This window comes from Syngnathus leptorhynchus, chromosome 2, assembly GCF_054491065.1.
Source record: "Syngnathus leptorhynchus isolate UIUO chromosome 2, UIUO_Slep, whole genome shotgun sequence".
NCBI lineage: Eukaryota > Metazoa > Chordata > Actinopteri > Syngnathiformes > Syngnathidae > Syngnathus > Syngnathus leptorhynchus.
In genome coordinates, this window is record NC_141196.1 from 11,330,707 (window position 1) to 11,402,795 (window position 72,089).

Below are 72,089 nucleotides of genomic sequence, written 5' to 3' on the forward strand. Positions count from 1 at the left end.
TAGAATAGTTCCATTTGACTGGAAGAGCGATAAGGACGCCAGCTGCAGGCGACCACATCCACATAAGCGAGGCAATGGATACTCAGCATTTTGCATGAACTGTACTCTGCCCTTGTTTACTCCGTCATGCCATCGCACTGACAAAAGACTGCGAGGAAGCTTGTCGGTGGCCTCAAAAGAGTCTCTGTTGTCTGGTTTTGATTGGCCACGCTTGTTCCATGGTGTCCATCAAGGTGGGTGGCATCCATGCTAGTGGATGATGGCTTTACTACTGAGGGTACATAGGTTTTCCATAACAAATTGTATCAGGTGGAAAAAACCCCCCCAAAACAACCCCGCTTTCTTAATTAGTCATTTCACACAGCGGAAAGCTCTTTTTATCCAAGCTCCATATGCTAAGCAGATGCGATTCAAGCCAACTCGCATGGCCTCCAGTGTAACCTCTTTGTAATAACAAACAAGTTCACTTTAAATTAGAAAGGACGCTTCCTCTGCACACCGTGTGGATAATCATTCCACATTGTGTTGCCTTACTAAGTTCCTGTCTGCTCTTATGCAGACATGACGACAAAGCTGAGGGCTAGGACGGCCGTGTCGAAAGTGAAGCGTATCCTTCACATATCCCGCCGAGGACATATGGCTGCTGTCATTGACTTAATACACCTGAGGCTCATTGAACAACCGCACACGTTGCTCTTATGTTACGGGATTATGGTTACAAGCTCTACTTTGGAGGGATAATGTCACGTAAAACTTTATTTGCATTTTCAGGTGAGTGTGAGGTGAGGCTGAGGCAGCGAGTCATGGAAAACTTACTCAGGGGTGCACCATTATGTTTAAAGACGAGACTAAAAAGATGTGCTTTCTTCTCTTGTAATGTCTTTCCCCCGGTGAGCAATTAAAAGTTTTAGTGTCTTTAAACAGACATAAAACTATACTCATTAGTTTTACAAGTAAAAAAAAAAAAAAGAGAAATTAGTTGCCACTTTGTCATCATGAAAACATCGAGGAAGCATATGCTACAATGGCTATAAAAAGTGTTCAGTGTAAATTATTGTGAAACTTGTTTCACTCATGTGACCTATGACCTTTACTAGTCAATCAATAAACCAACGACCAACCATACCTGCCGTAGTGCCCCCAATAAACCCCAAATAATGTGCAACTGCTCTTGGAGACTCTTCCTGGCATTATTTTTTTTAAAGTTTTTGCTGAAGCCTTGAGGTTGTGTTTATCAACACTGACTGCTTTTTGGAATTGTTCATAATTCCCTCCACCTTGACTAAGGCCTCGGTCCCAGCTGAAAAAAAAAAAAAACAGCCCCAAAGCATGAATTGATTTTGTACCAAACATCCATTTTAGAAATCTGCCCGAAAGGTCCAACATGGGTTTCATCGGGCCATAACAAATTTTCCCAGATGCTTTCATATTTGTCTCTGCATAATTTAGGATTACAAGAGGTTGTGCACACTTTGTAACCAGAAAACATCCGCCTTTTATCTCTATTTTCAATCTCAAAAACACTCCTATATGTTCATCTGAGTCAAAAAATGTTTTGAAAAGATTTATCTTTGTGCTTTGACGCTATGCCACTGTATTTAGTCGACGCTATTCTGCCAAGGTTGTCGGGAAGGCGGCTCATGAATAGATGGCCAAGCAATGACACTGACCCATCCAGCTGAGGTAACTGTGGTCAAATCCGTCTCATTCATCACCAAATTATTATTTTTTTTCCCTACCTCAGATCTACTAGAAACACATCCAATACAAACGATCGTGCGGTTGATGCCGAGCGTCCCCACGAAGGAACAGAATCAAAGGGAGAAGTGAAAGTAACCCAAGAGCATCTGTCTCCCATTCATCAACATTTCTGTGACTGTCAACGTCAAGCCATTGTGTGTGTCTAGTCTACTAGTTCCACAGCCAGAGACTGTAATGCTGTCACACTTGGGAATCTCCCTTTCTTTATATCCTAAATAGAAGCAAAGAGATTAAGTTTGCACGAGAACTCTTGGGGATGAGTCAAAACTTTCCTTTACATCCAAGTAGTTTTAAAAGAGCAAATTCTTGCTTGAGGTTTGAATTGGGGTGTTTGGGAATCTCTCTTACTGGCACCAAACCACTGTTGTACAAGTCATTATACTAAATTGGAGCATTTTAGTGAAACTGTTATTAACATTCTGGTTAGTATTGTTGGACAGGTTGTGAAAAGTCTTGCTAATATAGCAAAACTAGCATATTTTTTTCCCCAATAGATGCTAGCTTGTTAACTTGTCATCTATTTAATGCAAATAATGGCCTCCAGCAAATAAAGGCCTATGTGAATAAGTAGGATCCTATTTTCAAAACTCGACAACTCAAACACCAACCATAAGTAGTGAGTACATTTAAGCTCCAAAATAAGATTTCATTGTATCTCCTTTTGAAGCTTTGGTATCTACCTATTCTCATTAGTCCTGCTCTTTGTGTCTACCAACCACCTTGGTCCATTACAGTAAGTAGATTTGCTTTAAAACATGTCAACCCATTGTACTCCATTTGTACTATCCCGGCATGTGGAAAATTGCTAAATGTATTCATCATTATGTATATAAAAAAAAACCAAGGCTGACCATGGATGTGACTGCTCATTTTTCGAGAATGACTTTCCCAGGATGCAGTGAAAAACACGTCTAACTGATCCTCTGTCATGCAGCTGGTGGATGGCTCAGAGTGCTGCTTTTAAAAATGGCCTTTCTCTCCTCATCTCCTAACCAAAGACCATAAATAACCGTCCAAAAAACATCCAGTGACGTAGCTTGTCCATGACCCATCTGTTGGCCTCCATTGATTCTCTTTAATGGCCACAATGTGTCCTTTGCTGTATCTAGACTCATCTCCCAAGTAATGGGATCCTCTGCGGGTCAATGTAAGCTCATTACACCTGTCCCGTGGTAGTTACAAGAGCAGCACACCGTGAGGAATTTTAATGCAAACAGCAGAAACAACCATTACCGTCACTTTGGCAAAACATTCAACGAGACCTAGGAAAGCAATCAATAGAGAAATTGCAACAACTTCATACTAGCCAGTAACAGGTAAAAAAAAAAAAAAAAAGTCTCCATATCGCTTCAAATATTTTATTCCAGTAGTATATTTGACTTTTTTTTCCGCTTCAACTCACAAGAATGTTCCATTCCATTTTAGACTTTTCTCAGCAAATCTTGTTACAGTCAAATATTCCCTTTTGAGACAGAACAGATCTCCAGTGGCTTATTTGCCCTGAGAAATGTAGAACGGCAGGGCGGGTGCGTGTGTAACAAAGCTTCTTGTGTCCTAGGAAAAAATACAAGCCCTCGGAATGGAAAATATCCAATGTAGTTTCTTAATTCAGAGCAAAGAGGCCAGATGGCTGGAGGTATGAACGAATCAATTTAATTGCTTGCAGATGCAATGCATGTGAGGGGGGTAATGTGTGTGTGTGTGTGTGTGTGTGTGTGTGTGTGTGTGTGTGTGTGTGTGTGTGTGTGTGTGTGTGAGGGGGGGGATTTTAAGATGAGGAAGTGGGTAGTGTTTTCAGTCCACAGAGTTACTTAATCACTATGTTAGACTAATCTGGAATCAAAGTGTTAATTGTTTAAAAACCAGGTCAGCCTGCTGGAGAACACTGTGATAAACATCCAAATAAATTCTCTTTATATACACACACGCACACGCACACACACACACACACACACACACACACACACACACACACACACACACACACACACACACACACACACACACACACACACACACACACACACACACACACACACACACACACACACACAGCAAGGGCTGCTGTTTTCCCGGCATCACACCGCATTTAACACTGAAAGTGACTGGAGCAGATCTTTCATGGTGTACTGATGTCATTTGCTGGATTAATAAAGTCCTTGCCTGGCCATCTTAAATAAAGTTAGCTGGCTTGGCAGCATATGTCATTTCATTTTCATCTCCTGGTAAATTTGGGTTGCCTTCTGGTGAATGTGTTTTCTTTACAAGAGGCTATTTGGGACTCCTTTCCACCCCATCTGCTGGGAGGCCCAGTATGAAGTAAAAAGGCATTTCCATGGGAATGGTCTGTACCAAACAGAAGCAGAAGGGATGTGGCTTGCTGTTCTCCATATGTTTATGCATATACACCATTTTTGATGGATTGCAGTTGGATTCGTTTGGTTCTTTTTAATGTTGAATGTATAATGTGTTGGCTTGATGGATGAGAGTACAAACGCTAAATGAGAAGTATGTTTCCTAGTTCTGCGTTCAATGCTCCGTTGTCACGTAATAACAATTGAACATCCCACGGGAGACATTATTGAAGCCACGCTCATGTACTAGGTGCTGCTGGACTGTTCTTACATGGAAACAATGAGTTGAAAAGCAACATCCGGCGTTTGTTTGAATTGGCTGTCGGTTACATGTGAACACTGATGAGTGTGGATTTCAACTAGATAACATCTTTTTTTATGGATTGGATTTATATGTGATGAGAACCAGGCAAAATTGCAGTGAAGAAAACAGCGGCTGTCTCAACGACTCAATCCTGAGATTTGCTGTGTCATCGAAACCCTATTGTGGGATGCAGGTTGATCTCTAATTTGAATTGGATTAATTTTTCAGCCAAAAGAAATTAAAGAAAAACTTCACTATTATCTCACTTCATCTTAATATAATGACAAAGATGACGACATTGGTGCATGTCTCACACGTCTTTCACAATTTCGTTTTACATTTGTAGCTCCTGTAAAAGTAAATAGAACAAAAAATCCTATTCTAAAAAGAAATCCAATAAGTTTCTATCTTACAACTTTCTACTACGGTGACTCATGACATCATGCAAGTGGTTCAAACTCTGTCTATTTCCTAAGGTTTGTGTTCTAAAACCTCAGAAGACTCTTTGGCCATGGCCTGTATTCCCTCCCTGCCAGAAGGGAGACAATGTTGCATACACCTTATTATTATTATTATAAAGTTTTCCAAACGAGTAAAAAGGAACCCTGTGTGACTCTAACAATCCCCATAATAGTGCCAACTGATTGCCGATTGGACTCAATCTCATTATATAAACATGAATATTTGTATGCTGGTCCTGTCACATTACACTAATGGGGCTGTTGCTTCAAGTCTCACAAACCATTTTAAAAACACTCTTGGATGCCCTGCCCAGTCTGTGGAAGCAATTTAGACCACAAAACTGTGTCATAGCCTGACTCTGGAATATATTTGGCAGAGTATATTGGATTCAGAAGGTTTGTTGGGGCAATAAGGTAATAGCAGGCGCCAGGCTGGCATCATTCATTGTAAATGAAAGAATTCAGTAGCGTGTATATCTACGTACACTTTTGCATATATGCATCGGTTTGGCATTCGATCAGTCATGAGAGGGAAGGACGGGAACCTTTAAAAAGACAGAGCAAGTGGGTTTTAGTCTGTCACCGAAATCAGCACTTAGCGGATTAGTGCCTGAACTGGCAGTACTGTAAAGTGAAAATGCAAAAGTCGAATGAATTTCATATACATCAGATTAGTGTTGACTGTAAGGTGAGGCTGTGTTTAATAAACACTTCACTTTATCTGTGTACTTCTGTTATGTAGACGCACAAAACATTTTTAGAATTTTCTCATTCAGACTAGTTTGAGGCAGTTTGCATGTGAAATGCAGATGCCTCTACTACAGAAAATAAACACAGGAAACAGTGAAACATGACCGTGCCTTAACTGAATTAGTCTTTTACATGCATATCAAATAGCCATAGGGATCCCATACCATCAACACCCACCAAAATATTGACAAATTTGCAGAATTCTCTTCCTTTCTGTCCGCATAAACCTTTGAACAGCCCCGTCACTGTATCCCATTCCATCCTCAGGGACGTAACCGGGGTCGACGGAGCAGGGCCTCCGTATGATTCCAATCAGTCCGGGACTGGGCGAACTGTCGAATAACCTCTGTCAGGGCGGTGTAGAAGGATCACACTTGAGAGGCAATGCAAACCAGATCACTTCGGATATTTCATGCCGTTCCTGTTTGTCCGTGAAGCGACCTTCTGAAAAAATGTGTGCAAACATTTCCCCCTCAGCTCCCACACCAAAGCACATCTGCCCTTCACAGAGTCACGCCACCACACCAGAAAAGTCAAACACCGAGGGAGAAGCAGAAGAAGGAAAAGCAGATGCCACCACTAATGGCTGCTCCGGGATGCATAGGGATCGAAAAACATGTCAGGTTGGGTCAAAATGGGGAAACACACACTGAAAAGGTCATGAAGAGACAGCAATTGAGGGGGAAATTAGGAAAACAGTCTAAAGAGGAACCGTCCATTCATTTTTTGATCTTGAAGAGACGCATGGTACAACATTTGGAATTCCAAACCTCGGAGCCTTGAGAAACATGTTAACAGCTACATCCCCGTGTCGCCCTCGAGTAGGATCAGAAGAGGAAAAATGATAAAGTAGAGCGAAAACCGATCTGCAAAGACACGTGTGAGTAAGGCGAAGGGATGGAAAAGATAAGTTGAGAAAAATACAGTGAGGATGAGTGGAAGCAGGAGGAAAGATGTGTTGGCAGAAGGAGAAGAAGCGGCAGAGATGTTACTTGAGAAGCCTTGAGGTGATGGATTGTGTGAGCACCTTGCTGAGACTATCCATCAGGTAAGCAATAGTGGAAGGGGAAAAAGTTCAGACGTAAAAATCACCGGTAAGACCCTTTCAATCAAAACTGATAAGACTTCATATTTCTGTGTTAAAATTCCTCATGTGAGGAAGCAGGAGGAAAGATGTGTTGGCAGAAGGAGAAGAAGCGGCAGAGATGTTACTTGAGAAGCCTTGAGGTGATGGATTGTGTGAGCACCTTGCTGAGACCATCCATCAGGTAAGCAATAGTGGAAGGGGAAAAAGTTCAGACGTAAAAATCACCGGTAAGACCCTTTCAATCAAAACTGATAAGACTACATATTTCTGTGTTAAAAATCCTCATGTGACAGCCAGCCAATGGGAGTTTGGCGCCAATCATTGAAGCAGACATACCAGAAAAAATAGTTTCTGAGTACATTTTGATGCCCATGGGCAAACCATGGGCACAGCTACATGATGACTGTGTATACTACAGTACGATATACTCAAAAGTCAAGCAATGGCAAATAAAAAGGCACAATTGAGTCAATTAAGCTCATGAAAATCTTGCTTTTTATTGAACTCAATTTATTCCTGCATATATTATTGTGTTAAGCAAGGTTGCATATATATGCACATTTGATGTCATGCCTGTGGATGGTATTATAAACCACGGCATCTCGGCAGACCACCCGATCACCAAATTAACATGATAAAACAATTGGCTTTTGTACAGCGCACATCTGTCCTGATAGCTTTTCCTCATATACGAACTTGGCGTATAGGACCATAAGGCCATAGGGCTGATTAGACAAAGTGGTGGAAACATTTTTCTCATTTCGGTTTTTACAAGGTGGCAATGTGGGCGAGTAAAAATATCATCCATATGTCCATTTGCACGATGAAGCAACTGATCCAATATTCCTGCTATATCTATTGAAGCCTGTCTCAAATCCTTCCAGAACCACAGCAAGAAGAAATCAACTTGAAAGTTGGCTTATCCAACATCTGGAGGGCAATTAAGATGTTACTGCTCAAGCCTTTAAGAATTATTTCCACATTGTGGCTTCAACACCAACGTACATTTCCAGATTCACCATCCATCCATCCGTTAAATTCCACCGCGGAGCTCCTGGTTTATTGTACCATTCGTCTATGTATCGATTGAAAGCATAACTGTAAAAGTGTATCACATCAGCAGATGGTGCAGTTTGAGTTACGGGTTCCATAAATAATAGAAGTGCTCAATCGGGATCAACATGCATAAATTGATGTTCTTGGACAGAGATGTCAAAGTATCTGTTGTTGTGGAGTTGTATTTTTTTTACATTTTTACCAACACACTGAAAGATCCTATTCAGTGAATTCAAATCTTACTTTTTGAAGGTAATTGTTGAAACTGCACAAAGACTGTGAACTATGCGAGCGCTTCAACGTTAAACTGTTCAAGTATTCCCAGATTTTTAAGGGGGCGTGGCTAAATCTGGGCCTACTTGGGTTGCCCCTCCCTCTATAAAAACTGAAATTTTCATTCGGTGGATTAAGGTTAAAATGGACTGCAAACATCTGTCAGTTATTGTTCAGATTACTGAGAATGCAAACTAAAAAATCGTGTGGCTCACCGGGCATTTGTTTTTCATGACAACGACGCATCTGTTTGGAATTATCCCTACGGCTGCCCTGTTTTTGGGTTAATGTTAACATAAATAAAGTAATCCGACTCGGAATTTCACGCACCAGTTACTGACTACAGTTCTATCATATGCCGCTTGAAGTATTGCCTCCAGCCATATACAGTACACTCTTTGAAATGGTCATTAACGTACTTAGCAATGTATATGTCAGTATGCGTTGAGTGCTTTTGGACAAAATGATTATGACAATCCCTCACTGTGGGAGAACAGATAAGCATCAAAGTGTGGGAGTCATGAGGATTGCAACAGTTCTATTTTCCCAAATAAAGTCAAGGTCACTGCCGGTTTCCAACATAATCTTCCGAAATACCATACCTAGGAATGGAGTTTCCTACTTGGTGGATTTTGTGTTTGCTGCTGGAATATATGATCTGGCTTTTACTCACTGTGCATGTATATTGTGGCAAGAAAGGATCACACAATTGATGTGTTCTTTTTTTCCTCCCCAGAAACTTTGTTTACATTTATTCTGCTTGTTTGGCTCTTGGCTGAAAAGTGGGTCAAAAACTAAAAACAGGGAAGGAGGGAGGGTAGAAAAGAGTTGGGGCCTATATACTGCTCAGCATCTTCATGTTGAATATGAAAATATATAATAGCATAATGTGTTCAGTATGCAAGCTTGAAGAAACCATATGAAAAAGATCCCAGACAAAGAGCCTTCTGTGTTCCAGCTGACCCTCCACCCCGCCCCATCCATCGTCTGTTTCATGAGTGAGGCGGGAGGGGGGGGGGGGGGGGGGTGTTTGCAGAGTCATATAGGAACTGAAAAAGGGGGCAGTCTCCTCTGCTGCTGCCTCACACAGACTGACCCCGGCACAGTACAGGTGAGCTGCAGTGAGTGGGAACAGCACACTCCCGCAGCAAGGAATACTGCTGCTGCAGATCAAATCACCTGCAGACTATTCCATTTATCTTCAGGGGGTAAGTTGCAATCTTTGTTTAGAGAGTGCCGACAAGCGGCTAATTGAAACAAAGGAGAGAAAGTTTGGAGGAGACGGCAAACATCTGGGGGGCCGGTTATACCCTCATTGGGGACTTGCAGGGTTCTTTGTCTTGTACTGTGGCTCTGCAATCCAGAACGGTCTGGGATGATAAAGTATGTTACATTAGGGGAATTTTTTATTTATTTATTTATTTATTTATTTACTTACTTGCTCACTTACTTACTTGCTTACTTGCTTGCTTGCTTGCTTGCTTGCTTACTTACTTACTTACTTACTTACTTACTTACTTACTTACTTACTTACTTACTTACATTTTTACCCTGAGAAATCTTATATCATTTTCGAACTAAGATAGATTACAAATGATATTGCAATATATATTAATTTCATACACCCTAATTAGTATATTTAAAATATAGTATTGTCATTTTCATTCTCTTTCTTTGCTGACGGTCAGTGAGCAATCACAGGACTTGACTGCTTCAAAGTATTTCTTTTTCAATATTATAGTTTCATGACACGTTACAAAGCATCGCTATAGTACTGATAAGACTTATTTTCGAAATGTGTTTTACTCCTTTGATGTCTAACAGTTTTCAGGTCATGGTGCCTCCCTCTTGGCACTGGAACATAGACATTACCCCTCAAGTGTCAATCTATGTTGCTTGAACTCTCCCACTTGTGGAAGAGGGGAGCGAAATGTGCGGGAAACAACACCTATGCTGCACCCCCTCCTCCCCATTATTTCCTGAAAATAAAATCAAATACTTTTGGCAAGATACATGATATTCATTGGAACACTGCCAATTTTTAGATGTCAGTCATCACCTAGCACAAGCTGAGGCATGTTGACCATCACGCCCCCCCCCCCCCCCCCCCCCACAGGAGTTATGAACCAGGAATGCCAGTTTTGGAGTCCAACCAAAACTCATTCCTCAGTTTGCCAAGAAGGCATTGAATTGCTTACTGTTTGTGTGAGGTCAAACAAAATCTTTCAGCATTTTTAACTCAAACCTTTTAGAGGGCTGCACATGTTCAGTGTGCAGGTAAATACAGTGAAATATAGCAGACACACAGTAGCCCCCCTGAGGGTGTCAATTGTGTGGAAATCGAGGCCTTCTCATGAACTTATTGAGTGATACACCTTCAAGGCTTAGAGTAGTTCCGACGACGCAGATCACGTATCCCGCATGCGTGCACATTAGAAGACTGATTACAGTTTATATGGCTGTCTACATTAGGATGCATCATTCACTGACAATGAACAGGAGCGCTGTGATTATACCCTAAAGTGGCCTCGGGGGGCCCAGACTGTAAATGATATCCCTACCTGTAATCACGGAGGTCACTGAGTGGTGCAGAGAAGCGAAGGAGTTGCGCTTGAGCAGCGCAGGTGGGCACGGTGGTGTAGCTTTTGAAGTCCAAAGTAATGGGTGGCTAGATAACGGGAAAGGAGGGGAGATGACATCAGATGTCAAATATGAAAAGCGCAAACAGTACAATTAGTTGGGTGTGCATTTCTCACCAGAGCTTTGAAGCAATGCCATAGCGGGGGCTATTAGAGAACATAGATGGACATGAGAATGTTGGGGAATGACGAAAAAGAAAAAAGATAATGTCAGTCTTCCAATGATATCCAGATCTGTGAGACGGGCGAGACTCAAAGAGCTGTTGTCAGAAAGGCTAAACAGTGCCGGCCTTCATCTGCTCTCACTCATCCCCATCACGTCACCAAGCCAAATTGTGGAGGCTTTTTGTTGCCGGGTATCGTTTTGTTTTGACTGTCTTCAAGGTTATGACTCTGCTCGCATATGTCCGACTGCTTTTCCTTATGAATACACCGCCATCATCAAGGGTTGTGATGCACTTGCAAAAAAAACAACAACATCGGAAAGGCATTTAGTCATGATAATGATTCTGTGAAAATGTGTTACTATGGTGATTCATTCATGTGCAAAAACAAGGATCTTCAAGGAGAGTCAGATTAAGAGCACATTGGTTGAAAATTTGGTCAAGGTAAGTCTATACATTGAATGAGACTCTTTTGTGACTATGGCCTGTACAAATAAACCTAATTTTGAAACAGCGTGACTGCTTTTTCGACATTTCTTTAGCTTGAAAATTCCATGAAATCTCAGTTTATTTTCTCTAGCTCAACACCTTAAAAGTAGATTGGCAGAAGGCGATCGATTTTATCTCGTTGATGCTCGGCCAAGGGCTCCATCAGATCTATAAACCATTCCTTTCTTGTTTTGCAGGTTACCTTGGAGAGGACATAACGCTGCCTTTTTGCACTTAAGTACCAGATTCCCTTCAGAAAGACTTTGAGTCGGAGCCAAAACGAGGTCACGAAAACTAAAACATTTGCCGGGAAAAAAATACAAACAAAGTAAAGACAGACCCAAACAGTTGCCGACCACAGTGTAACCCAAATCATGATGATGGCTTCCTTTATTGCTTTTTAGTGTTAATGTCAGTTACGACACGCAAGCCCTGTCATCCAGTGGAAAAAAAAAATAGCAGTCTTCTATAAACACTTTGTTTGGCTCTCATATATGAAAAAAAGTATGAGACTATTGAAAAGCTTCAGTGCAGAGCCGTCTTTGGAATGACCTTTGCTGTGTGACATGTTATTTCTCACATGCACCAAACAGCAGGAAACTGCCATAAGAGCAGCTCCCTTTTCATGTCACACTGGAGTTATGATCGCCAAGATAAAGAGCAGATCTTTTCGCTGAAAGAAAAATAATCTGGGGGCCGGAGATTTGGATGAAGACAGAGAGAATGCTTTGGTGACTGAAATAGATGTGGAGGAAGAGCAACGTCTGGGAAAAGAAAAGAAAAAGGAGTATTAGAGAAAACTGGGCTGTTTCCTCGGCTCTCCATGCCAGAATTGTGCAATTTTTGTGTGGCAGTCGTCCAGCGGGACTCATTTGGGGAACGTTGCCAAGGCCCGAGAGGGAGGTCCACTTAGATAGAGAATTATACTTGATGAAGACAAAAGCCAGAGCACACTTCTTTTTGACATTTTTCATTCCACTACAAGAAAACACTTGGAAGCATTTGTGCTGAAAGCAGGACCGTGGCCAATAGTAGCCAATTGGAAAACTGAGCTACTTTCCTTCACACGTTTTTTGTTTTTCTTGCTTTTCTCCAGTAAGGAGTAAAGCTTCAACAGGAAGTTTCAATCCAACTGGGACACAACACTTCCATAAAAGACTGTGATTTTAACTTGGAGTTACAATGGAGATGGAGAAAGGACACATATCTTTGCGTCGAGGAGTGAGCTGGAGTCCAGGAGGATTGACTAAATCTATCCAGGCGGCGCAAAGCACCACTGTGGAGGAGTGCAAGGCGACACATGAAATGACTAGACTCAACACGGAACAGATGAGCAGCAAAACAAGTGAGTGTTTGTGTGCTTTCTCTCCTCACTTGACGAGAAGTGTCTTTGAATATGGTTATGGTGTGTGTGTGTGTTGGGGGGGGGGGCTTAAAGGAAAAAGGTCTGGAAGGCAAAACGTCCAAACCAAAAAGGTTCCACCTTCTGTGTAACTGGAGAAGGCAAAACGCTCTACGAAACATCTGTTTCCATACAACTAAAATTCACACAAGCCCGTCAGCAATGGAAATGTAATCAATAAAATGTACAGCGCAGCGAGTGACAGCCATGTCCGACTAAGCCCCTATTAAATAAACATTGCGTTGTCAAAAATCATTATTAGTGGAAAACATTGAATCATAATTTGAGTCAAGAACAATTCAGTGGGAAGACATTGGATTAGGTACACTCGGGATCCAATTCAAGATCTTGCAACAATTTTGGGAATAATGACTTTCTTTCTTTGTGCGCTACCTAATATTGTGGTCTGCTATAGAGATCACCAAATACATCACGGCTTAAGAAACAGCTTGATGTTGGCTTACACCTCTGCAAAGACCTTTGACACAGAAACACTATCGGGTTTGGTTTTAACCTCTGGGCTCTTCTCTTATCCTCCCACGGGATTCACCTGGAGTTTAGATCACATTCAGTCCAGGAGATCCCAGGACCTTTTTTAATCCTGGCCTTTCCAAATCGCTTCTCACAAGAACCACTGGGACCAGTGGCTGTCATCCCGCTCAGCCCGCAGCCAGTGCTTGACGAAAGATAACATCCGACAGGGTAATCTGACCTTTGATACGCAAAATGCAGGGTTAGCCCTCTGACTTGAACCCCCCCGTTGTATGGGAGTTTTCGATCCCATGGAGGGGGGAAGGGGGCCGATAGCAGAGGGATGAGGTCGTGAAATTGGACGTGGTGAGAGAAAGTGGGCGTGGACCATTTGATATCATGGCTCAGGGCTTTGAGTTTTGTCTTCGCTGCAGGACAGGAAATTCCTATCCCAGCCACGGCAGGTTGGAGTTTATGCCCAGAGGGTTCAAAGAGGCCAGGCACTCAGGGAGAGTGCGTAATCAACACACAGACGGACAGGGAGGGTAGCGGGGGTCAGCCACTGGGGCTCGGCGCTCTCTCTGGACTAATCCGTATGCACATAAACCGGAGTATCTCCCTTTCCAACGAGGGTCAAACACTTTTCGGCTGTCATTCGACATTAGACGAAGATAAGCCGCTCACAGACTGGTGGCTTCTCTTGAATTGTCAGAACAAAAGGCAGAGCTGACATCCAGAGTTTGTCCACAGAAGCCATAAGCTCTGCTGAGGTTTTTTTTCTTTCTGTATTTATTTTTAAGAAACGAAGCCGTATTAAAAGTAGAGCGACAGAGCCGCAGGCAGGCAGGCAGGCAGGCAGGCAGGCAGGCAGGCAGGCAGGCAGGCAGGCAGGCAGGCAGGCAGGCAGGCAGGCAGGCAGGCAGGCAGGCAGGCAGGCAGGCAGGCAGGCAGGCAGGCAGGCAGGCAGGCAGGCAGGCAGGCAGGCAGGCAGGCAGGCAGGCAGGCAGGAAGACAGGCGGCGCAGGCTCCAGCTGCAGACACCCTCCCACTCTGTGTGCTGCTGGACTTGCTAAGAAAAGGAAATTGGAGCTTGTGCCACACTACAGAAAGGGAAAGGGGTGTGTGAGGCCAGCAGACGCAGTACTGTGGAAAACTCCTTGGGACGTACAAAGCGGCAGAGCTCTCAATGTGACAGGGGAAGGTAAGACAGTCAATACGCCACAGTAGGATAGTCGGTACAAACTTGCAGGAAAGTCTTTTGTTGATTTGAAACTTTGACTTGTCACGTTTTGTTAACTTTTGCTACTTTTGATGACATGTATCTTCCGTAACCAGTTTTTGATGTAAGTACTGGAACTCAATTGTTTAAATGTAAAAAGTATTTGAAATGAAACGCTCTGTTTCATTGTTGTCAACTTTTTAATCACTGTCATCATGGTAGATGAATTAACTTAGATTGATTTGGATAACAAACAAACCAAAAAAAATTTTTTGTCACGAGCGACCAGGGAGACTTGCGTTTATTTTGAGACGCTGTCGATGATGTGAATATCATATGCCTGGATTTGCACCTGTATGTTACCTGATAACTAATCTGGCTCCCACTAGAGGCAAATGTTTACAGTCAAGACATTTCATTTCAAGCTTCACTGCTCTGGTACAGTCCCTGGGCCAAAATTATTCAAAGATAGAGTCTAATAAAAGTCATTTTGGGGACACGCAACAGACAGCCTTTAAAAGAGAGTTCAAATCTTAATCAACCGTATGAAGACATTTATACTATTTCAAATTCAATCATAAACGGATTTCACATTTTATATTCTTGATCACTCAAGGGCATTTAACTTGGACGAATCAATTACAAATGCATATAGTGCACTCAGTTTTAGTCAGTGACAATAAAAGCTATAAATGACATGCATTATAGCAATCTGTAATTATTTTGGAACGACACATAATTACTTTAAATAATGTAGCTGTCTGAATAAATCAATGTACGGAACAAAGAATGAGTCACGCTTCCTCCAGTTGCCATGGGAACCTCCTGAAGAGACATGATATTTCTTCCGCCGGACAGAATTACATGAATGAAATGAATGATGTGTAACGTGTGGCCGGAACCAGTAATTATCCTTCGACTTCACGTTATTATGCCGTTTGGGAGGTCGGTTAATAATGTGCAACTCAAATGATACTTTCCTGTACTTTTCCTTTTTGTTTTAAAATAAGACTACATTCATTTCTAGTGTTTAACAACTGAGGTTTTTGAATGTGTTGCACTAAGAAAGCAGTCATGTTGGAAGTTTAAGCAGGGGGTTTTCTCCACAGTGGAAGAATGCTCAGGGAGGGACTTGACCAGATTGCAGAGGAAATAACTCTGCTGCTTGGAATGGAACTCTTAAGCTCAGAAAACAAACCATAATTTTAAGCAGAGGCATGCTGAATACTATAATTTTTTTAAGCAGCACAAAGCAGATGGACACCACTAGCTTTTAAATTCCGGTCAATAAAGTTAAACTTGTGGTTTGTTTGAAATCAGTTGATCGTTACTTTCTTCCGTTCTGTTCTTCAAAGCACTCCAATGAGATTCAATTCGGTGGTTAGGGAGTCCGTGTGTCTTTGTTTCAATTTTCGAGAAGGAACACTGAGTTCAAGCAAGTCGTCGTGATTTACCATAAATCCAAACAAGATGACCTACATTTTTCTTCAACTAACCAAAGCGGCCCTTTACTTTTTCTTTCCCTCTGACAGATCTATCCAGGAGTGTCAGCTTATCTGAGAAGGAGCTAAAAGAGGCCCGCCAGAGAAGCCACATCATTGCAGCTCAACTCACCGTCCCTTCCAGCTCCAGTTCCAGAGGCGTGCAACTCTTCAACCGGCGCAAGCAGAGGGTCAGCGCCTTTACACTGGAAAGCGGTGGCGTGTGCTCAAAGGAGGACAAAAGTGGCAACGTGAAAGCCAACCCGTCATGTAGCAAACCAACATGGGCAGAGAGAAGTCGTGAGGAAAAGGACAAAGACTTGAACTACGAGAATTGCACTAGCGGCCCTCTATTTGTGCCTATCGGGAGTATACCGGCAACAAGTGATAACATGGAGGAACAAGGCAACCGCCATGTCAAAGACGAGGTCACTGAGCCCAGTGATATCCAAGAAAGACATTTCCTCCCCGTAAAGGAAATAGATGAGCAGGAGGAGGAAGAACAAGATCCCATCTACAAAGAACTTGAAGGCAAAGTCGTGGATGAGCTTCCACCCGAGAGAGAGAATACAAATCCGATCGCAATGAGTCTCATGGAGAGAGAGGCGGCCATGAATGGAGATCATCCGGCATCAGCTCCTCTTAAAAAGCTTTCGAATGGCTGCCATGGGCCTCCGACGACTGCTGTGTCTATCTCGAAGCAGACCACCATCATCAATCGAACCGCCAGGCCGTTTTTCTCACCGCTGACAGTGCAGTCTCAAGAGGCGGCGAGTCCTATCACGGACAACCTCCCTTCTCGTTCCGCTTTCAGCGCTCCCCAGCCAGAGGTGGTTTCACCTCCGCCTCCCCCGGCATATCCCACACCTCCTCTACCGGCCTTCACCGACAAGCCTCCAAAAAGCCATTACATCAGTTCACCTGTTGCGTCTAACACTAACTGTCCACCACACGCTGCCTTTACTGCATCTCAGAGTGCCACTTCACCCCTTCCTCATTACGGACCCCCAACAGCGCCAAAGCCCTCTACCTTCGTTCCTCAGTTTTGTTCAGGGAGGACGTCAGCGCCACCAATCAAAACGGGATTACTTGAGGATAGTGCTGCCAAGCGTCCAACGAAAAAGCCAATGTTCACTTTTAAAGAGAAGAAGGTTGTATCGCCAAACCCTGAGCTTCTTTCTATGGTGCAAGGGGTGGATGAAAAGAAGAAGCATCGGCATAGATCTGTGCCTGATCCCGCATCTGAGGAGGAGTTATTAGCTCTGGGTGCAGAAGCGTCCAATTTCCTTGCCAAAGAGGATGACAGGGCTGAAGAAGTCAAAGCCCCAGAGTGGACCTCTTGTCTTAAGAGCTCCAGAACCTATACACGAGTGGAACACAAACCAGAACAGAGCCTGAATGATACATCGGGAAAAGGCGCAGAGCTTTTTGCCAAGCGCAGGTCCAGAATGGAGAACTACGTCATTGAGAATCAGAAGGCAGGTCATCATATTAGATCTCCTTCTCCAACAATGTCTTTGCCACCATCTTGGGTTTACCCATCCAATATGCCGGGTAGGGTCAAAGCTATTGCGAAAAACTCGGACATGTGCGCCCAACTTGCACAAAACATGATAGCCCAACAAAGTGCAAAGCCAAAACCAAGACAAACGGCACCAGCGAGACAAGTTCAAGAGCCACCTCCTCTTGAGAATGGTTGCTCCAAGATAGAGATGGACCTCTCAAGACACCGACCCTACCAGCTAAATTCATCCCTCTTCATCCTTAAGCCAGTCAAAGACCCGCTGAGTACCCTTCCGAAAGGAGCACCTCAGTCCAAGAACGAAATGACTTTTACTCGACAGACTTCCTTACCTAACAACCCTGCCACTCTCTTTCGCACCCAGTCTCAATCTCCCCAGCTTCCGGTCGGCTCCATCACAAGAGTAGAGTATCCAGAAAATCCGTCTTGCGGAAAGACATCAGCTGCTTTTTCTCCAGCCCATGTGCCATCTCATCGGCTGGGGATTCAGGCACCAAGGCCGAGATTTTCTGCCAAGAAAGCGGGGATTGAAGCACAGGTGTGGAGGCCTTTTATCTTTTAAGATCATTGACGTGGTGATTGCTAAACTTTATTTGTCATAAAATGCGAATCCTTTTCCTTATATCTGCACCTTGCTGTGTTTTCTTCATCTTCCTCTTCCTTTTGCTTCCCTTAAGCTCCTTTTAAAATGAAATTACCGACGTGACATATTCACATAACATAAACGCCAAATTATTCCTTACGGGTGAAAACAAAAAGGGCAATTTGAATTAAAGTTGCTGATTTCATCAGGTAACACCTGAGGGATTAACCTGAGTTCAAATAAAACTGTGTTAACATGATCAGATGAGTTTTCATGCCCAATGCTGCAAGGCACTTTAGCACCCAAACGCCTCCATCTCGAGTAGCTCAATAAAATGAAGAACAACGTTGCTTTCCTTCTTCCACACGGTGTGTTTTAGTTATTTGAGGAGCAGGGTGATGCTGTTACAAAGCACTTTGACAGATGTGGCATCTGCTTTATGAGCTGCTATTTGCAATTTAATGCTGCTCGCTGAAGTGGAAATGCAGCCATAGAATTCCTTTTATGTCTTTCTATCTGGAGAGTAATTTGCTCTTCTCACCACCATTTTTTACTCCAAATGTTGCTGAATACTTCGATTCTTTGATGTTTACCATCTGCAGAGTGCGCGCTAATTCGCTTCCAGGACCCGTATCAACTTTATTTTCATGATTTCAAGCAGCAATTCCAGAATGGTTTGTTCAAAGGAAATAATCAGTCATTGGTATTTTTTTTTTCCCCTGGGAGTTTGCATGTCTGTTTCACTTCCTAAACCTTCATTCACGTTCTGTTCTAATTGTGTTTTAGGTGAATTACTTCTTCTCTGATTAAAGCTTTATGCGTTCACTTGTCTGTGACCTCCTCCTCCTTTTTCTAATTTCATATTTTACTTTCACTTTTAATGAATGTGCAACTTTCCTGGCATTCTTGCCGACACTGCAAAACCTTGCTCATCCTAAATAAATAATGACTGATAATTTTGCATATATAAATGTCGACACAAGCATATTTCACCACATGATGGATTGAATAATATTTTGCCAGTTTCTTCAATATCTGTTACACACTGAGAATGCAAATTACGTTACTCGTCATGAAGGGATCAGAAATTTTAAGAACTCAATTTCTAAAAAAAAAAACCTCGGGGGGAGAAGTCTTCACATTATTGAATGGAGATGATGCGATAGTATTTGATAATGTTTATTGGGTGCTTACATGTTGTCCGGCCAAGTAACTTCAAATCCCTGCCTGCAAAGGCCATGCGTATTCACAGTAACCTGAGAATGCCATATAAAACTAGGTCGACATGGGCTATTGGCTAGGCGTAGTGGCACAAACAAATGCGGGGGATTAAAATTCATAGCTATGACCTTAATGCCGCTGCGATTATGATAAATATTATTTACGTTGACGAGAATCCCCGTATTTAAAAAGGCATGTGTAATTTCCCGTGCATCTCTTTCGGAGCTATTAATGAACAACATAAAGTATATGCCACTGCCAAGTTGGCCAGCCGTTGTATATTTTACGAAGGATTGTAGAGTATAAAGCTTATATTTGTTGTGGTCCAACAGAGTCCAAGGGAACCCTCCGCAACCGAAGCAGCCAGTGCGACTCGGCTGGGTCTTACAAGGAAGTTCAGCAGCCCCGACTGTCTTGCCGGTGCAACGTGGATGTCCGGTCTTCAAACACAGCGTCCCCCCTCAACCATCTCCGTTCGATCGGTCACATCACCTGTTCCTTTTTCAAGGGTTACAAGAAGCCAATCTCCTATGAGCAGCCAAAATATTCAGCTTTCCACAGTTTCGTCAGCTTCCGGAACCAGGCCGCCACAGACCTCTACATCCACATCTCCATGCTCGCCACCTTGGGGTTCAAGATGCCAATCCCCAACGGCATCCCAGAATATCCAATCATCCACCCATTCCTCCGGTCATGATTTCAGATTCCAAACTTCCCATTCCTCTCGTTCGCTACCATGGAGTTCAAGGTGCCAGTCCCCGGCGGTCAGTTCGCAATCGACACATGCTTTGCATATTTCGTCGAAAACGTCCACAAACACCTCCCCGATCTCTCCACCTTGGGGATCAAGATGCCAGTCTCCCATGGTGAGCACGAGTACCGAGAAGTCCACCCTCTCCTCACTTTCTTCTTCCAGACCATTTCAAACATCCACAACTGCATCTCATCGTTCTCCTCCTTGGAGTCCAAGGTGTCAATCACCAATGGTAATCCAGACTTCCGCTATTTCTACTTCCAAACTTTCCAAACCACCAACGACCACTTCTCCCGTCTCGCCACCTTGGGGCTCACGTTCCCAGTCTCCTGCACTTTCTCATACTAGTTTGTCTTTCCCTTCTGCTCACCGTCTGTCCATCTCCTCTGCTTCTTCTCCTGTTCCCCCACCCAAGGACATTCGCTGCATGTCCCCAATCAACAATAACGTCAAGTCAAAGGCTAACCATCGAATGCTGGCAAAGAACATAATCAATGCAGCCAAACGTAAGAACAGCCCCTCGCCGGGTGCGTTGAGCGCTCATAGCTTACCCATCTCGCCTGTGGGATATTCCCACCATGGCTATGACTGCAAACCATTCCAGTCACAACCGCTGGGGGGGCAGTCGCCCACCTTCACCAGTCCTCCTCCAACCCCAACACAGCAGATCTGCTCCCCCGTGAGGCTCTACAACACGCGTTCCCTAACTGACTCTGATGCGTCCATTGAGTCCGAGGACTCGGGCCTGCGGTTGCCTGGCATGCATTCATACAACACCTGTCCCCGCGGTTGGGGCGGCAGTCTGAGGGTGAAGAAAAGCACCATCTCCACCGACCTGTGAGCTTGCGAGCGACAACCCGGGGTTACGTTGAGACATCTCAAAGCAACAAAATTCCTGATTGATAATCCAATTAGTATCCGATTGTGACTAATGGCCTTACAGTGACAAGAACAAGCTTTTTGCATCAACAATTGTGGTAGCTTGTACGCTTCCGGCATACTAAAAGGACCCATTAACCAAAGATTTTTTTTTTTCACTTCACTTTGAATGAATGTTATACTTAACAGTCTCACAAGGAGCATACCTAAGCTTTCCTAGCTCATTAGGAATGATTGATCATTACTTTTTGAATTTTACAATCGTTGTGTACTGTTCAAAACAACATTCCTACTTTATGAATGACCACATGGATTATTATGCTCCTAATACTATGCAGCACAGTGGTAATCACTAATCACACTATCACACATGACAGCAGTGTATGTCTATTATAATCCAAGGGAAATTGCCATGCATAGTGCAATACTCAGTATAACATAGTGTACATACTGTATGTTGCTTTTTATTGCATTTGCTGAAGTGAATGTAAACTTAACAGAGACAGAAAAGAGAGTAGAGGGTATGTGATATGGCATTAGTCATTCATTCAAAGAATGTTTGAGAGCTTTTAATTGCTGGTGCAAATGAAAGGACTTTAGAATGGATGGGCATTTGACCAAACTTCTTAAATTCATTGTTATTTTGTTTCTTTATTTGATAGGGGTGAGAAAACCTCTCTGAATGTTTTGGACCCCTTTCTGTGCCATTGGCATATTGGACCGATTTTAATGCTACCTGAAGGACTTTGCTTGTATGAATGTAGTTCAACTTTAATGTAATGTTGACTCCCTCCCCAATTTGCTGATAAACCAATTTTTAGTGTTACATCTATGAATATGCGGGAGAAAGGATTGTTAAAATGTATTTTGAACGCGTTCCCGTTCATATTTGATAAGTTGCTTTTTCTCGACAGCTTGATTTGCAAGTTTTGTTTCATTCCTAAGCAAAACGAAGCGATTTCAGTCTGGATTGTCTCAAAATAGCGCTTTGTGCAATTCACTTAGTTGCCAAAATGGATGTAAGTGGCCGTGGCCTTCAAATCAACAGCGTGGATCCGAAAAGCGATCTTGCCCCACCATACGTCAGCAAACACAGCACATCAACTGAGTTTTTTTTGAGAGGCACGGACACCTGCTTGGTGTTGACCTTCAGCAGGATTAAACCCGTCGCCGTCAATGGATTGGTTTCAGTAGGACTCTGGACAGGCCAACCATTCCTGACACATTTCATTTGGACTTTGGCGAGCATTTCTTTTTGGAGGGCTCTGTGATTATGCAATTGCATTTTTACACAACTAACATTCCATACTTGCATGATGTCTGGAAATGTTTGAATAATAAAGTGTTGACACACAAGTAAAGCCTTGTAAAATTATTTCTCTCCACAAGACTATTTGTAGGAAAAATCCCACTATCGACTGTAACTTAAGATAGACTACAACAAATTCATGGCATGTCAATGTATTTTATTAACTTCTGCCTTTAAGACATTTATTACAAAGTTGTGTGTCTTACTGCATACTTCAGGTAGTTAATTCAATCAAATCTGGTCCATTACAAGCTCTAAAGGCCTTTGATATAGCCCCTTAATAATTATCTAATAAATCAGCTAGGAATAATTGGACACAGATGAAAACCTGCAATGTGCCACTATCAGTTAGCCAAATAGGAATATAATGAGCGATGGGGCATCCAACAAATTGACCTCACACCTGCTGGCATTCATTTTAATTTGAAAGTTGTTTACGTACTTTGTGAAAGGTGCTTTGCCAAAATGTCAGCAGCCTCCAAGGTCCAAATTCACATTCATCTCAGGATTCCGAGACTGCCATCTGTAGGACTTGAGATAGAAGTTCAAATGACCTAACGCTTCCAGATAAAATTGTTGTGCCACTAGCGCCTTGGGTCGTATACCAGTATACGTGTACAATATGATTAGATCCCTCATAATTTTTTAAAATAATTTTACAGTTGTTATCGGCAAATGTTTTGATTGTTTTGTGGTTATAGTTTGCAGTGGCGTTGAGCTGCACTGCATCATACACATATATCAAGATTAGTTCTTTAATTGTGATTTATTAGTCAAGATTTGATCAGTATTTATTGACTTCCCTAAATCCCTAGATATAGAAAAAATATGCAAGAACCTCTTTGTATAATTGGCTGATCCTTCCATTTTCTATTTCGCTTGTCTTTATGAATTACAACAATTTATATCCCACCCAAGTTTTACATCACACCAGGAGCACAATGTGGATTTTTCTGTGTCTTCTCAATCCTTAATACAAACTGGAAGAAAAGGAAATAATAATTTCAAAGTGAGCATCTCATTTGAGACACAAGAGGCCGCTCTTGAGGTCAAAAAGGCTAAAACGAGGTCAGTGTTCTCATTTTAACAGTCAGGAATACCAGCCATCTCCTGCAGACTTTCTGCAGTATATTCAAATTCTTAGTTTCCTTTTTCTCTCTGGGCAGTCTTGGCCAGGCCTTCACTGTTCACTCTACCTTGTTTGTTGTCTTGCATTCTGTATTTTTGTCTTCAGTAAGTGAAGAGCATGGTGTTATGTCTTTATGGATAAAGTCACTGCTCACTTGGACATTGAGGAATATTCTTTGACAACAACAACAAAAGTTTCTTTACACAATAAGTTTTGGGTCATTTGTCATGTGCACTGTGAAGCTGTGAGGCGTTATCCTTTGAGTTTTTGTAGGATTATAATGAATGTGCATACGCGGTGTAACATACCAGTACGAATAATACAGAAATGAGTTATTGTAACCTAAACCTTCAAATAACACATTCTGCAAAATTTTTTTTTTTTGGACAACCAGCATCTGGAGCAACTGGGAGTTCAGCTTCAAGATGCTTCAACATGGTCACAAGGGCTGAGGGTCATATCAAATGCACCACCTGCGGCCCTCCCTGTGTGGAGTTTGCATGTTCTCCCCGAGCCTGCGTGGGTTTCCTCCGGGCACTCCGGTTTCCTCCCACATCCCAAAAACATCCTTGGTAGGCCGATTGAGCAATCCAAATTGCCCCTAGGTGTGAGTGCGAGTGCAAATGGTTGTTGGTCTCTGTGTGCCCTCCGATTGGCTGGCAACCGGTTCAGGATGTCCCCCGCCTACTGCCCGATGACGGCTGGGATAGGCGCCTGCACGCCCACGACCCCTGTGAGGACAAGGTGTATAGAAAATAGATGGATATATCAATTGCACGATATTAGTACTATTTGAAAGTAATTATACAGTGCATTATGTGATCAAGGCATATTTTGTTATTAACGTCTATAACCGCTCGTGACTTTGCAACTAAATCCCCCAAAGTTGCGAAAACCCGTTCTTTTAAGTTCTTCCTCTTTTTTTTTTTTTTTTTTGAAGTTCTACCTATGGTGAAACGATTGAGGCTCAAGCCTTGCTTCTATTTACTTGTCTCACTCCAGCTTGGACGACAAATGATGACGTATGGGTGTTGTCCCGTCTCGAAGGGGCAAATATAACGCTGCGCTTTGTTATTCTCTTTCGACTTGACGCGTGTAAACAAAGTATAGGCGTAATGCGCACACGACTGCGTGTATTTGTAGTTCATGTTGTTTTCTTGTAGCATGTAATGCTAATGGGAAAAGTTGTGTGTTAGCTAGCCTAGCATGCTAATGGTCCAAACGAAGAAGGCTAATTATGTTTTTAGCATCTCGGTCTGCTCGGGTAGTAAACCTATTTTTGTTTTCTTATGGAGCGAGCTAGCCGTAACTTTGGGTGTTTAGCAACTTCGCTTTTGGTCGAGTTTATCCCACTACGAGCGTAGTAGTTCCTTATCTTGCTCGTTAGCCCCTATCTTTAGAAGAATGAACAGAAAACACAAATATAAAGGAGCAGAAGTCAGCTGCTGCGTCAAATACTTCCTATTCGGATTTAATATTCTATTCTGGGTAAGTAAACACGGTCTTTTGAAGCATTTATGGTGCATATAATCATACAGTGACGCTAAATTAGAAGTAGCTTTGTGTTCGAAATGAGATATATTAGCTTAACGTTAGCGTTGCTCAATACTTTTTACATTATCCACCAACACAAACTGGAATGGTTCATGAATGTACAGTAGTTGTATTAATTGGATTATTTTTGTTTATGTTCATATGCTTACACTATTATTAGGCTTGTTCAATCTGCTCGAGAGGACGTCATCGTAGTTGACTGATTATGTACATAAAATCTCGTATTAGAATTTTCTTTTTTCAAGTCTTCATCACGTCCCCATGCCTATTTCTTTGTTTGCCACATGTCAGTTTTGCTGATCATACCTAACAACCTTTGAAGCCGTAAAGTGTTTACGTTACATAAAGAAAGGTTAGATCATCTTGAGAAAAATAATAATTGTAAACTGCTAAAGCAGCTGGAGGAGTGCAGTGTTGTTTTAGACATGGCACAAGTTTCATCTGCATTGAGCACTCGTCTGCCGACGTCATCTTTACAACCATCTCTTAGCAGCAAAGTTTCTCTATTTAGACCCCCCTCCATCCCCTCGGCCGTCTGCATAGGCCCCAGTGTGACTGGTATAGTTGTGTAATGTGTGTGTGAGCCACGGGGTCTTCCCACGCACATGCTTGGAGATGACCAGGCACTCTTCCTTTCACGTGCCTCTTTCACTCACTCCACCACTATAGAGGCTGGCCTCTGGGAAAGCATTGTTTCTCTCCCGTCCACTCCCATAAATGCACAAAGAGTGATGGTGAGAACAATGACTCGGGCGAGCAATGGTTGGGCTGTCTTGGCTCATACATTCTGCTTGTGTCTGGCTCATCAGCCACATATGCAAATGAGCCATTCCTCCTTATTCCCATCATTTCCTTACCACCTCCAAGTGTCCTCCAAACTTGGGAATGGTAATATGCGATGACGTGAGCTTCATGCTATCAGTTATTTTTAAGAGTGAATGTGTTGAGGCTTGTTTTCTTCTTGTTTCACATTTTGACTGAACTACAAGTCCTGTATCTGCATTTTTGGTGAAACAAGTCTGTCTTCTTTTTCTGTTAGTAATCGTCACAAGATGTTCTCTTGTTGCATGAGCTATGAAAGTGGACCCGTCAGACAAGCCAGTCCATTGTTGGAAAGACAGCAATGGGGTTTATTCTCTTCAAATCAACCCGTTTGTTTTTCCTGCTGTTCTCTTGTCAACCTCGACAATGGTGCCTAAAATAAGACTAACATGCCCAAGAGTATAAATATTGTGAGCAATAAAACCCTTTCTACTTGGATTCTTCCGGTGCCCATGTATGCTCGGTGTTGACAGCCAGGCATTCTCTCGCCCGGGAACAAAACACATTCTGTGGTCCCTCAGAATAGACACATTTCTCACATCCACATAATTAATCACATTTTCTGCTTGAGCTGCAGTAATGTTTGGAAGCTCCGTGCTCTGTAATTAACAGCGTGTTAAGCTCTAACCAGGTTGCTGAGTTGCTTGGATGGAGGCTGTGTGCTGTTAGCCAGCATCGGCTCACAGTGCACGTGCCTGATTGGCAATAAAACGAGTATTATGTGTGAATTGACTTAGTGGACGTTAATTGTTCATTTTTTTCCCTCTCAAGTCATCTTCCAAGATTGCTATTAAAGAGAGCGTAAATTGTTTGAATTTGACATCAGTTGAGTTTGTAAAGTAGGGCTGGATACAGTAATCGATTAATTGACCTTTTCTGTCAATTATGTGGATCTGATTGTCGATCACACCTTGAAGCAACTGATAAGCACTGCTACTACTGGTGCTCAGTTTCGGCAAGTTTGCAGTCTCCAAACGACATCCATACACTACATACGAAAAGTTAGAGGTCATTTACTTTTGGATAAAATTTCAGGATTAACCTCAAATGTAATGTATCCATTACAGATGACCTTTGGTATTTAGATGGTCCTTGTGTATGTGATATTCACATTTTGGCATGTAACGTTACAACAATACCTCACCGTTGCAATATTTAAAAAAAAAGACAGTCTCAGCGGGATGTAGCCACTCATCACAAAAGTGTCTGAGAGTGTCATCGGCAGGTTGAGAGCGGGAGATCCACAGAAATCCAGACAAGCGCATAACCATGGACATAAAAAACAAAACACAAATGTTAAATGTTACCTACAATTGGCTGTGCGTTAAAATTAGGGCTGCCATGATATTGCTTGTTGAATATCTCAATATCAATATTATTGCCATATGACACGTGCCCAAAGAAATTACATTTTTACTATCGAATGAAATATATTTTTTTTCATGCTAAAAAATAAACCAGCTCAATGTATTATTAGCTAATTAATTTCAATTAACCTTGATATCAAATTCAGAAGAAAATGATTGCATATCTCTGCGACTTGGATACTGCATGGGTCAGTATCGTCATATCAATATGGTTTTTTTTATATATTGTTGAGCTCGTGTTGAAATGAATATTTTCTTTTCTAAATCCTGATCATGAAAATATTTAATAATAAGATAAAAACTTTTATGCAGTTTCCTAGATGAGAATTCATTATCTTAATAATTAACTCAATTGGATGTTTATTATTATGTTTAACCTTTGTTCACTCGAAAGCCCATTGCAAGACGATCGTTGACGTTAATAGAATTAATTGATTCTCTTTTTCGTATTGATAATCTCTGTGTTAACAGACAAAATTGGCTATGCTTTAAGCCACTCCATTGTGCTCTAATGACACGGCCAAATTATGACAGAGCTTTCTTTCCTGCAAAAACTGCATATAAAGGTCTTTCATATAAGCAAGATTTCTCATAGCTATGAAGCTAATAAGGTTGTGTGTGTCAGATTGAAGGGGTGTGTCACTCAGAATGTTTTTAACTACAAAGGCCAACCAGCCTGCGGGGGATGTGCTTCTCAGGGCATTAATGTTTTCCAGATTTCATCAAACACTAGACATTTGGCATTCTATAAGCCTGCGGGGGGCTTTTCTACAATTGGATTTTAATCAGCGTACCGTATTTACTTTTTTCATTATTCATCAGACAACTTTGACGCATTAAAACGGGAGTCATACATTTTTCGAGTCATCCATTTTTTTGAGCAGCAGCTCTAATAATACCCCGGAGAAGCATTAGGGGGATTTTATTTGATCCAATGTTCATGAATTAACCCCGCGTAATAAGCATAGTTTCCATGCAATAACTCAAATGCTTGATGAAGGCACAAAAAAAAACCAGGCAATGAAATTAATTTAAAGACAAATGTATTCTAAAAGTGATTGAATACTTCTTTCATGAAGCAAAGCGAAAAGATGCTGTCTAGAGAAGTCCACATTGTCACATTAAACTGTTGGGAAATTACACTGTGTTGTAATACAGTTCAGACAAAGGGAAGTTTACTTCCTTTTAAATGCAGTTGTAAAGACAAACTCACTTCAGTCAAGCAGTAACCTGAGAGAACATTTGTTTTAATATCCTAAAAAAATATGACAAGGCAAACTGTCAGTTTGAAGGTTTACAATAGAAGTGTAAGGAAAGACCTCTGTGACTTCATTACGCGATGCAGCTAGGCTGTTGTGTTCAGAATACAGGCAAAGCAAGTCCTTTTATTTGAAGGGATTTTGAGCAAAGGTGATGTGTTCTGCAATTTCCACTGATGTGTTCTGCAATTTCCACTTAGCATTTGCTTGTCCGTACTGCAAACCTTTTTCTTGTTAACATTGATCAATAAGAGTATAGCGATGTTGTAGTTTGTTGTGACTCAACGCCATGTTGCCTAACAGTTGATGATTCACAGTGCAGTAAAAGTTTGACAAATTCAAGGCAGCGGCATCTCCGTGTCTCCGGAGAGCCTTCAGTATCTTTAACTCGGTGCAAACAAATGCCGACTGGTTGGTCAATGTATTTCATCGATGCATAGTATCTGTTGTGCCATTTTCTTCTCACTCAGGCGAATGTATCCGTTTCCCGTCAGTGATTGGGGAAAGACCAGAATGTCTCAATCTTTAATTATGTCTCATCATTATGATCTTAGGTTACACAACAAGTGCCTCTTACCGCAAACGGAAATTGACCACACCTTGTCAGCAACACAAAATATGATTCACACAGGTTTATCTCTCTTACCAACAACAGCTTGAAATGCGCCTGTTCTTCCTTGGGAGAGGAGATATTGTGTGATTTGTCTGTTTTGAGATGTAACCTTCATTTAATACATGGCTTCACATCAGTGGCAGCCATCTTGGTTATTTTTGAAACTCCATTCCGTCAAACTTTCAAGCTGGAATAAGCGTGAGCTGGCAATTTGTTTTGATAGCAATCGGATTACAATCACGTTCTACTATTTTCAGGCGCAAGCAATGACAGAAAAAACATTTGATTCAATCACCGAAAGCAACAGCGATCAATTTACTTTGCAGTTTAGTGTTTTGTGTTTGTTCAAGAAAGGGGCAGATGTAAAAATGGCTTTTTTTTTTGGTCAAACGCTAGGGTCACTCATAATGTATTCCCTACATTTGCATCTTTGGCCATCTAGGTGCAGCTCATGTCTCATCTGTCTGGCGTCTGTCTATTTGCGGGAAATGGTTACAAATGTAAGGCAGGCTTTTATCACAAATGCTGGTGTATATCTTTCACTTTTGCCAAATGGCGTTGTACTTCCAATATGAAACCAACACTGAAACACATTTAAAAAGTCAAAACGCCATTCATCTATTTTTGTGGGGAAGTCGAGCCTCAGATGACTTTGGCCAAGCGGTGGGCTACACCCAATCACAGGCCATCCACAAAGAAACAAACATTCTTTATTCAACCCCAGCCACAGCTATTTGGGAAGTGAGAGTGAAATACGAGTATCAAGAGATTGCTAGCAGCTAATGAAGACAAGCGGTATAGAAAATGTATAGTTATTGTTAACCTGCCCAAGCGCAGACATTGCTTGTTTGTTTTGTTAGCAGACTAGCCTAAAGCTGCTGCCAAGTTTCGATGGAATGTAAGCCTTTATTGTCCGATGAGAGCAAGACCTTTCCCTCGAATTTCACTCTATTTTATCCTCCTAAGAAGTGTTGTAATAACGCAAGTAAAATAAAGTCAGTGGTGTTCCTTGTGAGCTAGGAGAGTTTTGAAAGAAAAGGTTATATGGTTTGGTTATATATGTGTAATTATTTGATTTAGGGTTAGGTTTCTGTCAAACTGGGAAGTAAACATTTTGCTTGCCAAAAAAGCAAAAAAGTGATGTCTGGCAACTGGACAAATTCAGTCATCGAGATACCACTATATTTCAAACAATAATTTAATCGCACCTGAAGTTTTTCTTATACCATATGATCCATCATATAATCTCCACTAATTTTCATTTTGTAACAGCTACTGTCTTAAAATGAAATAAAATTAGATGCGTTATTGTAATTGATTAAATTAGATTGATTAAAATCAGAAAAAATGTCTTTTGGTTCTAATTGGTCCCAATCATGATCAAAATATAATATGAAACAATACTTTTTGTTTGGGGTTTTATATGACGTGGTCTAATAAAGGAGCCATCGCAAAAAGTTTTTTATTTTTTTAAAATTTTCCTTAGTTCCCCCGGCATGCATCCCTCACAGGGACAGGAAGCTAATGCTGGAAAGATTTTTCCCTAATCCTCCGGATATCGCATCCTCAGCCTCTTAAGTGGCCTGGAGCAATGAATTCAACCTGCAAATGCAATGATTAAGTCTGTCCACAGGACATGCTGTCAGAATTTAGTTGTCTTTGAAGCCTCAGAAAACCTGTTTTCCAGATTTAGCGCTTTGCTGTGAGATTAATTTCCACATGTAGACTTTGCAGCATTCATTAGCATAGCCGTGTTTAGATTCATAATTGTTTGTCTAAGGTTAGCATATAGCACCTGTTAAATAGTTAGCGTTCTGTCTAACGAAGTCTCGTTTTCTTTGTGTTTTGTTTTTCAGTTACTAGGAGCAGCATTCCTTGCCATAGGCCTGTGGGCATGGGCGGAGAAGGTACGTTTCAACACATGCACGCAAGCACGCAGTGCTCAGGAGAATAGCTAGCATTCTTCCAATAGTTGAATGCAACATGCAAAGATGAATTACAGGATTAGGAAAGGCTAACATTTTAAAGTGTAGCACCTTTTATTTTGAACCCACCTATTTCTTTATGGCAGCAGAATGATTGGTACTGTGATATGTGGTAGAAATGATATCAATTTGGATCATGGTGAAGATATGGCCATAAAGCTCGTTGATGTCATCGTTTCTGACAATGGCTTCGTGGAGAGGAACGGTACGGGAGCGTGAGCACGCCACGTACTATCTCATTATTCTCAGTGTTTCAAGTTTGGGGGAAACAGAGGTCTTTTGGAAAAACTCCCAATGGTGTCGCTAAGTGTATTCGTAACAGTATTTGAGCATGAAAGGGCACTTTTTTGTCATTAACCTCTCATTATCAGTGGATCAGTAAAAACAAGTACAATGTCTTCAAGTCCAGTTACCAGTGAATATGTTCATTAATTATCTTGAAATTATTATACATGCCAGTTCCCTAAATACTGTGTCTTTGTGGTCGCACGTTCTGATTAGTATTATGTGGTCATGAACTCTGTGCAAATTGCCTTCACTTCGAGTCTCTTTGTGGAACAGTTTGAATAATTTAAAGGGATTAGAGCTGAATGATTAATAGCAGGTATAGGATTGGAATAATGGTTGGGTTGTTTCTCTGGGATTTTAAACACAACTACATTTAGCTATCTACTGTGAATTTGTCTTTTCAGGTATTAAAAAAAACGTTTGAAGGCTGTTTCTTATTGCTGGCCATAGCCTAAAGCACAATAATCATTGTCATTATCACATAATGATAAAAATACTGAAATGCAGTGTGCATGTAGGTGGGACTGGTTGTTTGTCTCTATATGTGTCCTGCGACTGGCTGGCGACCAGTTTAGGTTGTAATCTGCCCTCGCGACCCTGAACACAATAAGTGGTGATGAAAATGGATGGATGGATGGATGGACATTTAAAGGGAGAGTGTACTTTGATTTGATCTTTGGTATATCATACAACGCGGCACTCTTAACATCGGCAAAACGGTAACCGTTTTACATCATTGTGAACTAACAGCGCATTTACTGTAAGACGGTTTAGTGAGAGCATGGTGGAGCATTGGCAGGATGTGCAAAGGAAGGGGGTGTTTGTGAACATTGGCAGAACCCTGCGAACTACACTCGTTATGTGACAGCGTTATCAGTGGGATCAAGACTTGCCAGTAATAGAAATAAAAACAGTTTATTCATCATGCAACCACCATTCTTCTTCTTTTTTTTTTTGGTGCAGCTTTGAGTCTTAGCTGTGTCACAAGTTGAGTTTTAAATATTTCTCTTTGACATCTCATTTGATTGAAAGATCATTTTCCACTGTTGTCTTTATGTCTCTTCCTTCCCCAGGGCGTGCTGTCCAATCTGTCATCCATCACAGATCTTGGAGGTTTCGACCCTGTTTGGCTCTTCATTGTTGTCGGCGGGGTCATGTTCGTGCTGGGCTTTGCCGGATGCATCGGAGCTCTGCGGGAGAATACGCTCTTGCTTAAATTTGTAAGTGACTTTCAAAGGCCACACACGCACGCACGCACGCACGCACGCACGCACGCACGCACGCACGCACGCACGCACGCACGCACGCACGCACGCACGCACGCACGCACGCACGCACGCACGCACGCACGCACGCACGCACGCACGCACGCACGCACGCACGCACGCACGCACGCACGCACGCACGCACGCACGCACGCACGCACGCACGCACGTCTAACCACTTGAGAGATCTTTAGAAGAACAGTTAACCCCCAGAGCAGAGGCTGCCAAAGTCGCAGGTGTCGTGTCTGTGACTCACTTGAAGAGAATTGGCAGTTGGTCCCGCAAACAAAACAAAACGTGCTGTCTCAATTGCAAACATCAAAGAAACAAGGATCCAAAAGCTCCCAAACGTTGTGTCTGTGCCTTTTGGTTTGGAAATGACATGAAACACTTTTGAAGTCCAAATCAACAGCTACATTTTGGAGAATGTATTTTGGTTCGGCTGACAGCTGACGCAGACAAACCCGCCGCTTGCAATTCTGAGTAGCTATTACCTCCAGCCGATTTCCATTAGTAGCAGTAAGTCGGGCGTCAGAGAGAGGAGCTAATAGAGCTTTGCTACATTAATCATTAGCCTGTCTCCACCTACGTTTACTGTGAGGGGATGATTTAATGCGACCTCTGGGACTGCGGTTTTTGCCAGGCAAATTGAGCCTTCCACCAGACCATCTGACTAACAATGCCAGTAAAATGATGTAATATTAAGTGGTAGTGACGCTCTGTGTGTACTGACCCTCTCGCTTTTAGTTCTCCGTGTTCTTGGGTTTGATCTTCTTTTTGGAGCTCGCCGCGGGAATCCTCGCCTTCGTCTTCAAGGATTGGATCAAAGACCAGCTCAACTTCTTCATTAACAACAATATCAAGGCTTACCGGGATGACATCGACTTGCAGAACCTCATTGACTTCGCCCAGGGATATGTACGTCTGCCGCCGCCGCCTAAAGCAACAGTCCGCACAGCTTTTCCAAAGTCTTGTCTGGGGGCAGATGTTCTAGACAAAGGGGACCAGTCTGCTGCAAATGTCAAAATGAATATGATTGTGTTTATTCAATTATAGGAGGTGGCAGAGATAATTGGTTCCCATGCGTAAACAATGGGCTTCGTTATTACATAAAGCCGATTAGCTTCTCTATTGTCTGGTATCAGTTGGCACTATCTCTGCCACCGTTAGCTGCCAGCCCACGCAAGCATAGCCTGGGCAGTCCTCTCTGAGCCTTTCCGAGACCAGATCAAACTAAATCCGTGTCTGTTGCTTGTTCACTAATTGCCAGTTACATTTCTGCCTGTTGTTTGTTTCTTAGTGGTCATGCTGTGGCGCTCACGGGCCAGATGACTGGAACTTGAACATGTACTTCAACTGCACTAAAGAGAACCACAGTCGAGAGCGTTGTGGTGTCCCCTTGTCTTGCTGTGTCAAAGACCCTGTGGTGAGGCACTGAAACCAATTAATGCGGCATGGATCTCAAACAGTGGACTCTCTGAGGTCAAACACAATCTGTTTTGCTATTAACCTCCACTGTGTTCATTTAGATTCAGTTCTAATAATGGGAAATTAAGGAATCGCATTATAAAACTTCAATTAAGTGCAGGCAACATAAGAAACCTAGAAAATCTAAATACTGTACAACAAAACATTTGCTGAGCGAGATTTTCTCGCTTGTGATGTTTTCCATGACCGTGGAGTACAGCGTAAATACCCGTCCATTGCGTGGGGTTAAGTTCCATAACAGTGCTGCATTAAGTGAAATCCGTAATGCAGAAAAACACAGAGGTATGCTACTAATAAATAAAAAAAAAAAACTGAAAACAAAGCGTTTTCTTCAAAATAAAAGCTAATAAAAACTATCCAACCTGCTCTAAAAACTGACTGTATTTTTATGTGTTAAAGAGAGTAAAAACAAAATATAAACTACGTTGTAATAAAAAATCCCAAACTATTTATAAAAAAAACTTGTTTTCAACTCAAATTATATAACACACATTTAAACATGTATAACATTAAGAGAGAGCAACATTTATCATTAACAACTATTACAAATAGTGTAAAAAGATGCTGCTGGATACATACATTCCCTCCCAATAAAGATGTGAAGTCAAGTCAAATTGACATATATAGAGCCTTTAATCACAAACACGTCTCAAAAGGCTTCTTTTCTTTCTTATGTGTTGAAATTGACCATCAAATGTTCCACCTACACCAGTACCAGTTTTCTGAAGTTGAGCCGTGATTGGTTGTGACCTAAAACCTAGCAACTGTGATATCATTTTCAGTCAATAGCAAATGGCAAAATGACCGCCGCCTGAGATGGATAAAAAAAAAACATGGATCTTGCCTATTTAATTCATATTCCACAAATGAAACATAAATCTGAGCACCGTTTTGATTAGTTGGTCTGGACAGAACAAATTTGGGTGTTAACTTGTTCTTTTAGCTTCCTCTCATCTCAGCCCTTCTACATTGGTGATGAAATATTCTTTTACAAGCAGTTGCTCGCTGACTGACTTTTCTTTTTTGGCTCTACCAATGCTGTTCGGAAACTGCAGTGCAGACCAACGTCAGGATATTACTTTGCTAACATTGCATTCCCTAAAGGAAGGGGAAAGTCGGAAGTGAATCAGCAAGTTGAGCAGCGCACTGTCTCTCTACTGAAAGAACACAATCAGCAGCTGACAGAATGATAGCAACGCTCTGATTGGCTGAATCAGTACACATGGGTAGTTTTTCATAATGCGAGGGATATAAACTCCAAATACCGCCGGCAACATTTTTTGCAAACGATGAAATACAAAGAAATCCATGAAATACTATGCCCGCCAATCCGGAACTCGCGATGGAAGGGGTTTCACTTTAAGTTTAGTAGAGATATGCCATTTACGTGAAAATTTGGTCAAATTCTGAGTTGTTAATCTTAATTGGGATTTGACTTTTGAGGAGTTAATCTTAATTGGGATTTGACCTTAGAGGTTCCACTGAAAGATATTCATTTGTGCTGCTTAAGTTACACAATTGTAAAATAAAAAAAAAAAAAAAGCAACTGACAGACATTATCTCTTGGTTTCATTTCTCTTTTTCTTAAAAGGGCGTCGTCAACACCCAGTGCGGTTATGATCGACGCGAAGAGGTAGGTCTCATCAGTCATGTTTTATGACCTGTCTCTACTTCTCTCTGCACTATAGTTAGTCATAATAATTGATTCTCTGATTGTTCATAATTCATACATAATTCTTGATAGAATCTTTAATTCAGTTGATTGGGCAGAACTCTCTGATAAGACATCTTTCCATGAAGTACTTTTGCCATCTAATTCAGTCAATAATTTGGTCAGTTCATTTTGCTTCTAGTAGTAGGCCTCTCGTCATAAAAATCTTTAATTCACTTATCCACCGCCAACCTTCACATCTGTGTTAAGTGAATGTTGATTTGGGAAAAAAAAAAAGATGTTTTCAATGCCGTCCCTACGCTGCATTCTATATTTAATTCAGACAGGCCAAGGTCAAGATAACACACTTGATGGAAATTTCAACTATTTTAAAATTTCACATGGCAGAGAGCATGGAGCCGCCCATTTTTGCAGAAATCACAAGCTTCTTTGCGCACAAGGTCAAGCTGATTGAAACGACCTGAGCAATTTGCAGGGCGATTTGAATGCCTCATATACATGATCAAATAATACTCAACAGAGAAATGCTCCAAAACATCAGTAGAGCATCACAGCAGAACTTGAGAATCCACAGAGTTAATTACCCAGGCTCCTCTGCATGCTTCCTGCCTTAATAACAGATTGTTCCTCTAGCAGGTATAATTAGCCTCCCGTTATAGCCTGGAGTGCAGCCTTACGCCACTCTGTAATTGGCAATCGGCTGTGATATGCCAGTCCGCTCTTTGTGTGTGTGTGTGTGTGTGTGTGTGTGTGTGTGTGTGTGTGTGTGTGTGTGCGCGCGCGCGCGTGTGTGGGTGGGTGTGGCAGTTACAACTCACTGCACTGCAGTCCGACAGATTGCTTGTTGCTAGGCACACTGCAGCACGGTGAACCGCCGGCTGCTGAGTAGGTATGAATTCATTTTCCTCGTGTCTGTTTACGCCCCGGTGACTAATATTTTGCCGGAGCTATCAGTGATGCGCAGCTTGTTTATTGAGAGACTCTGAGAATGCCGCAGTTTGACCACGGCGGATAAAAAAAAAAAAAAGCTTCTGAGAAAGTTGACCGCCTGAACAACTTGCTACAAAGTAGCAAGCTCCCCTTATTGGTTTAAAAATTAGCGTCCGGCTGTGCTTTTGAACAAAATGTCTTTGTGGTCTGAGGTTGCACACTCAACTCATTTACTTTATCTATAGAGTACTTTAAGCTGCCCACCGAATGTTGCACATAAAGAAATCTAAGACATATAACAATGAAGACAGTTACAACTAGAAATGAAGAACAAAAACAATGCTGTTAAAGCCAAATAATACAAATGTGTGTGCTAAGGCAAGTTTTGAAGATGGACAGACGAGGGGCTTGCTGAAGATTTAACTCAAGGGCATTCCAATGAGCGGGACTGGCAACGGAAGAAGCTCAATAATCCCACTCTGATACCCCACGTAGTCCTCTGAACAGCGTCTGATCCGTTGACCTCAGACACTGGGCACGTACATAGAGGTTGACCACTTTGCTTCATTTTCCTTATCGGTCAAGACAGTAGAAAGTACAGGAGAAGCCTGATTCGGTGGGCTCGTAATCAACTGACCTCATTTGAATGCCCGTTTAACCGTACCTTAGTTCCAGAATTGGCTGCAGTTGGCTAAATGGCCAGTAAATGGCGCTGCAGCTTTTTTGTTCTATCAAGGGTATTGGAATGAGTGGACGTTGGCTTAGCGTTGCCCGAAGCAAGCAGCCTAAGAGGAACATGTCATAGCTTGCTATTCATACCTATAGTTGTGTTTTTTTTTTTATATTCAGGCTCTAGTTTTGTACATGTCTATAAATTGAAGTTCCAGCCTATGGCACAAAATGTATTTTGTCAGACACAAGAAATGGACCGGATCTATGGTTCTATCGAAGCCCGAGAGTGACCTCTGTGAAACACACCCACGTGTTCTAATGGAAAGAGTGACTCAGCCATCACTCACATTTTCCTGTGACACTCGTTACCGTTTGTTTTGTCCTGTATTAGTCATAGGTCAGAGTTCAAGATGTCTGTGTCATGTCAGAGCAGATTACTTGTGTGCTTTTTGAAACATGTTTTTTTTTTTTTGCCCCATTCCTGGAACTTTGTTGTCAGAGCAAATTACTTGTGTGCTTATTGTGTTTTTGCCTGATTTATGGAATTTTGTTTCCCCACTTTGCTTTGTATAGAAGCTGGATCAACAAAAATACATCTTTACCAAAGGCTGTGTGGGGCAGTTTGAAAAGTGGCTGCAGGACAACCTCATTATTGTTGCTGGCACTTTTGTCGGGATCGCACTTTTACAGGTAAATATACTGGAAATGAAATAACCTGCAGGAAACCAGTGGCCATTAGGGGTTGTGATTTTATGTTGTCACTGCCACCTTGTGGTGAGATCGCCCTGGTTGAGCAAATCCCCGCAGTCTTATTTATTTTTTTTTTATTTAATTTAATATGGCGACCCTTAATTCTCTCATTTCCTGTGTGTCTTCCTCTCCAGATTTTCGGAATCTGCCTCGCTCAAAACCTGGTCAGCGACATTAAAGCTGTAAAAGCCAATTGGTGACCGCCGGGGGAGGTGAACTGAGGAGTCCCTCAGAAGCCCTGCAGGTCTCTGAGGCGGCGCTCCTGTCTGATGTGTAGCTACTCTGAGCTAGGTCGCACATCCATGTACAAAAAAACTCTTCCTTTAGTAGGCTGTGGGAAGCTGTCGGAAGGGAAAATTCCCCAAACAAAACCTTGTTTTCCCCTCAACTGGGATTTTACGAACACCATTTCATCCAATTCCCCATCACCGCCACCTCAAACAAGTGCATTAATGGCACGACGTTGCACATGGATTCTTGTCAGATGGGGAATTGAAAGCCATCGAAGGGACTACAATGAAGAAAAATGCCCCCCTTTCTTTCAGTCAAGCGTTACTTACATTTAGCTAGGGTTCCCGTGGCTCTGTTTGTCTTCTCATTGGTGACCCCTGAGCCTCAGGATGGTCATTACTGACACTTCAGATGTTTCGGGACATTTAAAGCCCAAATTGAAATTTAAAAAGTGCCATTAATCTCCAGTTGATTGTCCCCCTGTCTGCAACAAGCCCGCTATTCCTCAGGGCCTGTCTGAAAATCGATTGTTTAAAATATATTTCCCTTTCTGTCCATGTCTGGTGGGAATTACAATGGACATACTTTATGCAGAGAGAAATTAATTCTGGAACTGTTAATGTGATAGGGGTGGCTGGGTTAGCCGCTATGGATGTTTGTTTTCTTTCACAGCATCCCTCAGGCACATGGATGGGATTGTTGATTTGGGGGCCTTTTACCACATTTGTCTTATGCTTCAATTCTATTGCCAACAATGTGTTTAGCCTTTATAGTCTTCTTTCTTGTAGCTACATGTATAGAGATTTCCAAAAAATTGCAGCTTTGTTACGAGACCAATCAGTCGGCAACAATTTTTGGCTCATTTTTAGCCTCACCACATAAAATTGGTCGCCCACAAGCAAAGGTTTTCAACTTTGTACTTATTCAAAGAGCTGACTTTAGTATTAGCATTTCTATATAGGCAAAATGTGAATTGACCGTCCCTTTTAACTCATTCACTGCCATTGACGGCTAAAAGACAGACAAGATTCTTTTTTTTATTGGAGTAGCAGTGGATGAGTTAATTTGGAGAAGCACAGTTTACCCAAAGAGAATGAACATGGTTGTAACAAGAAATACCATTTGTCATCTACGCAGTCGCATCGATTTGTTTGGGATGGTTGAAATAGATTAGGAAACCAGTCTGTTACATTTGGACATTGTCACTATAATATGATTGCTGCTTGAACTTGAACTAGATTATTAGACAATAGCGCACTTCCAGGCTCTTATTGTCATTTTGCCTCATGCTAATGAATCATTCAGACTATTTGTTTCAATTTGCACCTCGGCCGTTCTGTGTCTCTTCTCATCTTGAGCTGCGCCTTGTCCCCCCCCCCCCCCCCCCCCCCCCACTTGTCAGACAGCACATCAAGCCCTTTGGATTGTCATCCCGGCGAGCTGTTTGTCTCTTTGCAAGTGATGCAGCGCTCTTTCAACATGTTGGTGGGGATGCGCTCAAGTATAAGCCAAAATAATAAGCAAAAAAATGAAACATGAGCCGCCTTAATATTCTGGGAACAGCACAGCTTTTTACCTGTGGAATACATATCTGGAATTTCAGTCTGTCGCGCCGTGTGATCTCAAGCGCCGTGTACATGTCACATGGCGCGCTCGCCTACGCGCCCGTGTTTGGTAGCCTGTCATGCCGATGTATTTTGACACGTTCGGGTTGTTTGAACAAGACGCACAGCAAGTTATTTGTTTTCCAACTAAATTCTCACAACCTCTCAGTGCTGATAAACGCTTTTCTGAGCTTTTTAGACGTCATTCGTAGGTAAGCGTGGGGAGAAAACAAATCTGCCTTCAGAGCCAATGTATCGTTATTTAGAGCATCAAACACCAACTTGCGTATGCTTTCACTGACTACAACAGATCTTGAGTTTAATCCAAAGCTGTCGTTGACGCTCAATGAAATAAAGCACGAGTCGCTTTGTTCAGAAAGCTCTTGAACTTGCGTACCTTGAGTTTACAACACCTGGTAATGTTTTCAGTGTGGTAGGAGATTGTGTGTGTGTGTCTATTAAAAGAGCAATTCCAGGGGAAGTCTTACCTTCTTGAATGAGGCAGATGCATTGCCATACAAGCTAATGGATAATGCCATATTATTGTGTAGCAAAGTTTTCTGAATTCTCGAAAGTTCTAAGTGAGTTTTGTCCCCCCCCCCCCCCCTCTCTCCCTTTAAATTGTGGCTTTAAATGCCTTTTATGACAGGAGGATGAACAAAGCTCTTTCTGCTTTGTCCTTGTATTATAATGGCCTTGCATGAACTAGCTTGTTAATTTCCCAGTTTTCCCGGTGGGCATTTAAATCATTCCAATGGAGGAGCCTTATGCAGCCCATGAATGTCAAAGTGGGAAACAGCATGGACCTAGCACACCCTTCCTCACGCCACAGGTTAGCTTTATGCAGTGCACAACACAAATGAGGAATGTGAATCTAGAGGTGTTGTCAGTGACTTTTTTTTTTTTTTTCTTGTCTAGATTTAAAAGTAAGAAAGAAGTTGAACATTCCGTTCTGTTGATAATTTGCAAAAAAGCCATTGTCCAGCTATAAAGTGTCTTCAGGGAATGAGTTGTGAGAAACATCATCACCATCTTCTGGCACATTTGACCTCACCAGAGGTTGACCCGGGGCCATCCTCGGGTTAGCATTATTGTTGTTAGCAACAGAAATGCTCTTTTTCCACACAGACCTCCCAGGTCTCAACCCTGTGTCCGTAATAAAATGTATATTACCCGGAATTCAATTGATAAAATGCATTTCATGTCTTGCTTTACAGAAACCACTGAACTTTGTAATCACCGCTCGGGTGTTGGCCTTATGAAAAAGAAAAAAAAACGAAAAAAAAAACATCCTGTTTGCAAATATGGAAACTGGGACATGGTCTGTTACACTGTATATTGTGTTGAAATGTGCTTCTTTCATATATTAAAGGATTTATATTCTAACACCTACTTTTTTTTTTTTTTTAACACACCCATTAAGGAACGGCGATGCTTCGTGCTTCACTAGTTTGCTGGTTTTGCATTCTAAATTAACTCGCCACACTATAGGGTATACCTGATCAATCAGGATTGGTGACAAGTATTGGCAACAGATTCTTTTACTCAGCAACCTTAGCCGTACACATTCCATTTCTAATATCAAATACAATGGAGCACAGTAAATACCGAACCTTTGTCCCCTTAATTGTAATTGGAAAAAAAAATCAGTTCCAGGGTCAAATTGTCACCTTCATTCAAAGGCATTGTATTTGAATATTTTAATGTTTGTCTTAAAGGGTATTGTTGAATTTCAGAATCGCCTGCACCCTTAATAATATCAATATCGCATCACTTACGTTTTTTTTTGAGGGGGGGCGGGGTTTAAATGGGAGTTTTTGCTCAACATTTGGATACATTGATCTTATAAATCCATACGTATACAAAACGGCAATGACTACAAAGTATGTATTGTTGAATGATAAGAAAATATTGGGGGAAAGATAATTTTGGGACTCTCTACACCGATTTATTATTTCAAAGTGGACTCCAACGATCCACCATGAGGAATTTCTACAAAGGTGTGGTGGAGAACCCCGAGTAGAGTGGTGAATGTTTGAAAAGATGACTTTGCTTAGAAGCCCTATCATGACACTTAACCAATAACCCTAAGCCCTTACCCTAACTGCTAACCGCCAACCCTTCTTTCAACCCTAATTTGAAACCCTACTTTAAAACCCTAAGTCTAGTTTGAAACCTTAACTCTAATTTCCAACCATTTTGTGATACACAAACCTTAATTTAAAACCCTACTTCAAAATCCTAAATCTAGTTTCAAAAGATGACCTTAGTTTGAAGATCCACACCGACCCTAATCTCTAACCTATTGCTAACCCCAAACTCATCCCCTTACAGCCCTAACCCTTACTAATAACCCTTAACCTGAACCCTACTCCCTTACCCTAAACCCCGATCCCGTCGAACCCTAACCCGTAATCTTAACCACTAGCCCCTAACCCTAGTTTGAAACCCCAACATGAATTTGAAGCCTTACTCTGAAACCATAACCCTAGTTTGAAACCTTAACCCTAGATTTAAACCCTACTATAAAACCGAAATGTAAGTTGAAAACCCTACTTTGAAACCCTAACTCAAAAAGATGACTTTAATTTGAAGCCCTACTCTGACACTTAACCATCAACCCTAACAGTAACCCTAGTTAAAAACCCTACCTTGAGTTTGATGAATGCAACAAAACGGACTGTGGGGAGTCGACCATAACAGACATTCCATCTGCAGGAAAAGAAATAGGGCTCAGCATCATCAGGGACTCCACCCAAATCACACACCCTCTCTTTGATCCCCTCCCCTCAGGTAGGCGGCTACAAAGCATCGACTGTAGGACCACCAGGGGTGATCCAATTCTGCCTGGAAATTGTTCAACTGCTGAACTCCCAACAGTGAGCTGCAGTACTGGTATGCCTACACTGCAGAGCCTACACTTCATCCCTGCAAAATGAAAATTATTCAATATTAAATGTTTTTCACCTGATAATTAAGCCTTCATTAAAGTGTTTGAATTGAAGAGGCCCCGAGATAAAATTCTCATTTTTTTTTTCCCCTTTCGTTTTATGATTATGAATATCCCAAAAATATATATTCCCTTGCCTGTGCTTTGCACTCTTAAATGGGCTGCTTTAACAAATCTGCTATGATGTCACTAACCCTGCCTTTTTGGGGTTGTGACGTCACTAACGCCGCCCTTACTCCGCCCTTATAATTTTGAACCCATCCCCTGCCAAAATTTTATCACAATCAACTGTGCAGGTGCAGCAGGAGATCAACACCTTCTTTCTTCTCCCTACACCTGAGACATAGCAAGGGCTGTAATTCAACTTTATTAATGCAATGCATATGTCCAAACAACTCAAAAAACATGTATTAGTTTGTGGAAATCATTGAACTGACTGACTGCTTGAGCAATCTGGGACAATACAAATGGACATCTTTCACTTGTCCCTGGACTGATCCCAACTCCATCTGGAATATAACCCTGGTCAAGTAAGTCTATTTTTGGAGTTATTTCCTTCAGTGTGTGTATACTGTGGCCTTCCATGAGTCGTTCGCTTTGCAGCTCAGAACCTAGTTGATGTAACATCCATGCTAGCCGGAGAGCCTGTAGAGGAGATATTTGGAGGAGTGGACCTCCAGGGAGGGGAGGGCATATTTCCTAAGGTGTTGACTGTGAAGACTCAATATGAACAGGTGTAGCAAAAGCATGTATAAAGGTGAAACAGGTGAGCCTTGGCCATGGCTACCAAAATCCACTCGTAAAATGCCACCTTCCTGGAGGAGCCTGTAATTTTACAACATGTATTTTGATCAAGTTGTAGGGCTCCCAGAGGATGCTTATTGTCGTTGCTGCAAAGCCCAAGCCAAGACTCCTTTAACAAGCGAGCGCACCCTGTAGTGAGAGGTGAAAGTACCGGGTACTGAGAGCCAATCATAAAGAGAAGAAAGTACAGCAAAAGTTGAAGAGACTTACAAATTATTTGGGGGAATCTATCATTTATTCTTTCATAGATTCACATTTCATCTTGCAGTAAAAACTTTACACTGAGATTGATCAATCATGCCGACAATATCAATAAAAACTAACTGAGTTGATCATTTTTGCCATAATTGTGCAGTTCTACCAATGATTGTCATTGTCTTTAATTACGATAGGATTTGAAAAGATTCTTAGTGTCAACATTTGATATAGCCAATCGGTAGCGTTATCGATATAAAACGGTGATCAAAAATGTCCTCTGTTGGGAACAATTGGAAGGGCAACGCTTCTCTTGCATTATTGAATTGAATTTATGACGTCTTGACTTAGCCAACAGAGGGAGACAAATAATGACCCGGGCGCTTTCCAGTCTTAAAGTTAGTAAAGAAAAAAAATGAGTCGGCAGACTTCAGCAGAATGTGACGTATGCTTGCCATTGGCGGCCTCGGATCATGAGTCAAGCCCCGTCCTTTTGAAAAGTTCCCATCAAAGAAAACAATGACCAATGCATTAAGATGTTCTTTGAGACTTTGCCTCAAAAGAAAAAGGCCATCTGAGCTCAGGAGTGTCTGTCTAACAGTAGAACAACAAACCATCATCATCTAATATTGAAGGTCCTGTGGCCCTAATGTTGTGGTTTCCGTCTTCAGGATTAATGGTAATCTAAAATGCGCCTGATAATTTACAGATTTGATGGCGTACCTGCGAACATAAACCAGACTATTTTATGGCTGCAAGGACAGCAGCTTCCACTCAGATTGTTCCTGTTTGATTTGATTCGGGCAGACTATCTCATCGGACATTATCTGTCCAATAAATATGCCTTGGCCTGTTTTGTGTGTGTGTGTGTGTGTTTGTGTGTGTGTGTGTGTGTGTGTGTGCGTGTGTGTGTGTGCGCTGGAGGACGCATGGAGGGCTGTTCCAAACCACTTAATTTAATAATGTTTATTAGGTGCAGTATGATATCACTGCTACTCCATTTTCTTACCTTTTCAGCAAACTAATCAATTTATCTGCCATATATCTCGTTTTATCGCCTGGTGCGCCTGTTGGTGTTTTGGCTTCCCCACTCCCTTCAATAAACCAATCCGACGCCGATTGTTGTCTGTAATCTAATATGCTTAAATTCAAAGCCTTTTATTTCTGATTTTTTCTTATCAAAAGGCTACGCCCTGTTTATGATTAGATACTAGTGAAATCCAGAGCTGTCTCTTCTTCCTTGTGGGTATTATTTAAACTTGATTTCATCTTTTTACCAGCTCCTCTGTCTTGTGGTTGAATGAGGATGCCGATGATGCTTTAACATTGTCGCACGTATAGATCCCAATCTCCAATACATTTTTATCAAAGATAATGTCGCGAAAGGAACATTGCGATGGTTCATTGCAAAATATAGGATATCATTGACTGACTTTGACTAATATGTATAGTGATTACGCAATCCCCCTTTACTTGTAGTTTTCAGTGCTGTTTATCTGTACTGCGCTTTTTTCCAACACTCCAAAGGGAGTCGACAAAAATTTTCGGGAGGAGGAGGGCAACATACTTGTGTTGAATGTAAATACCACGAGTAATAAAAGAATCACTACCACGACATCATTTGCAGTAATATTTGCACCTATTTCAGGTTCCCATGCAGTATAACATTTCCTTTGTTGGAAAGACACAATCTCGAACTTCAAACTCTAGACTCTGAGATTGGTTGTGACAAGTAGCCGCGAAAGAATGCAACCACTGACAGATAATGAGAAAAGTCCCTGTAGGCATCCACGAGGAGAAGCTCACTCTAGCCCCAAGATAAGGTCGTTATCAATTTCTTTTACTGATGCACCCGGTTCGGGCCCGAGCTGTTAAAGGCTTCTATTCACCAGCCGGTGATGTCACATCTGCGTCATCCAACTTGGGGGAACAGACATCACATGACATCACTAAGCTCGTCATCCTCTTCATGTGCTTTCTACACATGTGCTTTGAGAAAATACCTGTCCTCTTGATCTCTACTGTGTTATTATGTTGCTGTAAAAATGTCCTTTGGGCGGTAGGGCTCATAGATTTGCAAAGTTCAAATTGCTTTTTCATCACATGAGTCTATATACTGTGTGCCGCTCAAGTTGAACAACCCGGGGATCACACTATTTGGAATTCTGCCTCGTTTTTAGAAAAGCGATGCCTCTGAATTTGACTTTTGTTTTTTCTTTGCTCTATGATTGAAAAATCAAGGACTTGTCTCAATAAGTGTTATGTAAAAGAGAACATTAAGAGAAGAATAACATGTATATAGCATACGGTAAATTCAACGCAATGCCACCCAAGCTCAGGGTGCTTGTTCTGAAGTATCAAATAGAAGTATACAAACAACTACTGGGTTTTTAGTTAATTTTATTGCTAGTTAGAAATGAGATCTTAAAGGTTAAAGGGGGAAAAACTGTTGAAGGTGCAAAAAAAAAAAAAAGGAGCATATAACCTAAATCAATGAAGGGGCAGTTCGAAGTATTGAATTTTTCATCATTGCTACTTGAGAGCCACACACTTCCAAAACAGATGGATAGTAAAAATGCTTTATCAAATATGAAAAAAAATATGTGCACATATGCAACATGTGTGCTTAATAAAGTTCATCTTTTCATAACACAGTACATTTCTCAATGCATGTATGGAAAAGTCCTGAGCCAACAACAACAAAAACTCGCCAGCGCAAAGATAAGATAATCTTTATTGTCCCAAATGGGAAATTTGACTTTCATGGTTTTTTCCATAATTATTTTGTCCTGATACCAAGACAAAATAATATCTGACTGACTTAGCCCATTTGTTCTGCTCCTAACAGGCCTAATTGGTTGCAGTCCCAATTGGATGAGCCGTCACAATTATATGGCAAAACTGTGATTGAATCAGAGTCCAATTTAATCCATGGCAGGAAGGATTATGGCCCGGTGAGAAGACTCTCAGCATCGTTCTCAACCTGCCAGTGATTCAGTGTGAGGAGTGCGCCTTGGGGTTGAGTCCAAGCAGGAACCCAATCCAGACAGATTCACCAGTACTTTCCGGACATAATCACAGCATAGCTAATTGTGTGTCAGTCATTTTAGTCCAGTTTTTATCTACGCTGCGTATTGCCGTGATGCTTGGAAGGTGTTTGACTGAAAGACCTAAAACATTTTGCATATGTGCACTTCTATGGAAGATGTCAAGAAGCCTCTCTTAGGAGGTTGGTTGAATTAGTTCTACAAAATGATGACGGATTCCCACATTGCGTAGAAACCTCAAAGCAGCCAGACGCTTCTTCAATGAGCTTCAGAAGGATGCAGAGTGTGTCATTTCTGTATTTGTAGATGTTTTGTTCCCTCTGAGCTTTAATAACTGCTAATTTGATGCCATTTACTTACATTTCTCAATGATGAATTGCCTTCTTATCCAAAACTCCCCTCTGTGCGATAAAGTATTCCCTTCAATAACTCTAGTAAAAATAACTTGAATGAAAGGCATTGAATACCCGCCTGACTACATTCTTCAAATGTCTTGATCATTTGTGATAATGCTGCAATTCCCTTGCCCTCTTGTCAAATTCTTATTTTTTACCATCGTGTCCCCACTTTATTCTTTGTGGTCATTAAAAAAAAGCAAATAACTCAAGCAAACATAAAATCCCTTTATCCACAAATTGAGAAAGCTCGAAACTGTGGTGAAGCTTTCCACTGTCTGGCATGCAGAAATTCCACCAAGAGCACCAACAGAATACAAAAGAGCATCTAGAACATAAGACTTGCCTTTTTTTTTTTTTTTTTTCTTTCAAAATGATCACAAACGCATATGAATGATTCCCAGGATTTTCGGGGGAATATTCTATGGCCTCATGACGTTTGGCATCAATGTAACACAGCATCAAATTGTGGTAGCGGTGTGATGGTTTGGGCTGTTTTGCTAATCCAGGACCTGGATGAATTGCTTTGATTAATGGCGCCATGAATTCTTCTCTTTACCAGAAAAAGGGAGGGAAGAAGGTTTGGCCATCAGTTTGTGAGACTTGAAGCATACTTGGGTTATCCAAGACAAGCTTGCAAGTCAACTTCTGAAAGGCTTAAAAAAAAAAAAAGGTTTTGGAGTGGCAAAGTCTGGACTTGAATCTGAATGAAATGCTGTTGCATGCCCTTAAAAAAAAAGCCACTCTGTGTTTGTACTGATCTAAAGCAATTCTGTGAAAAAGAGTTGTCCAAAATGTCTCCATTGAGATATGAAATCCTTATTGGCAATTATAGGAACGCTGCTGCTGAGAGTGGTCCAACCAGTTATTAGGTTTGATAGTAAGTACTTCAACACGCAACACTGCGTAGCTCTTAATATTTTTTCTCATCCATCCACCGCTTAATAAATAAAACCACCTTTTAAAAACAGCATGCCACTGATGCACTTCCGTGCTCACATTTCCAGGTGATTTAAAGGCAGACAAAAGATGTCCTACTTTGTCTCACACAACACAGGCCTCGGCTCGTAACGTGCGTGCCACACTTCCTCGCCGGCTTCTTAAATCAGTCTTTATGTCTTCCAGTACCGACAAATTAAACTGTAAAAGCTTTTTAAAGGCCCGGAATGGTGTTAATGAACAGGTAATGATCATGTTGCCGGGATATTTATTGATCATGTCTACCGTGAAGGAATCAACTAATGGTGCTGTGACAATAGCTAAATGTGAGGTTGTAAAAATCTCGACACATGTCGCGCACCAATGAAGTTTATATTGCATCAAATGGGGCTTGTAATGCTCTGATGCGTATAACCCCATCAACCCCGAATATGTGTTCATGCTGGCTTGCATAACATTTCCAATAATTGAGATGAGTGCAAGTCACTCTTTTCATGCTAAAAAAATAAATAAATACTGTGATGAGAAAGGAGTGTGTCTACAAAACTCAACATCACCAGACACTTCATATGGGAAACAATGCACTTCATTGATGGCTCAATATTTCTTTACAGTGCTTTCTTTTTGTAGTCATTTAATTTAATTGACTTTTTCATGATTAGGTCTGTCTGTATAAGAACTGTCAGTGGAATACGTGGAAGGGAGTTTGTGAGTTAAGAAAGACACTATTCATTGAATTAGCATGACAAAACATGTTGTGGATGAATTGACATGAAGTGGGCAATAATCCAATGTCCAAAATGTCGGGCCAAAATCTCATCAATCACATTTTGGTGAGTCTTGACGTGTGGCCGTTATTTTTACAAATGATTGACAATTCTAAAGTGTTGAAAACAAATTGCTCTTTTTCATGATGCAAAGTTTGTTCAACCCTGCCATTTTGGAGGGGGCTCCTGAAAAGTGATGATTTTGGCCCCCCCCCCCCATATGTTTGCAAAAAGTGGCCGTATAGATCCCAGCTCACCAAAGACCCCAATGAGAACCACCAGGATAGAAAATGGATGTGGAAATATTTGTCAGTGTAAATTGCACGTTTTTCTTTTTTTAATGGATACATTCTTCCGTAATACCTCACAGTCGAAAGTGACAAATGAAATCACAAATGATCTTCCGTAGGCTCCTCTAACTCTTGAGTCGAGTCGTCAAATGTTAACTTGGCTTTCATCCCCATGTATGTCTAATAAGAGCGCTTGCATGAAATGTCGAAGCAGCTCTCATCTCTGCCCCATTTATAGTCCATGTACATGTATGATTGTGACATATAGCTCATTATATAGACTTTTCCACCTGTCAAAGCGTTTTGCATCACTTTTCGTTACTCTCTGATCATCATTTCAGCTGCAAATTATCGCTTAGAAATAAGCGACGAGCCGCGGAACGGAATAGAACGTGAGTCGAGTAGGATATTTTCAAATCACCTCACAAAACAAAACAGCTGCTCCACTGGGAATTTGACTACATTTACATGTTAAATAATGACCTGAGGCAAAAGTTAGACGGGATCAAAATACCATTGTCATTTTTCTCACGTTGCACCTTGGGTGTCGAAGCGCACAGAAAACACAAAACACATTCTCGGCTTTGTGTCACCAGCTGTCGTGCACAATTTGACCTGCTCACTGCAAATTTTTCCAGGGCTCTTCCATGCTAGCGATGCCACAACTTGCATATAGAAAGCAGAGCTGTATCTAACTGGCTTTAATGAAAATTGTATATGTACCTCCAAAAACCCACTGCACACTGCTCATAAATAGATGAACACAAACTAGCTAACATGATCTTATTTTGTCAATGGAAATGCTCCAGTTCAAAGCATCATTTAAATTATGTAGAATAGCTTCTATCAATGTATCAAGAAATACAGTGCAAACTCATCCACTTTGACATTGTCATTTTCTAATCTTAACCGAATGCCTCGATTCGGTCTAATTTACTGTCTCCGAAGGAAAACGTGTCTGGTGGACAGGATAAAAAATGTGGCATTTTACAAACAACAAATACAATTAAAAACAACCTAGACATCTTGATGCACTTTTAAATAAGTAAACAAATAAATACTTGAACTTTTTGTGGCATTGTTCAAATTTAGAAATGTTTATCACTTCAGGGAAAAACTAATTTAAGATAATATAGTTCTCAGTTAATATAGTGTAGAACAAAAGGGACAAGACAACCCTCACATAAAAAGGCAATGAATAGAAGTACATCAGTAAGTTAAACATATCAAATTAATTGGTAATGAAATGGTGGTAAAAAAAAAAGAATGGCTAAATTGTCTTTTAAATTGGAGAATTCTGAATGTGTTATTCCAACGGCAACTCAGATTGGAAACACATTTCTCTCCATTGTGAAGCAGCTTGAACAGCAACCGGTCCAGACAAATTGAATGAATGTTCCTCATGAAGATTAAACAGAGATTTATCTGAACCCAGTGCATTCTGGGAGAGACACATTGGAACATTCCCATAGTCGCAAATTCACTTTTATGTTTGAATGTTGAAAGCAATTATGATGAGCGCAGTACTGCTCGACAGTATACATTAAAATATGCTAAGAAATATGTCACCTTGGCACCTAATGGAAGAACAAGACAAAACAATCAGACATCATTATTGAAGATAAATGTCCTGAAGTAAAATGAATAAATGTCAAGCGTGCCGAACAGATCTACCACAAGTGGAAAATTCTCTTGACACAGCTGAACTAACAGACGTACCCGCAAGCAGGCCGTCTGAAGTGTACATGGTCAACAATCGAAATGATGTAGTAGTCATAAGTCATCCTTCTCGTGTCCTTACTGTTTGCCATATTTCGTTTTTGATCTTCACGGCTGATCTGTGTGCTTAGTGTGTGTGCCTGTTAAACACATTGCCCAAAACGCTCATCTCCTTGGCCTTCTTATAGTGGCTTACAACAATAACCATGACTTTTAACTGTGATGTTCCTTGCCTTATTTTTTGCCCATGAGTGTATTAAAGTTCCTGAGGAATGAAATTGTAGAGTTGTCCAAAAAAAAAAAAAGTGTCTTTGGCTTCTATTTTTGTGATTATAGTCCCCAGAAACTAAACTGTTTTGAAGGAGAGCCTCCTCACATGATTTGCTTGCTTTTGTGATTGCAATGTGATTCCGAGTTGAACAAGTGGAATACAAATGAAACAACAGAAAGGGAATCAGGGAGGGGCGGGGTGGCACTTACTGACACTCTTGGCCTCAGCAGGAGACCTTTTCAGCAAGACAAACACCACAGTCACTATCTGACTGCTCGTAAAAGCTAAAATATGGTTTCTTGCCTAGAAATTAAATGTCAACATCAATGTGTAGATTGTGTTTGGGTATTGCCAAGAAATGTCATGTCACATTAGGTTTGATTTGCAAGGGAAGATGCCCCTTGGAGCTGCTCATCAATATTGTGCAACATTGTTTTTTTTCAAAATAGTGTTGACACGGTTCTATTAAACTTTAGATAAAGAAAAGCCATTCTGGCTTGAACAAAGACTCAGCTTGATCTTTTTTTTTTTAAGAAAACTCACTTTTGTTAGTATCTTGGTACATTCGTAACAGTTCTGTTTTGGACCTGGATTTTTCAATATGAAATAAATCTGGATTTGACCGCCGACGAATTTGCTCACATTTTAAGAGGCTCAAATGTAGTCGGTCGCTTAATGTGAATGTAAATTTAGCAACGGTTTTCATGTTACTTGGTGAAAAATTCTAGTAGTCATTCGTCCCTCCCTGGAGATACCTTTTTTAACTCCTGGACTTCAGTGGATGTGCGAGTGTGTTGAATATGTTAGACTTCACAGACAAGCTTACATCCTCTGTCATCACTCGGTGTTTCTCATTTTTTTTTGTGGCCGTGTTGATTCTTTCGGTGCTTTGTCGCTGTGAAGAGGCATCTGATCAAAATTCAATTTCGGTTTCTCTCCACATTACCATCTCATATTGAGGCGCTCAATTGCAGAGGAAACTCGGTGTGTATGGACACACTGCGTTTGTCAATCATAGCTTTCTATGATACACAATTCAGTAACACAAGCTGATCTGATAAGTTCTAGAAGTTAGCGATAGTGCTGCAGTTATTGTGTTTATATTAATAGTGTTGACATCAAATCAAATCTCCGGTCAAGCAAGGCAAGATAAAGTTAGATGATAGAAAAAGTCATTTGATTCGAGACAACACCGATATACACAAGAAACTAAGATAGCACCCATCCGTTGTTTTTACACTGCTTATCCTGAGACCCTCGCCGAGTTTGGGCAGAAGGCAAACTACACCCTGGACTGGTGACTGGTGGAAGCAACCATTCATACTCATGTTCACAGCATCACTGAGTGGGAACGAAAGCAAAGTTGCCCACAGCGAATGCTTTTGCCATTAGTGAGTGACTCACAGACATTTGTGACTATGTCCACGTCCCAAATTGTTCATTTGTCAAGACTGTTGGGTAGTGCTGACAATGACAGTTTTCTAACAAAGAAATAAGCCTATTTGAATTTCCAGAAACGACACAGAACTGCCAAAGTGACAAAATACAATTATCAATCTGCCTTTCGCCCAATGTCAGCTAGGATGGGCTCTAGCAACCCCCGCTGTGATCCTGAACGGGATGAGCATGTTAAAAATGGATGGATAGTTTTTTTCAGACGTCAGTGCATTGTGACTGATGTGCTGATGTTAGATGTTGTGTTTCCGTTTGTGCTCACTTTATTAAGAACGCCACTATTGACTCCAGTGTGTACCCAACATTTCAACCACAGTCATCTGGGATAGTGTGTGTTGGCCAAGCATGACCCTATCAGTGATTAGCAGTAGACAACTGATGCTCAGCCCCTTATTTGACACATATTGATATTACTACTTAGTTCCTGCACTTTAAGACAAATAATTAGGTCAGGAAACAGAGACGGTCAATGTGGAGTCGGGATAATAACATCACTGAACAGAAGCATAAGCAGAAAAACAGATGCACTCTATTGTTGCTGTCACAGCATGTTTCTTTTCATGTATTTCTTTAAAAGACATGCCATACGGCTAAACAACAAGGCTTTTTTTTTTTTTTTTTTTTTTAAATATATATACAGGATTTCTATTTTCTTTGCGCTTGTTCCCATTACGGTCGGTTGGGTCGGGCTGGTCGAAAGACAATCACAGGTCACCTATTATCAACAACAACCCTATTTTATATTTACATTCCCACTTACACTGGAGTATTCATAGAAATGCAATGCAAGCACACAAAGATCATGACAACTGCATGCAGAAAGAGATTTGAACCTAGAACATTATTATCATTACTTCAAAAATATACTTTTAAAACTATGTTTGAATCCACATCGCACATCATGATGTATTCTTTTAAATTGACATTTTACGAAGGTCAACTTTTATAAAGGTGTGTTTATAAACGCCTAACCTTGACTCCAAATTTTAATCTCTTTGGATGAAAATATTTTGTTTTTTTTTACCAGACAGAAATGATCTCAGACGTCAAAGTCACACTGTACAACTTTTTCACGAAAATCAGGCCTTTTAAGTTTTTGGCCTGTGCTTTTCCCACCATACAGAAAGACAAATCATTTTCAAATAACACCGTCAAGAAACTGATGGTTATAGCATGAGGTGAATGTGATTCATTAGATTGAAGCCATAACAAATGAGATCCAAAGTCATTTGATATTGTTTGATTTAATAAGAACAGATCACAGCTTGTCATCCAGGAATGTACCTTATATCACATCAGCAATGAAGACCACCCACCGTGCTTTATCTGAAGCCCTTCTTGTCAGGGTTCCCCAATATCAACATATTTTTCTTGTGTTGTTCATACTGTATATTCTCATAATGTGAAGCAGGCAGACATTTTGTTCTCGATTTCTTTTATTATTATTGCAAGTGAGTGTTTTATTGCTTTGTGTGCAATTTGTTACGAATAGAACGAAATAACAAATCCGGCCCTGGACAGTAATGGAAAGGAAGCACGGGCACTTTCTTATTCTTTCTTAATTGCTTGTTAGTAAGCCTTTAACAAGGACGACTGCTTTCAAACTTTCTTACAGCAATCTCCAAGCTTCTTGCGCCAAAAGGGTTTTCCGTTATTGTTTGTTTACATTTTAAATTGCTTGCAGGATTTCTTTCATTCATGGCAGCATTTTCCAGGGTTTTTCTCTGGGCTTGAGATTGCTGGCCAGTTTGAAGGATTCATTGTCAAGCACTTGTGTGTGATTTTGATGCATTATGGTTGTTATTGTTCAGAGGAACCCACTAGGTACTATACAGTGGATGGCTCATTTTGTTCTAAAATCCCTCGGTAATCCTCTAATTTGATGACGCTTTTGGTTGTTTAAACAGCCTCCCTCAACACAGCCTGACAATATAATTGATCCATCACGTTAGCTTATTGCTCAAGAGTTTCCCCTCCCATGTAAAAGTAATTATTTTGATATATGGTCACCAAAATCAAACAATATTCAAAACACTGTGGTGCATTGACATCCCCCCCAAAACATTTATCTTTTGTCTCTTGAGAGAACATTTTGCCAAATGGGCTGTAGTTTCTCAAGGTACAACAACCCACAGGTGGCGAGTTTGAGTGGGGCGGTACCCCTGTCAACCGGTAACGCCGGTGTCCTCAGGCGAGCTCGGGCAGGACTAAACCTCCCGTGGAGCAGAAGGGCAAAAGCTTGCTTGATCTTGATTTTGTCAAAAAAAACAAAAAACAAACAGCATGGGTGCTGTTGCCACTGGCCAGAACTACATATATAACGCTGCTTCTTTGAATGCCCCACCATCCCTACAGTGTTTGCATAAAGATGAGATTCAAGGAGCAAAACAGCTTGTTGTCATTGTCATACGTCCTTGACATTTCTTAGAATGTTTTATTGGATCTGCAGGTACAATCTGCAAATCTTTTTGAAAGAACGTCATTCCCTCATTTGTTTATTGTCTAGGTTCTGGGGATACGTGAGTTTATAGAGGAAGAAATTACCCAGTGCAGTCCATGTGTACACTATACAGTACAAATAAAAGTAGAAAACATCTACTGACTTTAAGGGTATCTACATAATACTGTCGATGACAGTTTGGGCAAACCCACTCCTCTGCATCTGTAACCTGTCTTCTATAATTGGATGAGTTTGACAAACACAAAAAAAAGTACAAAGCCTGGAATAAATGATACTGTGCGATACAGACCTATGTCATTACCCGGTTAGTTTTCAAATTCTGACATATCGAAAAATAAATTGTTAAACCAGTTGAGAAAAAGAACTCTCAACTTCATAAAAAGCTGTTGGTGCAACCACATTAAAAGGTCTTGATACAAGTGTTGGAGTGCCACCGGAGTTTGGTTCTAAATTGTTCATTTTATACATAGATGATATGGAAATCCCAAAATCTGGGTTGGGAGACGACCAATCGACCATTGAGCCAGGCCGCTCGCCGTCCTAATCTTAAATGTTGAACTTCAATAAGTGTGTACAAAGCAATAACTAAGGGCAATATTCAAAACATGTTTTTGCAACAGGGAGTGCGTTATGACTTAAGAGGCAAATTAAAGTTTGAAAAACATGTCTTCACAAGAACACTGTGTATTTCTGTGAATGGGGTGGGTTGATTAAACAAAATATTACAAAGAATATCTTGGATGCTTTTTCTGTGATCTATCAACAATGTGTAGATCAAGGTGAAGGATTATTTATGTCACATGGAGACTTGGTATTGATCATTACACAGCCCCTCTTGTCTACTTTGGCTTCAGCCATAACCTGTGACTACTCTTTTCAGCAACACTGGCAAGTTCTTTAATTGCCTTCTGTCAGGCCTGTCCCCTGATCCCAACTTCTTGCAGAAGCTGTGGCGCGTAACTAGCAATGAAGCCCCCGTAGCCCACCTCTACTGGCCTCTTGGACACACACACGAGGACAGGTCCTTGATTTCAGCTGCTAAATTGGCTTACTGTCTAATTGATGGCATCCTCCCAATGCTCAACAATGGAGTCGCGTCTGCAAGCTTTGCACCAAAGGATGAGATCCGTCGGCAGATTAGTGTCTGCAATTTCTGGTGGAAAAGTGAGCCTCTGATTCAGGTCCACTCACATTTGCCAATTCCATAATGAAGGATGTTGGGCGGTGCGGAGGTTGCTTGTCCATTTAGGGGCATTGCATTGATGGCTATCCAAACAATTGAAGACTTGGTTGTGGCACCCGGTGTATTTTCCTTTGGGAGGGCTGGTTTTACAACCCACAAAGATGTTTGAGGCTTGCTGCCGGTCTGCACACACAAAACAAGCTGGGCTCTTCTCCAAACCAGAGATGTAGATTGGCCGCAGAACGTACAACATCATGTGGCTCTCTTGATAAATCTCAGCCGTTTTCCTTATCTCGTTAGTCATTACATGTTATTTTTCCTCCTCCCGAACCATCTCACCTTATCCAGCCAGCTTGCTGATCTTGGCAGATCGCCCTGGCATGTCTGGCCACTTCCTCCTGATGGTGCAACTCCTCCTACAGTTCAGCGGAGGCAGTCTTTTTTTTCCACTTTCCATCTTTTCTGCCCAGTTACACTGCATCCCAGTGTGTTAAGCTCCGGTTAGTGGTCCAACAAGATCCGAATTTCTGCTGTTGGATCCCAGGTTACTGTGACAATCATCTACAGCTTAGCTCTAGAACGTTTGTATTCCTCCATCAGGCTAGTTATTGACAGAGAGAGTGTTCCATTCTCAGACAAGTTAATGTTGCTGAGACAGACAAAGCCACTTCCTCATCTATGTGTTCACCCATTGGCATGGGATATTTTGACCTCATTGATAGGGAAAAGGCCAGCAGTCCAAACTGGAAACATCAGAGCTTCCGCTTTTGTGACGGAGCCGTTGTTAATTTGCTTTGGACTGTCGATGGTTTCCTGCCTCAGTTGTTCCGCTAGATTGGAGTCTTTTATGTCTATGCTATAGCTCTGTCCAAGAATTTTGATAGGCTTTTCCCTTGATGGCATTGGCTCATTGTTGATGTATAACCCGTTATTAGTGAGCTGACTGGCATCAATGGAAACAGTACTCAATATGCCGAGCTTGAGTTCCGCTTTTGCCCAGTGGCTATTTTTCTGAGAAGCATTTGATGCATGTGATTTTGTTGTTGTTACTGTACCCATGCCATCTATGTATGCCATGATTAGAGGATGTAGACTCTGCTTCAAACATTTCCTCCCAAACATCCGACAGGACGCTCCAATAATCAGCTCCACTGCCATGTAGAAGGTCAGGAGAGATATGGTTCAGCTTGCTCACCTCAAAATTCTCTAAAACAGTTTCATTAGCCTGTGCTAGGGCATATTGCTGTGGGTTCTGAAAATGTGCTTTTTATCAACAGTTGGTTGCTCATTGGGACCTTGAAGAACATGAAAGTTGTTCACTGTAGTTTGGGAAGTACATGCCCAAAACAAGTCTTTCTTTGTTTTGTAGGCTAATTGGATATAGATCTCGATGACATGGTTATTCTTCAGTGATGGCAAGAATTGATTTATCTAACTTCTGCTTGGAAGTGTCAACCAAATTGGTGTGTTTTTCACTTTGTTTTTCAACTTTTCCACGCCACGTCCATCGGCATTGAAGTGTATTTCAGGACACCAGGAGTGTCCCAGTTCTTTTTTTTTTTTTTTTTTTTTTTTTTTTTATATAAACTTCTTTCTTTTACAAAGGGTTCTTGGTTCTTACCTCTGAGGAAGTAAAGGTCAATGCGAACTTTTTTTCTGTCCTTTTTCTTGAGACCCTCCCTCTATATTTTTTACAGCGAAGGTGCTGACCATTTGACTGTTCTATTCCTGAATTCATCGCCACGTGGTCTGCCAAGAAATTATTTTGTTCTCCAGCTTTTGCAGACTCATTGGATGTTATTTTAGGTTCCATAGCCGTATTTGAGTGAAGCTATTTCCCTATGGAGTGAGAAGATCCTGCCAATAATTTATGACAACGGTGAAGGCGGGACTTTTGATTTCATACTCTCAGGCCTTTTCATTGCTCCACTGATGCTCACCGTAAACGAGCAGCTTTGTTAACTCCTACCTCTTTCTGTACACACAAAGGGAAGAAGAGCATATTTTGTCAAGAGCAAAATAGTAGAGCACTGCAATCACTTCAACTTTCAGTTTAAATTGCATTTTATACACTTGCGGAAAAACGCTAACATGCGTTCATAGTTCCATACCAAAACACTCATGTTGGATTAACTGAAGACTACAAATTGTCAATTGGTGTGTATGTGAATGGTCATTTGTTTGTGTGCTGCGATGGGCTGGCTGCCAGTTCAAGTGGTATTAATAATTTCCACTATGGAAAGTAAAGTTTTTTTTTTTTTTGTTTTTTGTTTTTTTAAAACAACCCCAAAACATAATTTTTATTAGAAGTTGTACAACGCTATGATAACATGAAATACAATAGATAAAAGAAAATATGCAACAGTGTATTATTTTTTCTCAATTAAAGCTACTTTTTTGGGGAGAAGTAAAAAATTGGAATTACTTCATAGTTCACGCAATTTGCAAATGCTGAATAATCAATGCATGTATATTATAGCTTGCAAGCATAGTCTGCTTTTATTAATGACCCTTCTATATACAAAACAACAATCTATGCATTTGCTGTCTACTTATTATCTTCTATACTGAAATATTTAATAGTTTATTTATGATATAATCCTATTCAATATCACTCATCAGTGATTTATAACATTTCCCAACAAGTTCCAGTAAACACATGGGCCAAGACATGCATAATAGTGTAATCTAATTTCCAGTACAATCAACTGGACTAAGTCTTCAGTTCACATTGCTCTCTTTCATTAGCCACAGAGTGTCACGAGCTGCTTGAAAAGTGAGCTGGAATGTGTGCTTTCAAAAGGGGGAAAGGATTCAAAGACAAACAGCGATGAGTTCTACATGCTTTTTCTGCACCGCAGAGTTACAGACCAACGAGCTTGAATCATGTCACGTCCACCGTGATCATCTTTTTGTTCAATCCATGTTTCACACACTGGACATTGAGCTTTTCAATGGCAACTGCCCAAAGAATTAGAGTATCTCTGTCACAAAGCTCAGTCCCTCCTTGAACATCTCTGCATATACATATAAAAAGTCTACACACCACTTTTCAAATTCCATTTTTAAAATATATATTTATAGAAAAATATTTTTCCACCGTGACCTGTGATGTGTATTCACTAGTTTTTTTTTTTTTGCTTTATCTTTTCAAGGGGAGGGGAAGTAAAACTAAACATATCCATGGAATGAGAAGGACCCGCTTTGATTGGCCATGATTAGTGTGCTGTGACCGCAACCACAGACAGTGCAGACATCTCCCTATCTCTCTCAGATGTGAAATTACCAACACCGGGGCTAACCCTTTTTTGTGCAGAGTTACGCCGCGCACAAAAACAACCCCGAAGGTTTTTTTTTTTTTTTTTTTTCAAACTGTTCAGATCTCCTTCCACTTTTAGTAAGTCACTAGTTCCAGCTATTAAGTACGGTCGTTATGGTGTTCTTTTTTAGATTAGCAATATTGTTTATGCTAAACATGCCTTTAGGAATTTGAACATAATTAAGCCACCCGAAAATGTGTGGGAAAATATGCAGTATGTATGAACAATTTGTTAATGTGCTTGTGTTTAATTGGCCAATAAATAGTTGTGTGCTGCCTTTAAGCAAATTACTGCTTTATTCTTTAAAGGGGTCAGCTTGCTCTTTTTGGTACTATGAGGAAATCTACAGACAACTACAGTTGACTGGACAAACAAAACAAATCCGTTGATTGACATACAAGTCTAAAAGTCATCACAGAAAACTTAGAGCTGTGGTGTCACACATGCAAGTATGAAAGTGAAATGCAATTTATCCACACCGACCATCCTTGGACTTTCAAACGGGTAAGAGAGCACCCATACGAGGTACAACTGACCTTGGTGAATAAATGTTAAAACATAGTGAATTTAAAAGGAGAAAGTGAAATTAAATTCTTTGATCCAAGCAATACTTTGGGCTTTCATCAGGGCCAGATGAAAGAAGTCTGGAGGCGCTAGAAAACAGACAATGCAGGACCATGACGGTACCAACAAAGGCTACAGGTAGTCATGCTATTACAGTTTTTATTGATTCCTTTGACTTGTTTGAAGAAACTGGGGACCTCTCAGTCTTCATCATCACCATTTCAGCTGAAAACACCTCATGCAAATGTATTAACCCATTGTCAGTGGATGGGCATAGTTTTCCCACCCTTTTGTATAACAACTAATACAGATGTCATTCAAGAAGTCCAAACTCCATCCTTTTAGCTTTTAGGCAGATGAGAGGTAGAGTGAGAGTAAGAGGTAGAGGGGTCAGAGGAAGAGGAGTCTGTATAACTGGAAGGGCTCAGAACAAGAAACTTGTGACTAGTATATGCCTACTATAGTTGTTTGCTCTTTACTGTAAAAGACTGTTGTTGGTTTTTCCTAATTTGTCACACAGTAATGGATTTGATTTTTATTTCCACGTATTCTCTTTGATTGTCAGCCACAGTCAGAAAAAAAAAGAACATAATCAATCAAATTTGAATCAAAGCATATTTAATTCTGGATGCATTTTTTTTGCAAGAGGGCAAACCTGACTGCAAACGTCACTGGCATGTAAGCTACGTACAGTCATGCAATGGTGCACACAAGCTGTATTTTGTTGCCCATTTTGTAATGCTTTTGTTCCATATTTTGAATGTTTTGGCACAGGTATTGCCTTTTGCAAAGAAAATGTGTCATTTTGACCACTATGGCATGTGTTTAGTTAGCCCTCTGCATTAACTGCTTTGTCGATTTGGAGTTGACGACTGTGTCAAAACAATCAACACAAACTGTTACAGAACGTACTACACTAGTGGAACATCGCGTTAAGCACTGCAATTTGCTCAACAGACCATCTTGTTTGACAGATTCTTCAATAAATAATATCCAGCCTATCTGTCCAGGAACTTATGTAGAGTAGTTTATCTACAACATAGGCTATACAGCCAGATATTATTTTATTTGAAAACATAATAAGCGGCCATTTCGTTCAAACTTCGGAATTGTCTGGTGATAAAAAGCCCTTGTGGTCATAGATATACAACAGTGAGTGTCTGTGTTTGGCTCCATTCCAGTTGCGGATGTCATTGTCCTTTAAATCTGGATTTAACCGCTCAGTTTGCCATTTGAAAAATAGATCATTAAGATTATATTTGAATATATTAGATTGTTTACATTTGTGTGAAATCCCCAGAAAGCTTTCCAATATTTGCCAACTAACAGATGAACAGTCAAACCTTCCTTGTGACCACAAACAAACTGAGTCAACCGCTCTTGGATAAAAGCCACTTTTATTTCACTACAACAACAATGTACAATATGTAGCCTAGAATAGCAACACCATATTCTCAACAGAGCATCAGATATTCTTTCAAAATACACCAAATGTTTCACTATTTGACTGTAACAACACAACACTGCTGCAGCACATATTCTACATTTCATGGATACAAATACATAACATCCTGAAACTTCCAGAGCTTTTAGAAACGTTTTAAGTGTTGACAGTGGTGGCAATTGTAAATTGATTTTATTTTATTTTTTTCTGTAAAGGAATTTTTGCAATTGCATCATAGACCACTGAAAAAGAAAACAAGACAACCGCAACGTTCATGTGACATTTGAGTCAAAGTCGCATTTTGTCAGTGCACAGTGTCGATATTACACTCAGCTTCTTTGTCCGCATGTTCACACACACACACACAATGCTTGGATTCAGAAGCATTTAGCTTGAAGACAAAACATGTGAGGCACAACCACAACTTGGTAGGATCTCAGGACCACAGCACGGCAGGAAACACCACACAAAAATTATTACCACAGATCAGAACTCACGAACACTATAATAGATATTGTATATTGATTGTAGCGACCGCAGTTTGTTCTTAACCTACTATACAATAGGTCCGCAAGGGAAACTTTGCCGTGATTGATTAAATAACGCAGTTCATGAGAAAAAGAAAAGGACTATACAGGATTAAATGTTAAATTAACTTGTACTAACTACATAAAGGTAGCTCTGAAGTAATTGTGTTTGAGTTCAGAAAATAAGCCCAAAATTAAAGGAAGCAAAACTACCTTTTTTTTGTCATGTCCGAAGATGTCACAGTATATCATCGGCATTTGTTTAATTTTACATTAGAAATGAATAAGAGCAAATTAGGTCCGTACAGGAAAATTACATAATCTATTATGATGGAAAGATTCATGGCCATCATTTCTTGCTCAGTTTTTTTTTTTTGCACATTCTCGAAATGAGAACAATCACATAACGTTTGACAACATAATAATAACAATTTGCTATGTTCAAGGCTCTCCACTGAAACGTCATCACAAGAAAAAATTATGTTTGTGATGAAATTAGAGTGAGCTAATTGGACCCGCTATGGTGAGCCTTCAAAAAGATGCTGAACTTGCTTAGTATCTTCATATTGATACCAAAACTTGATATGAAACTTAGCTTGCATTGGATTTTTGTGATTCATTTGCACAAATGTATCTTTTTATGCTCCACAAGCAATAATACATGTTTTCCCATTGGACTGAATGATCAGGTTATAGCATCCCATTGATGAAGCCTTTCACCAATTTAGATGCTGTTATAGTATTCCCATGACACAAATGACCCTTCAGTAACTTGTGTCTAAACGGGGTTCCAGGGTAGACAGTTTTTTTTTTTGTGACATACATACTAAGTATCACCACACTGAATAACATTGTCTAATTCCTGTTTCAAATTAGTGGACCTTTAGTTGGAATTAAATTCACGAAATGCACAGGAAGTGCTACTTTCCAATTTGTCATTTGATTACCTTTTTGATTCAATGAGATAAGTACTGTCATAAAAAACCTCACTTATTACTCTTTATCTTTGACACTTAATGTCTCATATAAATACCTTCATTAATATTAATGGTACCTAGGAATAAAAATAATGAGGGGCTGTTAACATGAGATGACTAACTGAAAACTGGTTAAGACCAGTGTAGTCTTGGCAATCATTTGAAATAGAGTTAAATAAGCATTTGTAAACATGGAGGACGTGCTGGTTAATTTTCAATTGTTCTATAACATCTGTTGGTCACAATACAAATCCAACTGTTGTTTTGTTTTTTCCCCTCAAACACATCAGATTTTTTTTTTCATCTCACTCAAATTAGAGTACATGACTACCCCTGACTTTGGAAATAGAAAATACTGATTTTAAGCTGCAAACTGCCTTGTCGAACATCTGAAGATTCAGACATTCCATGTTTCATATCTGCAATGCTACCTGACCTTTGTCCAGGTGGACAAGTGGTTGGCGCACATGCAAAAAAACAGGAGGAAAAAAACTGTTAACGTTCGCCTGGTCACGTAAACCTATCCTAACTCTGCTATCTTGGTTTATGATTTCAAGATTAACAGGTAAATTGTCCAGGGAAATATCCCACATTTTTTTTTTTTTTTTTGTCAGACAGAACGTAGCTGCATTTATTCAATTATAATATGATCCCCAAACAGTCACACTTGAGTGGTACTCAGCATCCCTTCTTTCATTGCGTCCATGCTTGGAAGCAGGTGACAAGATACCTTCGATTAAAAACATAAATGCGCATCAGCTCTTTTGCTGAACATGACACCCTCGCTATGATTTCTGATCCATGTACAAATTTCACGGCCTACATTACCTGGTCCGTTTGAACAAAAAAAGCAACATGTCCACATCTCTCTGCCAGAAATGTTCCTCACTAAATGGCAGTACAACGATAACCGGGGTCAGTGGCCGTACTGGATCCTTCTGTTTTGACGACAGTCACTTTGGATGAGTGTTGAGAACTGTTGAGTGTGTTTCTGCGACAAAGACGTTCACGGTAATTTTGGGCAAAGATGAGCAACATCAGCGGGTTGATGCAGCTATGGGAGTAGCTGAGGCAGATGCTGATGTTGTAGACATAGATAAAGGCGACAGTCGGGTAATTGTTGCTCAGGTTGATCACCTGGATGACGTGGTATGGCGACCAGCAGATCAGAAACAGTGCGATAACCATCAGCACCATCTTGGTGGCCCTCTTGGCCCACACAGTCTGCTTGCGTTTGACCCGACGGATGGAGCTGAACACGTGGTAGAGCGTGAGCGAGTAAAAGGTGCTGATGATGATGAGTGGGATGATGAAGCCCAGGATGGACTGGTAGAGCGTGTACCAGTACATGTCCTCGGGCCCATCTAGATACATCATGCAGATCTCCAAATGGTCTCTACGTACAACTTTGGCATACATCATAACCGGCACAGTGAGGAGAAAGCTACCGATCCACACCAGCACGTTGATCATGATAGTCCACTGAATGGTCCGCCGCTCTGAGGTGGGGTGAACGATGGCAATGTACCTGTGGGGACAAAGTCACAATTTTAGAGGCACAACAGGTGATAAGAGGAACATTGATGGACTTCCAGTGAGCACCATTATTTTAATCGCTGAACGTTAGAAATCAAATCTGAGGTTCTGCTTCTGTGTGTCATGGCAGAATCTTCCCAAAAACTAATGGACATAGATGCTTACTGTAATGCTCATGTTTTTTTTCCTCCATACACATATACACACACACAAAATCCCAAATATTCATTTAACATTGTGTAATTCCACTTACAGGAATAATAAAGTTGGCTATCATTTTTTTTAGGAGCCTCTTGGCCATTTAAGAAAAAAAATGGACAGTTTATTAAACCAATATACTGGTATGACTTAGAACATTGCATCTGTCTTTATGTCTACATGTAATGTGAATATGTGCAGTGCACTTCCATCAAGACTTACATTTTTGTAATTGTCCAAAGGGCATTTAGATAAATTGTAGTTAATGTGGAAAAGTCTGTTTGCCAAAAAGCCTTCTCCAATTTAATGCATTGTTCCGTTAGTGTGATGGATGGACAGTGAGTGCAGTCCCAGTAATCCCCAATTCACGGATATGACACTCAATTGGTTTTTGATACTGTGAGATTCCGATTCGGTACAGCTCAGTTCAAGCGGGTATGATGCATCGAGTTTCTTGTCATTTTACTATTTTTTTCACTTGGACATTTGACACGTGACATTCTCATATTAGGAAATATATTTGTAATATTTTTTGATGGTATAAATTTTGAATGGATTCTTATTGATTTTATTTTATTTTTTTACTCCCCATGGTCTGTCAAGGCAATTTAGTCAAATGTCCATTTCCATATTGATCGGTCAAAATCATTTACAAACATTTGAGATACGTACTTCATCTTAAGATGAGAGAATGACCTTTTAGCTCGTTAATAGAAGTGGCCTAGTGCAACAAGCTAATTAAAGAAATAGCTTAAAGCCAGAAAGACACACAGCTCACTTGTCGCTTCTCAACCCTACAAAAAAGGCACATCAAAATTTAAGGTTATGATAATTTTTTTCATGATAGGTAGTTTTTGACTTTTGATATATTTTTATTCAGTAAGTTTTCGTATTTAAATAGTTCTTAGTTGTTCTTTATGACAAGGTTTTTGACAGTTTTAATTTCCTTTTTGTTAGTTTTAGTCATACTTTTTATAAATGCAGTATTTGTCAGTACAAGGTCGAGGATAAATGAACCTTGAAAGCGCATGCATGGTATTAATTAGTTTCAGTTGGTTTTTGCTTTTGCGTTTTTTTTTTTTAATCTTTTTTTGGGCGTTATACTTCATTAACAAAAATACTTGTCTGAGGCATCTGATTACCAAGGTTTTAATAACGTGACAATCTTGATCATGTTGTGCAAGCACTCATCCAGTTATTAAAGCCGTCTATGTGATTGAGCGTTAAAAACATACCTGCCTGTCTCAAAACTAAGAAAACAGTTTAATGATCATTAACTGTAGGTGTGATGAGTGGGTCGGGACTATCAGCAGTAAAAGATGAACTGCACTTTTTGTACTTATTTTTTTTATTTATTCTTCTAACATTTGCGTCACCGAATTAAGTTGCTAAAAGGGTCATGGATGAATAAGCACATATGATGTAGTTATCTCCTTGTTCTTGAATAACATGTACAGTTCAACACCTAATAAATGTACCTTTGAAGAAATACATTAAAAAAAACTGGAGAATTGAACCCCTCCAATGTCATTGAGAAAGAGTTGAAAATGATGACGTTCATGGCTTCACCGAGCTCAGCTCAGGGAACATTTAAAAGAATAACTCCACAAGTTTGTTTTGCTTTTTCTTTGACGATAGATGCGACGAGAACCTTACAACCAGAAAAAGCTGTGGTACATACGTAAGTGTTATTTCAAATGCTCTTTGAAACTTAAAATTCCCCCAAAATTGGGTCAGGAATGAAAAGCAATCGATGACCTTTGGACCAGATCGGATACATTTCCTTACAATCCAATGCCCTGATGGGAAAAAACTAACCACTGGTTGTCTGAATCTCAGACATTGAAAGGGTACATGGTGGAAAGCGGCAGCAGTTATGACAGCATACTTGTGTGAGTGTACTTTAGCAACCAGCTTCAGAGAGCAAGAGTCAAGGTCATAGATATGAATACAAGAAGTGATGTTTCAATAGAAAATGAAAAGCACCCTTTGGGAAGCAGCACAGGAGAGCCAGGATGGAAGTGTTTGCCAGAGAAATTCCTTGGTGACATTTGATGGAGACAAACATGAACCTTATGTGAAAGGCTAAAGCTTCAAGAAAAAAGGGACCTACCGATGGTGCCTCAACATTCAACCCTTTTTGGAAGCGCTCATCAACCTTCTTTGTAAGGAGCATGAGACTGTAAATGTAGAAATCAACAGAAACATTTTGTCTGCCTCAAGGTGATGCGGACAAATTCACATCACACTCCCAAAACAACAAACAAACGATTAAATAAATGGAAAGTTCGAGACATCCATCTACAGACTTCAAGGGGATAAATTGTTCTTTTACCACCCACAGTTTGGGACAATTGCGTGTCTTAATAACTTGAGAGTACAAAATTGGCAAATGAGAAAAGCGAAGCGATTGTGATCCCCTGCAGAGACAATGGGATCATCACCAATCCAACGAGTTACTCTTGCTAATTACTGTGCAGATCTGTGTATGTGGCAAATGCACCGCACACATTGCCAAACATAAACACCCTCGCCATCTTGAAAAACCGAACTGAACAATCAACTGTATATGTGAGGCTGATTGGAAATGAAAGCTGTTAATGAATGCTAATACCGTATGCGCAATTGAAGCTCTAACAAAACTCACTGCAGCTTTGCTTACCTTTTGACTTGGCTCAGACAAGATGTATATATAATGTATATGTAGTTTGCATGTTCTTCCTGTGCCTGCCTGGGTTTCCTCCGTGAGTGTGAATGGGTGTTTGTCTATTTGTGCCCTGCGATTGGCTGGCATCCAGTTCTGGGTGCCTACTGCCCAAAGTCAGCTGGGATAGACTCCAGCACGCCTACGATACTCAAAGCGGTTTAGAAAATGGATGGCTGGATCCACAAAGAACATTTCTGGTATTGCAAAATAGTACAGAGTATTTATCATTCTAATATGTGACTATTGCGTATATTTTATAACTCTGATCTATGACGATATCAAAAATCATGCTGTACATTTAAAGAGGCAATTTAAATGTCACACATAATTATACTGGGAACATTCTCGTAATCACGTGTGATGCTTGGTATAATTACAGCATGATTCTTTGGGAGGAGATTGATAGTATACGTAATTACAATATGTAAACATGTAAAACACGCAGGACAGCGACCCTCAAGGACCGGAGCTAGACATGCCTGCTTTAGAATAAGGGTGGGGAACCTGTGGAGCATGACAACTGATGATATTCTAGCTTGCCTGCCCCATATTCTAATAAGAAATGCGATCCGCATCAAAACATTTCAAGAAAAAGTTTGAAACATCAGCCATTTTGATTAAGTTTAATGCAACAAAGTATGACATCTTTTCATGTTAACGTAAACAAAAAGAATTGTCTATTTGATTGACAGTCATTTTCAGGCAATACTTTAGATTTACGTTTATGTTGACCTATACAGCAGATTTAATTTATTTTGGTTTTTTGTTGTTGTTGTTGTTGTTGTTAAGTGGGCCCCAGTGCGATGGCACCACATTTGAGCAATGACAAAGAGTAAGATGAAGATGATAAAGAACATAGACCCTGAAGTGAAGCATATCGCGTTTGGCAAGCAGTGCACATCTCTGTCCTGGTTCTTCATTACAATATGGCTAGAGGTCACATGAATTATTTGAATTTCAACATTGTCAGGTAAATAAATGCTTTATGATGACAGTGGCAGGAAAATCTCTTTCCATTCTATGGACTTACCGATCAATACAAAGCACGGTTACTATTCCCACGGTGGTGAACTGGTTGCTGACATCCACCACTACCACCGCCTTGCACATAAAGTTGCCGAAGACCCACTGCCTGTCTCGGACCAGCTGATGGATGTTGAAAGGCATCACCAGCAGGAAAAGCATGTCTGCTATGGCCAGGTTGAGCACGTAGATGTCCGACACCATTTTCTTCTTGCACGCAGCCACCGCGTAAATGACCAAACCGTTGGCCAGTACTCCCACAGCGCACAGAATGCCATAAATGGACGGAAGAATGTGCATGAAAGTAGTGATGTCGATGAAGCTCGGAGATGGAGCGGTTACGTTTGCACATAATGGCTCTACAGAGTTGTTACGGCAGAAAATGTCCGTGGCATTCATTTTTATCCTCTTCGCGCTTGTTTCGTCTGCTGGTTCAAGTGCGCGCCGCGCGCCCTGCAGCCGCCAAACTCTTCTCGATTGCTCTCTCACTCCAACAAGTGCAATGTGATGTAAAACAGGCGCTGACTAATCTAACTACAGGAAAAGCGTCCGTCTCTAGGGCATGTCTCATCTCCAGAAGCCAACAGTGGAGTGACCAAAAGACCAGGAGGCGCACGCGTTAGACTGGCAAGGCTTGTGCGCCACAGAGAGCAAGTTCCCTCCCTTCCAGCTCGATCTGCGATCCCACCGGTCACAATTGTGACCATTCATATGCATATATATTTCTATTCGCTCCTTTTACGCACACACCAAACGCATTTGAGTCTTTGACCTATGTTTATTTAAATATACTTTACAAACATTTTTTGGGGGGTAGGGTCTGAGGCAGCGATCTTCTCGTGGCGCCACCAGAAAGTAAACGGCTCTGGTCATGTGACAATTTCTTCTAAACATGTGCCACTGCATACATTTCATTCCAACATTGTATTCTGTCAACATATACTGCAAATACTTTGAAAGATTACACACTAGCATTTCTACGTAGAGTCCTTGAAATGAAATTATTTTCATCCATCACAATTGTGAATGCTGGGTTGTTAACCAAGCAGATGTACAAGAAAGTCACGTTGGAGCTTTCAATCCAGTCAAGTGGGCCTTTTTTTTTTTTTCCAGTACATCCTCTTTTTTCATTAGATCAATCTTGGCCGTTTCCAAGTATGGTATGCATATGTATATATGTTCAGCGTGGGGAAGTTGCTAGTACATCAAACATCATTGAATCTGGCTTGTCAGGCGAGTCCATCCATCCATCCATCCATCCATCCATCCATCCATCCATCCATCCATCCATCCATCCATCCATCCATCCATCCATCCATCCATCCATCCGTCCATCCGTCCATCCATCCATCCATCCATCCATCCATCCATCCATCCATCCATCCATCCAGTCAGCTCCTCAACATTTCCATCATTACACTGTCAAAACTGCACTTTATTTAGCTGCCCACCTTTCCACATGGTCTTCAAGGCCAACTTTTAGTGTCGTTGAAGAAACAATATTTCTGGTCAAAATACTCATACAGTCATTAGAGCCCCCATTGTGCTCCACCAACAACACTGTCACTGTTGTATAGAAGATTAGGGAGTCCAACACTTATTTAAGAAGAAAAGAAATATGGCTTCGACTGGGCATAGTGTCATGGCAAAATTTTCTGAATAAAGCCGGGTCTGGCTGTGGAGGGATAAGAGGGATGTAAGCAGAGAAATAAAACACATCGATACCTTTGTTGTCAGGCTATGACTGGAATTTGATATTAAAATAAGTTCTGTGGTTTGTTATTGCTGTTGAAAATGTTGGTAGTCAACTCATTCACTGCCAGCTCTGTTGAGATAAATCTTTGACGTCGATAGACGTCAATGGCAGTGAATGAGGTAACTCACCATCTCAGAGAGGGAATCTAGTCTTTAAGACTACTTGTTGGTTTGAGCGTGAGTGTAAATACTTGTTCACAAGTGGAAAACCTATATAGACACGAGTCCTCCGGTTTGTTGGCAACCAGTTCAGAGAGTGTACCCTTCTTCTTGCCTACAGCCAGTAGATAAGCAGTCGAGAAAATGAATGGATCATCACTTATTTCCATAACATTGATATGGCGGCTCCCTAACCGGGCAAAACATGCCTGTTTTGTTGTTGTTTTTTTTTACTAAATAAAAATAAGCAAGAACATACTGCATCAAACCTTTCCTTGGGGTGCGGGCTTATAGTAAATATTGGGAATTGCTGATAAAAACAAGTGATAAACAAGCAAACAGGCAATAATTTACAGCAAGCGTAAATCAACAAGCTTGTTGCCAAGAAACTTTACTTGCTTGAATAATTTTGCTTGCACCATTTTGCTGACAATAGACAACCCAATAAAAATTAAAGCAGGACCGATGGTGGATCTCAACCGGACATTTGGGAAATGCTGGTGTATAGCATTAAATAATTCATGTTTAACGATCAAGATCCTGATCCAGCTTCTGCAGACCTTGCTGATTATCTGATCATGAACATCGAGAGTGTTGCAGCAGGGAAACCTATAAAACATACAGGAATATTAATATTGATCATATTTTTATAAAATATTTTCTTTAGCTGACACAAATTCAAAACTGACTGGATTTATAGCTTTAAAATACTTTCTTTCTCTGTTGTTTCTCTTCATGGCTAAATGTGACGTAGTGCATAAGTGATGTCTCGATTGTGAAGTCTCAATGCTCTGCTTCAAGCAGGAAATTTTGGAGTTCTTTATTTCCGAATACGGTCTCATCACATATTTTATTGTTTAATTATTACTATTTTTGATACATGCACAATTGGAAAAAAAGTCATTCCTGTTTTGTCACAGAACACGCACTGATGCACTCAAAAAGCTGTTAACAGCACTACCACCATTGTGAATAAATGGTGAGTCACAGTTTTCTGAGAGCTGATTGGTCTCCAATTTGTCTCAAATTACTTCATTGAGCAAACGTGAGGTATAAAATAGATTTGCATTATTAAAGTAACGTGTTTTCCATCTCTTTAGTGGCATCACTGCGTGGACATAATCGTCCGTCCGTCCATCCGTCCGTCCATCCATCCATCCATCCATCCATCCATCCATCCATCCATCCATCCATCCATCCATCCATCCATCCATCCATCCATCCATCCATGCTTCAAAATACTACATTGGTCTTTGGCCGGACTTTTGAGATTAATAGCATGAACGGTATGTAACGTTGGCAAACTGATAGCCCTCACTATATAAATACAAACTGTGTTATAGAGTTGAAACCTAGGTCTCATTATTAGAGGCATGTCGATCCAGTCACCCATTTTTATATACTGCTTATCTTCGTTAGGGTCATGAGGGAGCTGGAGCCTATCCTAGCTAACTTGTGCAAGGGACGGGGTTACACCCCTGAGTGATTGCCACAAGCCAATCGCACGTTTACATTTACAACTACGGACATTTTAAACGTTGGAGAAAAATGGAGTACACAAGGGAAAAATTCCAACTCCACAAAGGAAGGTCCAC

General features: G+C 40.8%; 3 protein-coding genes and 1 long non-coding RNA gene across 6 annotated transcripts; 2 read left to right on the forward strand and 2 right to left on the reverse strand.

Annotated features, from left to right (window-relative positions):
- Nucleotides 1–6,790: 6,790 nt before the first annotated feature.
- Nucleotides 6,791–22,217, forward strand: synpo (synaptopodin). 2 transcript variants are annotated; one of them, XM_085906148.1, is made up of 4 exons: nt 6,791–6,898; nt 11,536–12,683; nt 15,963–17,971; nt 19,570–22,217. In XM_085906148.1, the coding sequence occupies exons 2-4, from the start codon at nt 12,521–12,523 to the stop codon at nt 20,830–20,832; spliced, it is 3,435 nt and encodes a 1,144-aa protein (XP_085762274.1). In that variant the 5' UTR covers nt 6,791–6,898; nt 11,536–12,520; the 3' UTR covers nt 20,833–22,217. The 2 variants fall into 2 exon arrangements, with proteins under 2 accessions (XP_085762274.1, XP_085762273.1); XM_085906147.1 differs by lacking the exon at nt 6,791–6,898 and adding an exon at nt 9,132–9,254.
- Nucleotides 22,218–24,242: 2,025 nt separating this feature from the next.
- On the forward strand, nt 24,243–41,194 carry tspan17 (tetraspanin 17). 2 transcript variants are annotated; one of them, XR_015063255.1, is made up of 9 exons: nt 24,243–24,796; nt 30,780–30,830; nt 32,270–32,416; nt 33,209–33,379; nt 33,762–33,887; nt 35,541–35,582; nt 37,797–37,913; nt 38,108–40,640; nt 40,727–41,194. XR_015063255.1 is itself a non-coding variant. In XM_085902980.1 (8 exons), exons 1-8 carry the CDS (start codon nt 24,713–24,715, stop codon nt 38,171–38,173), a joined length of 804 nt encoding a protein of 267 aa, XP_085759106.1. In that variant the 5' UTR covers nt 24,243–24,712; the 3' UTR covers nt 38,174–41,194. The 2 variants fall into 2 exon arrangements, 1 of the variants encoding a protein (XP_085759106.1); XM_085902980.1 differs by having other exon boundaries at nt 38,108–41,194.
- LOC147060740 (uncharacterized) lies at nt 31,915–36,264 on the reverse strand. The gene is made up of 4 exons (XR_015063256.1): nt 36,140–36,264; nt 33,332–33,473; nt 33,195–33,270; nt 31,915–32,386 (listed from the first exon to the last, which is right to left on the reverse strand). It is a non-coding gene; the product is annotated as an uncharacterized LOC147060740 (long non-coding RNA).
- A 22,810-nt stretch (nt 41,195–64,004) lies between the features above and the next one.
- mchr2b (melanin concentrating hormone receptor 2b) lies at nt 64,005–68,979 on the reverse strand. The gene is made up of 2 exons (XM_085905893.1): nt 68,588–68,979; nt 64,005–64,644 (listed from the first exon to the last, which is right to left on the reverse strand). Exons 1-2 carry the CDS (start codon nt 68,977–68,979, stop codon nt 64,005–64,007), a joined length of 1,032 nt encoding a protein of 343 aa, XP_085762019.1.
- Between the last annotated feature and the right edge of the window lie 3,110 nt (nt 68,980–72,089).

Coding starts and splice junctions, on each gene's coding strand:
- synpo (XM_085906148.1), top strand. CDS start 12,521: ATGGAGATGGAGAAAGGACACATATCTTTGCGTCGAGGAGTGAGCTGG. Junction 12,684..15,962: donor ACAGATGAGCAGCAAAACAA/GTGAGTGTTTGT, acceptor TCCCTCTGACAG/ATCTATCCAGGAGTGTCAGC. Junction 17,972..19,569: donor AAGCGGGGATTGAAGCACAG/GTGTGGAGGCCT, acceptor GTGGTCCAACAG/AGTCCAAGGGAACCCTCCGC.
- tspan17 (XM_085902980.1), top strand. CDS start 24,713: ATGAACAGAAAACACAAATATAAAGGAGCAGAAGTCAGCTGCTGCGTC. Junction 24,797..30,779: donor GATTTAATATTCTATTCTGG/GTAAGTAAACAC, acceptor TTTGTTTTTCAG/TTACTAGGAGCAGCATTCCT. Junction 30,831..32,269: donor TGTGGGCATGGGCGGAGAAG/GTACGTTTCAAC, acceptor TTCCTTCCCCAG/GGCGTGCTGTCCAATCTGTC.
- mchr2b (XM_085905893.1), bottom strand. CDS start 68,979: ATGAATGCCACGGACATTTTCTGCCGTAACAACTCTGTAGAGCCATTA. Junction 64,645..68,587: donor ACCGTGCTTTGTATTGATCG/GTAAGTCCATAG, acceptor TTGTCCCCACAG/GTACATTGCCATCGTTCACC.